Consider the following 71,224-nt stretch of genomic DNA (forward strand, 5'->3'; position numbering starts at 1 on the left):
TTCTCATATACTACCGTTTTACAACTAACTTTGAAAACCTTGAGGTTTTACTACTCCTGCTACCCCTAGCTCTTCCTGCTACAGTACAGAAACTATAATGCATACATAAAAACCTGTATTTATGTACAGACAGAGAACCAGAGAAATAAAAGCACTGGGCAAATGTAAAAGCTGCCATTTGAGTTTATACTCCCCAGCAGGAACTCGTCAAGCAATGTTCTGCACACAAATATAGTGGAGATTTTTCCATGGCCTTCAGGTCAGGCTCAGAAAGAGTATCTTAAGCATGGCAGGAGAAAAGGGAAAACTGCCAACTCCATTGCAAGATGAAATCTAGAGCTCCTTAAAAACCCATTTATTTTAATTAATTATCTTTATGTGAACAACAAAAAAAATATACACATCAAAGTTTTAAAGTAGCAAATTTACATATTTTTTTTCAGGACTTCCCTTTACTAATTTAGTTTTAGTACAGATGATCCTCCCTAAGAGAGTATTTACAGACAAGGAAAAATAGTTAAACATCAGGATATTTATTTTGCATACAAATATTTACAGAAAAATACTTACAAAAATTAAGTATTCAAATTTTTATGGACTTCACTTCAAAAAAGCTTAATGCTTTCATCTTATAAAAACATGTTGCCTTTACTGTGCTCAAATTTACTATTCAGATCTCTGGATTTTCTTATAAGAGCTTTCTTTTGTGCTTCATCAAAGCGATTGACTTTGAGATCCTGCTCTCGGTCAAACGGCCTTCTTTCCTGAGGTTTGCTCTTTTCTTCGGATGCCTTGCTCTTCAGCTTTTTCTGGTGCATGTCCATGAGAGACTCTGACCTCTTTGACTCCTGGAAAAAATGGGGAGGAAGAGGAAGTATTAAAGAATATCAACAACAACATACAGAAAATCCAAATGGAAAGACTGAAGTCAGGAAGGCTAAAAATTCCAGAAAAAGAAGAATTCCAGAAAAATTCCAGCTTAGTAACTGTATATAGAATGATAAATTTAGCATACATGGAGTAGAAAGTGTGAGTAATCTTGGCTAAAATACTAATAATTCACTGATGTAGATGGCCATAATGTTATGGGTAGCCATGATGTTGTTGAATCTCCGCAGACAATACAGATAAATTATAAAGATAATGCAAAAGAAATATAAAAGTTGCTCTGACATTACTGGCAGAAAGAAGACACCATGTCAAAAGAAATAACTCAAAGTACAAGCCTAGTTTCCTATACACATCCCCTAAACACCTAGATTTGGTCACTGCTAGGGGCAGAACAAGCTAGACACCCTTTCAACCTTTCATACAGTACGATGGGTTTTTAAATGTGTGCTCCTAACTCTGAATCATCTGTTGAAAGCCCACAGGACAAAGTCACAGTTTTGAGCTGGAGCATGTGTTTTGCCAGCTCAGTGGCTTTAGCTGCATTTCTTAGACAGCATGATCCAGCTCAAACACAAGATAAAACTTCTGCTGATTTCACACAGGAGCAGGATTAGCGCTCCCAAGACCATGAGGCCCCTCATTTACTCAGGTACAGTGCACTTGTGTATCTAAACCAATTCTCTCATCAAAAAGTGCAAAAGTTGAGCAGCTGTTTTCTCATGATCTTCCTTCACTTCCTGTGCAAACACTTACTACATCACACATGCAAATAATAGCTTATTCACGAGTTAAGAAAAGATTCTGATGGAAAACAGACAACAGTTATTCATGACGCAATCATGCCAGCGCTGACAAAATTGCACCAGAGAATGTATGTCGTATCAGCATCAAAAGAAGAAACTACTTTAAGAATGAAATCTGTTCTAGTGAAGTATCCTTAGTAAATGTCAGTGGAGAAATAGGAAAGAATAGAGAAAAAAACTTTAAAAGAAAAATACCCACAACAACAACCAGAAAATCAGAAAAGAGCTGATATAATAAAAGAGAAAAAACAAACAACAAAACAACCCAAGAAACAATGTTCTTAAACTTGGAGACAACTCCATGAATCTTAGAAAAAGCAAAGGCCTGTGTATGTTTTATTCCACCAATGGCAGAGAACAAACCCCATCGTTTTACATGAAAATTATTCTACTATATTCATAGTGACAGGAGAAACAGACACCAAAGAAGAACCTTAAGAGTTTTACATGAAAATTATTCTATATTCATAGTGACAGGAGAAACAGACACTAAAGAAGAACCTTAAGAGAGAATGCTAATAGCTCTGGATTTGCAAGTCTCTAAGTCAGGAAAAACATATGATTTAATGAACCACAAATAAATTATCAGAAGTGCCAGATAAATATGTAAAATAAGCCAAAGATGTGATTTTCAATGTAATTGTCCTCTCAAGAGACAAGACTGCCTTCCATAAGAGTTCAGGCCATACATCAGGGAAAAACTGGAAGTAGGAGCTTTAAGGCAGGCAGTGGTCCACACACTTTGAGGGACAGGGCTGACAGAAAAGTGAGAGGGAATTTGACATGGAGTTCAGATTTCTAGTAATCAACATCTCTCTGTGAACATTATCTGCTCCTGTAGAGATGGAGAAAAACTACATGTAATGAAGTTCCTGTAATGAGTAGTTAATGTAATTAATGACTGAGGGTAATTAATGCGGTGACCTGCTTAGCCCATCAACCCTTTTTCAGGTTAGTGCATATGTTGGCCTAAAAGTTAAACCTGCATTGTTGTTTTATTCTTGGATGCCAGTAATTGGGTGAAGCAAGCTAATATTTGAACTAAGGTCCCAGCAACCATGTCCTGACATGAGAATGATTGAAGGAAAGCACTATCTAATACTGAGGTAATATACACAAACCCAAATTCTGTCACTTTGCAGAGGACCCAGTCCTGCTCTTGTTGACATTAATACCAAGAGTTCTAATGCCTTAAAACAGCAGTAGGTTTGGGCACTAAAAGGGAAAACTATAGTGGCATCACCATGGAAACCAGCAGCACTAGAAATGAGAACCAGAAGAAGAGTGAAGAACTAAAGGAAAAGAACTAAAGGAAATAGAGGAAGTATTTTGTGATCACACTTACATTGTATGAAGTCACCTGCTCAATAAGCCTCTTGTCCCTCCCAGATAATACCATTTCTTCATTATCCTTACTGCTTGACTTTTTTGCCTCTTCTCTTTCCTGACGAGTAGAAGGAAATCACATGCTATAGTAATCAGAAAGTAAAAAACAAGCAAATCTATATCTACTTTAATTAAATCTAGAGGGTGAAGACCATGATACAGGCCATCAGATATTTTCTGCTCAGCTTGATGGAAGAAGAAACATGCTAACTGGAAAGTCAATAAGCTGATACAGAGTATCTGACTACTGCAAAATGAGAGTGGAAATAAATGTATATCAATGATATTTAATGTTGTTACTTCATTGCCTTCATCTTTAGGCCTAAATTAGTAAATTTTAATAACAAAAAAAAATCTGGGAAAGAAAATTTTACCGACCAACCCACAGTATCTTTGCTTTGTTTTCACAGAACATCAGTAACACCTACTGCCTGCAAGTCCAAATAAATGTATAAATAAATGCTCACCTTGGCTTTTCGCTCTCTGTCAGCTGGAGTATCTGTCCAAATAGATCTATCACCTGATTTGTCATCAGCTCGTCTCTTGAATGTTCTTGGGCCAAATCCAAAGCTTTTCAACTCAGGTGGAAGCTCTGTCATCCATGATTCCCTGGTAACTTGTTTGGGTTCATCCTTTGCAAAAGAAGTAAGGGGTGGAGGGAAGAGTGAAAAAAGCATGATCAAAAATTACTGTCTGAATCTCTTGGCTTCCAGCAGAAATCATAGACCTTTTTTCTTTAACACCTGCACACACATAGCATCCCAAGTTGAACTGCAACCAGGTTTACACAGAAATAGGCAAAGAGAAAGACAAATACACTCCAGCAACAAAATATTATAAATTAAGAAATCCAACTTACGCTGTCTGCTGAAGTAAGCTTTTCTTTCATTCTCTGAGCTCGGCGTTCAAACTCTTTAGCCACATCAGACTCCACTGGTCCTTTTGCAGGCATTGGGCCTATTAAATTGTCTTCGTCCTCACTACTATCTGTCAGCTTCCAAAAATAAAACATTTCTTTCAAACACAGTGCTAAGACCATCAAGGAACACTTCAGCTTTATAGAATTAAAATTACTTTGTCTAGTAGAGCATATAAACCTAACGTAAGGCATTTCCAAGACAATAAAAACCTGGATTAGAACTCCAGATTAGACCTGTTCTAGTGCTTGAACACAGTTTTTTTGTCTCCAATTTGCCAAAAGCAGCATCTCTTGTCTGAGGTAAGACTGCTGGTAAAGGCAGAGGCAGCACACAAAGCCCTGCTACTTTACAATGCTCTGCACACAGCCATGCAGCCTCTCTGGCCGTGGGTGAATTTGGAACACACATTCATACAACTTCCATATTTTGGGCTTTACCATCACCAGCAACATTTGGATGCATTTCCCTAATAAGGATCACAGTTTCACACTGCAAGAACTGTCTTGAGCTCAGATGCTGTAAGGATGTCAGAAAGAATAAAGTGCAAGGTAGGGTACCAGTGGCACGCATGGTACTATGGCCCTGCAATTACAGCATCTCTAACTAATCCCTTGGCTCTGTCATTCACTTCTTTGATCCCTCATGGATCCCTTCAGGAAGAATTTCTTCACTGCAATGGTTATCAAGCATTGGAACAGGCTGCCAAGGAAGTGGTGGAGTCACCATTCCTGGAAGTGTTCAGAAAATGACTGGATGTGGGCCTTAGTGCCACAGTCTAGTTGACTTTGGTGAATCCAAAGGTTGGCCTCAATGATCCTGGAAGTCTTTTCCAACTTAATGATTCCATGATTCTGACATTGCATTCTAAGGCATTTTTTGGAGAAGGGCTAAAAACTTAAATTTGTTAGGGACTAGATGTCAGTAAAAATCTTCCTACTAGCCAGGGGTTTTACAGAAAGCTCACTGGTGCCTCCCTCCAAGTTCAAACGGTACAGATGTGGATGGAAGCAAAACTAGACAGAAAATGGTGATGCCACAGTGCCCTGGACGCAAAGCTATGTTGTCCAATACCTACAGAAGTGAGTGCAAAGATTTTGCTACAGTCTGAATGTGCGTGATAAAGCAATGGGAGTAGGATGACAGGGCTGTGTAGCCAGGAAGCACAAAGCATTACTTGAGAATACACAAGGTGGTGAGTCATTAGATTCACTAAAGCAAAGTGAAGAGTCAGCATGCCTCTAAAGATGTACCTGAATACAAAATAATTAAATACATATTTTAAAAAGCCAACAAGAAATTACTCATATTAAAAAATAAGAAAAAGAGTATTATTAGGAAGAGGTAACAAAAAGATAACTATTAGGAAGAGAAAAACGGTAAGTTCTGTAATACCTGTAAAAAAGCTGTTGCTTGAAGATGTATTTATGAGAAGAGAGACTTTTTTGTTTGCAAAATATAAAAGCAGACAGCAGACATCTCTGCCTCAAGAGATTTGTCACTATGATAAATTGCTTAATCATTATTTGGAGTTAGAAGACGATGAGTACCTCAGAAATGTCAGATAATCTTTCTGCACGATGAATTACAACACCACTCACTGTAGGAGGCTGGAGAATTATATGCTTTGCAACTGCTAACCAAAAAAGTGAAGTTTCAGAGCAGCCTTTGCATTCCTCCTTCCTAGTGTGTCTAGCATCTCCCATAGTATCTGGGAGTTAAATGTAAAAATGTAAGTATTTTTAAAATAAACAGAATAAACATTAATTCTCCCAAGGAATTAATATTCAGTTTATCATAGCATGAGAGAGATTCACTTGCCTAAGCACTGGTATCCAGCACCACTTTTGGTGTCTTAGGTGCTGTGGTGTTAAGAGATGCTGCTCAAGAAGGGCATGACTTTCTCTAAACATGCTACTCCCTACCTGCCAGGCCCTCCCATAGGCACTTTGGATCCCTCAGAATGGTACTAGAAGCCCATGTTTAAGGAGTTCAAGCTTCCCCACAGTTGTATTTTATCACACATCGTGTTCCTGAATGTTCTTTAGTAGCACATGCATTATTTTGCAACCAGAACTTCTAGCTAGTTTATACCTAATATGACCAGAAAAGTCAAAAAACATGAACTAAAAAGGCATGTCAGTGTCACTGTCCTGCGCCTCACTCCCAGTCATAGGTATCATCCTGCAAGTGCCAAGAACAACTTAGTGACACTGTAATGCCATTCTTGATTGCATTCTCTTGGATAAACTTATTTAAAGGTTGTAGCCACTAGTAAACATCTTTAAGAAAGTGAAGATGTGTTTTCTGCCTGCAGTTTAGGATGCCAAGATTGCATGTGTTCAGTGAGTGCACCATCTACTTAACAGCAAAAGCACAACAAACCAGGCCAGTCTTTTTGGTTTCTTTTTTTTTTTAAAAAGGCTTAGTTATGCTCAAGTATTTGACTCCAGCAAAAATATGCCAGACACTTTCTGGTTCAAAATTAAACTGTCATCCTGAGAAGTGTCTGGTAGTCTCTTTCAGGCTGCAACTTGTTTAACCATTTCAGATAGCTGGTATTAAAACAAAAGGCTTCTCTTTGCACCAACCTGGGGACGGGATTCTGATGAAACAGATGGTCCTATGAAACATCTGCTACTTCTGGTGTCCTCTGAAGCTTTCCTAAAGCCAGGTGGTAATGCAGGACCTATAATGGGCCTTGACAGCAGAGAAAAAAAAAAAAAATTGTTTTTTCAGTTGAGGGGGGAAAATATAATACATCAGTACAAAAATCAAACATCAGTGAGAAGTATGACTTTCCTTCCTCCCCACACCAAGTGTGCCCCTGTGCACACATACTGTAGAAATAACTGAATAAGAGTGCCTCCATTTTCCAGGAGGACCTGTGCAGACAATTTTGATGCAAAAAAAAAACCAAAAAAAAAACCAGAACCAGGAAAGTTGCAACATGTAGTCAAGGAAATCCACTTTTTTCTTCCCTAGCTTCCTTCATCAGATTCAAGAGAAATGAAAGGTGATAAGACAAATATACACTCCTCCTTCACAATCAACAAACCCAATTTCGTTCTTCTTGTCTTGCACCTCAGTTTCATTGTCCTTTAATAAGCAGAAACAGTGAACTGCTCTAATTTTATTTTACCTTGGAGTGGGAAAGAGAAGGAAAATTTTGTGAGTGCAGGTAACTTCACTGATTTGTTTTTAAGCAGCAGCTCTGAAAGAAATGTTCATCAGCTGTCTTCACAAACACAGAAAGGTGAGAATCTCTTTTCAGCGGTGAAAAGAATACTACAAACTGAGCTCAAAGAAACTGTGCTTGCCGTATTGAAAGTCTTTTCAATGTGGGTTCCTCTTAATAATCCACCATAATATTCTTTAAAGTTAATAAAAACTGATTAAAAACTTAAACAACTGTCACCTGAAGACACATCCAGGTGACAGTATTCTCACAATGTAAGAGTAGACTTTGTTTATTATGACCTTCAGTTGTGAGCTTTAGCTTATTAAATGTAACAACACCTGAATTGAATTTACTAATTATGGCCTTTACTCAATCCCAATAATCTAATCAGGACAGCCCTGCTGTAATGATATTGTTGCCAGGGTTTAAAGAGGGGAAATAAGACACAAAGTCTTGCTGAAGAACCAACCACAGATACACAGACATGAGCAATAAATATGAGCTTAGGCCAGGACAAGGGCACTGGTGTGGTTTTAAACCCAGGCAAAAAGTCTGGGTTAATTTTGAAGTTCCACCTCCACCTAGCTGCTACAGCTTTATCTTCCTTCCTTCCTGACTACTTTCTTGTTAAGACCATGTTTTAATTTTCTAATTTAATTTAAAGAGTTTAAACTTATACAGATATAGCAAAAAATAATATTTTATTTTAGTGCACAAGTACTTTTATTCTTCATGGAGAGACAGATAAATCAAACTATAAAAAAAGCTCTCTACTGAAATATATATATATATATATGAACATCTCTTTTGTGGGTTGTATCACTGCAGCCTGTGAAAAAGAACCAATCTCAAATGCTCTGTCTTGATTCTGTCACAGCTCAAAGGGCCTTTAGGGAACAGAAAAGTAGTTTACATATTCATCCTTCCCATCCTTTCCATTCCTTATGCTTTTTCTTTTCCACTACATGAATATCTCTTCAGTCCTTCCTCAGCAGTACAGAGGTGACATGATCCTTGACAGTTTCCTGGATGTCCAGAGGGTCTCTGAACAGGTGAATTGAATCTAAACACCAGTAATATTATAACTCTGATAATATATTTACTCTAATAATATATTAACTACTAATAAATAACTGGCAAACACATTTTACTGCTGTAGGTAACTTCAGTACCTGTACCATGTCAAAAATACCTCCCAAACTTATGCACTAAGCTTTAATTTAAGGACTATTGCATTTTATATATGGCAAAGACTGTTCTCCTGTTTTTGGACTTGGAAGACCTTGCTAATGCACATTTTGAGATGGATGTTTCAACATTCTTCTGATGTATAATGTAAAATTTTTTAAGATCACCTTCACTCTTTACCTTGATGTGTGAACACTTCAGAAATATTTATGAGTGGTGCACTTCTATCTGACACTGGTAAACAGTAATGTAATATTCAAAGTTGAAGGAAATCTTTTCACATATATATATTTTATGCTGGAATGATTCAAACCATTTTCAACAAGCTGCAGATTGCCACATGAGCTGCCCCTAATCATGAACATGTTGCTTTGACAAGTCTGAAAAAGATGTAAGAGAATAAAAGCTTTCCTAAAAGAACGAGTATGTCACACAGAACTGATAAACAGCCTGTCCATACACTGAAACAAACGACCTGCATTTGTTTCAATTATTCATGGCTCAGTTGGCATCTGGCAATCTGCTCAAGGCTAAGGGCAATGCATCAGGCAGACAGCAGCACTGTGTCTGCGCCCTGCACAGCTCACACGCCTCCCAGACTCCCAGGTGTGCGGGGGTGGAAGACAGACAAGGCTCTTCCCACACATCTCACTGTTCCCACCTATTCAGGGAATCAGGCTGGGTGCAAAACAGCTCTCCTCAATCTGCTTTCTCAGTGCGTGCTAGGAGCAATTGTATGGCAAGGCAGGAAAAAACAATACAGTGAGTGCCAAGTGCCTTCTACCGCTTTAATTTATCACAGACACAGAGCAGACTCTTGCCTCACAGAATCACAGAATATTCTGAGTTAGAAGGGAACCACAAAGATCATCAAGTCCAGCTCTTGAGTGAATGGCCCCTTCCTCTTCCATTTTACCATGAGTATTCATGTCAAAAATCAAGAAAGTAAAAAGGCTACCTCTGCTGATATTAGAAATTACAAGTGTTCCTTATTTTTAATAGAGAATATATTATTTTCAATGAACTGCTAAATTGTATAATTAAAATAATACTTTGTGCATACACAACACAAGAAAAAAAAATTAGTTGTTTGTGGGACCATCAAAGCACCAAATGATCCCACTGAGCGTGACACCCACAACTACAAGAGTTTTTTGATTACAGCAGTGTAACCAAATGTACACGAGAAAGATAACTCCAAATAACCTTAGTTACATAAAGTCTTGCTTAGTTACATAAATTTTATGCTGCCAAGCATCATAAAAATTTATGCAAACTAAAAAAAAAGAATTAACTTCAAAATTTCTTTTGAGATGGTATATTTACACACACAGCTCAACAGTAAATTGAGTCACTTTCCTGGAACTGAAAACTCATACCTGACAGGCAAGTATTATTTTATCTACCAACTCCTATTGCTCTGAGGAAGATAAAAGTGATCAAGGGACTCTTGTACTTCTCATCAGGAAGTATCCCCTTGGAAACACCAATTCCACTATGGACTATAATTTCAAATTACAGAAGGAAGTGCCCAGATTGATGTAAAGACTAAAAGGCTGTGAGACACGGATGAGTTCTATAAAGAAAATCCATATAATATTTTGGGTGGGAAGTATTTTATAACTGTAAGCAATCAAATGGAAAGCTTCCTGATAGAGACCATAAACAGTGTTTATTTGTGTAGACCAGACAGCTCTTTTCTAGAAACCTACAGTGTTCAGAGTATTTTTGTACCTGGAGATATGTGAACAATAATCCTTGATGCATTAGCAAAGGACAGGGTATTGCACCACACATGAGGTAACTGCCCCAGACCCTCAGAGACCAGAATGAACACTATAGAACTACAGGTCCTTGTACCTGTAATTTGTTTTTTCTCCACTGATCTGAGACCTATCAAAAGAAATGGAGGAAATTTGACATATATCTCAGAAAATTTACATTAGCTCTTTTACTCTCCTTCCAACCTGGCCTAGGAGGGCTGGTGCTCTGTTTCGAGGGAACGCTATTCTTGTTCTTAGAACATGGAGGAAGCATTACCTCTAATCATCTCAATCTCAAGTGCAAACTGAAATGTTCTGTAATAGTGACACAAAATATTTAATCTAAAATAATTGTGTTTTGAGGAAAAGAATCTGAATATAATTCCATTTTAATTACCTCTCTGGAGAATCATCCTGTTTTTTAAATCCAGGAGGAAGAGCTGGCCCAAAAAAGCCATCATCATCATCGTCTTCATGAATTCTTTTTGGCTTTCTGCAAATACAGATTTCACTTAATAATTACCTTGACAAGCATAGCAATTATCTACATTTTAAAAAGGAAAAAAACCCACAAAATTATTTCATAGGGTCTTCTGTACTAAATATCCTGCTGTTACCATGGAAACAGTGCAAAAGGATCCAAAATGATTTGAAGCAATTAAAAAATGGGGAGTATAAGATTCACTTCAAAAACGTTCTGACATTTAAAAAAGAATAAAAAATTAAAAACAACATTAACAATTCTTTTGCTGTAGAAAGAAGTTTAGTATAATGTTGAAATACCATTTTCTAGTCACAAAGTAATTTAAAATTCAGTACTTTCTCCATTTTTGTATGCTGTCTGCATTTTGAGTAGTATTTTTCCTGTTCAATTCTAATTAGCTGAAAAACTATTGACTAAGAAAACAAGAAAAAAATTGAATAATAATTACTCTAGCACTCATTAGGATGGCATAATGGCCTTCAAGTCTCTTATACAAGGCTTAGAGCAAACACACACAAATTCTTAACACAGCAATTGTGAGTAATCAACCCAACAAATGAGAGTATCTGCAGACTCCTGTTACTTACTAAACAATTCAGGTTTTTTTCATGAGTCGACTTAATTGAATGCATAAATTCATGTCCATAAACAGGTCTTACAGCCTCTCAAAGAGAGTCAGTATACCAAAACCAGGGCAAAAACTCAAGTACCAAATACTTATGCACATGGTAAGTGGTGTCAGTCCTTAGCATAAACATGCAAATTTGCAAAACTAAAATAAAACATATAAAAACAGAGATCTGACTGCCCCAAATAATTTAATTCCACCGTAGGGTGTCAAACAGGTCAGCTGAACATTCTTGGCCGTGAAGAACATGGAGAAAATGTAATCAAAAGTTTTACACAGGTACAGAGTTTACCTTTTTTTATACAACTTTGTTCCTTTCTCATAAGTTAGACACATTACATTTGCAATACAATTTGTAAATATACAAATAATCCAAAAACATACTCACTTGGAAGCTGGATCTCCTTCTGTCTCCTCTTCAGAATCTCTATTTGCATCTCTGGGTAGAGGAAGAGATTCTGAGTCGTCATCACTGTCAGGAGTTTCTGAGCTACAGCTGCTTTTGTAGTCTGGAGGCAGTGCTGGTCCTGCAACTGAACATACAGTTATTTGGGATCATAAAATCACAGAATGGTTTAGTTTGGAAAAGACCTTAAAGATTGTCTAGTTCCAATCCCCCTGCCATGGGCAGGGAACCTTCTACTAGACCAGGTTAAATAAGAATACCTACCAAATGTTTCAGATGAGTATGATCTACCATGGCATTTCCAAAACACATATTTACTTGGAATTAAGCTTATTTAATCACTGCTCTCTCCAGCATTTAGAGAAGATATCTAAACAACTTTCTAGAAGTTACTTTTTTCAGCACCTTATTTCCATCAACAAGCTACGCCGAACTGTTCTGACTTAGGACATTACTAATCCATTACTACATAAGCATTCTATGGAACAGGGCTAGAAAGCCTGTTTTGTGTAACAACTAATGTACAATGGATGTGGCATAAACCAGTATATTTAAAAGAAGCACTTTAATGAAGCATTTGAAGCTCACTAGTGAAGAAACACATCATCTGTACATACACAGCGTGGGAGACCGTAAATTATTAAATGGGAGCATTTGTGACCATAAAGTATTAAATTAATTGCCAGCCTGCTTTGGGAATGGTTTAATGATTAAGGTTATTCCCAGTTCAGCTAAATGTGAACAGCAGGGACAGATTTAAGTACTCTGCTGAAAAAGGGATGATTTAAGCATTCAGAGAATGAATTCAAAGAATTGTTGCTGTCAGAAGGCCAGGACAGTGGATGAAGCTCTCATGCCCCAGTAAAACCTTCATGCTCTGGGGTAGTATCTCAGCAAAATTAAAACCCAGACACTAACACTGCTAACAGGCCTGAGCTGCTTCTGGCACTGTGCCCACCAGCAGACACTGATCTTTATAGGTTTATTTGGCTATAGTACCACATGCAGTGTGTCCAGAAGCAGCACAGCCATTGACCCTAACAGTAATGCCCTCCAAACAAGACCCCTAACACAGATACCCTCACAGGCTCAATCAACAAGGAGTCAGCTGGAGCAAGCAAAAACCAGCAATGGCTTTACCTCCCAGGTAAGAGGCCTTCCCAATCCAGGGCAATGCACCCATTTACACAAACACAGTACAAACAGCCCATGTTCCCATGTACTGGAGATTTGATTCTACTGATGATTTAACATCCTGAGACACAGACACCATTCCTCCTCTTAATATCTCAAGCACTGAGTACAAGATTTGCAGGACAGAGAGGTGCTTTGGTGAGGAAAAGACATTGTTCCCTTTATGAATAGTCAAGGGTCAGATGAAAAGATAAATGGTACCAGGAAATTAGATCTCCAGTTGAAGAATTGCAACTTTTTGATAGTACAAAATACAACCTAATGCATATTATGGTTCCATTGTTAGCTGACAAAGGCTAGGCAGAAATCAAGTCCTTTGAGCGAGCTTCACAAAGCTTTTAATCATGTTTAGCACAAGACTAGTTACAAAGCATCCAGGCAGATCTGCCACTTCTTTGTTTCCTGTTCTAATGGAAAAAACTTTAAATGGGACAAATCCATTTCAGCACTAGGAAGGAAAAAAAACCCAACAAACCACTTCTCTCGCCCTGAAAAAACCCAAACACAACACCCTAGTCTATAAAGGTAAAATAAGTTCAAAATGAAAGCAAACAAACAGATTAATGATAAGTAGGAATAAAAACTGCTATCAAGAAGTCTCATTTTTCCGTACAAAAAGCACCACTTGAATAAAAGCACTTAAAACCCACACAAAACCTGCACAACTGCTTTCTCCAGCCACCTGGTGCTCTGACATCATGCAAGCAGATCCTTCATCTGCTCTAAATGCAAAAGAAAAGACTTGGAATGGAAGGAGAACAAACTCGGATACAATTTGATGAGTCTAATACCAGAGAGGAAGAGAGAAATTAGGAGTAGTTTTGTGAGCTGCACAGAACTAGTGAAACCAAAACTACCTGAGGAAGGAGACTCGTCCCACTGGCATGTTGTTCAACACCAGGGCTAACATACATACTTTTATCCCAATTCCTCTCCATTATGTTGGCAAAACTGTTTGCACGGGCTATGCAATAAGCCGGATCAGGGAACTTAAAAGGCCTAAGAACAACACTGCAAACCACAGCACTTTCCTGAAAGAACTGTTTGTTAGTGGAATTGCAGCCTAAGCAGGACAACCAGAAATTAAAACAGAGACTGAGACTGACTAATGAAGGAAAAACGGCATTTAAAGCCTCAGGAAGAAAAAGTCATTGGACATGGTGAAAAGAAATGAAGGGGAAAGAGACTTGGGATTAAAAATTAATATGACCATGGTACTGCCTGAGACTAACAATCAGCACAGCCAAATACACAGCTAAGGATCAGGATGGTTTGGGGAGCCACAAGAAAGAGCAGAAAGGTAGGACTGGAAATTGCTAAGTGTAAATTCTGGGAGCAAAGAAAGAAAAGGGTGAGGAGGGAAGCCAAGATCTAATCAGAAGTCTGTGAAATTCCCCAAAATCCACAGGGATGTGGAAAAATACAGATGGAAGAACAGAGGAGAGCTCAAAGAGTCGGGAAACTAAACCTAATGAGGTGAGGAGGATAAATGGATGTAGCAATGGCAGAGCAACAGAAAAATGACAAAGTAACCAGATCTCAGAACAATTCAGAACAGAGCAATGGGATAAAAATGTATGAGAAGAAAATGTTTGGGATAGTGAGAAGAGAAACAAGACCAAGTGAGACTGAAGTGAATGTTTCACAGCTGCTAAAAGTGACCATCCTACTAATGAGCTGGCTCTGGTGACTATCTGCCTGAAAATTAAGTCAGTTCAATTCAGAAACCAAATTAAAAGCTACTTTTTGTTTTGTTAGGGTTATTTCTGCTGTATTTGGGGATTCTAAGCACCCTACCACACCATCAGACGTGACCTGGGAAGCTCTCAAGGACAGACAAGACCTTTCAGCTCCAGCATAGCGGTAGATCAACCCAGACATATCAACACATCTTTATGTGGCCTCAATGCTGAAACAGACAAAACCCCCTTCTGCGTCTCTGGTTATTTTTAGCCATTCCCTAGCACTTCTGTCCTGCTGGTACAAGGACAGCCCAGAGACAGGGACAAATAGGCCAAAGGAAGTACAATTCTTCCAGCAGGAGCACAGTTAGTCCAGCTTCAGAGCACCATCATGAAGTGAAGAATCAGGAAATAAGTGCATCCCATGGGTTGGACAAGCTGAAGAAGGTAAAGATTTACTAGGGATGAGCTTTTGGGTCTGTCCAGCTACCACCTGCTTCCATCCTGCTCCAAATTAAGGGTCACAGAAGTATTATTAGCAACCTCTCTGACACCAAAGGCAATGTGGTTTGTCCCATGGTAAGAACACCAGTGTGTATTGCAGGACAAAGTGTCTGGATGCTTATATCCAGAGGGGAGGTGGGAGTGGGGCTCAATGGGGCTGTTTGCTACTGACTGTGGTGCACATCAGCCTGCACAAGGATATAAAATATTGCTGGACACTGGCCAACTAGTTTCCCAAGGCTGCAGACAGCTTGCAGGTGGATTGTCCCCAGAAGGAATGTATTAGCAATAAATCTAATCATAATCATACACAGTCACTTTCCTATTTCTTGTGTCTGTCTGACAGCCTTCTCTTGTGCCTGAGTCTTCTTTGCCACAGACTGCTCAAAGTCCTACTTTCTTGCTGTTGGGAGACAGGAACTATGAAAGCAGACTAAAAAACCAAGAAAAGCAAGGAGCAGCTCAAATATCAGTGAGACTACTGTGACAGGAAAAATATTGGAAAAGCTGTTCAGCTTTAAAAGGTGAAGCATCTCTTAAAATAGCTAGAACACACAAGGGAAATTGTTACAGAACAAATTCCAGGCCCATTTGACTCAAGACCCAGCAAGTGTTGCAGCACAGAAGGTGCTGGTGGCAGCCCCACCGTGTGATTTTTGTCACTCCAGGTGCAGAACTCCAGATGGAGCTGCCGTTCTGTACAGCAAAGTGTGTTATGCCAAAGTACTTGCTCTCCTTTCTTCCTCTGCACTGCAGCAGTCTGCCTCATGGGGTGAGCAGGGACACTGAGCTGATGTAAGTCAAAGTCAGAAAAAGTTGGTGAAAATTATAAAAACAAACAACCTGCCAGTACCTGGATTTTGGGGTTTTTGTTTGTTTGTTTTCAAAGGCAAATAAATTCCTTCACCCACTTCACAGAGAAATTTCCAAGCAGATCTTGGATCAGTTGCCAGAGCAACTGTAATACCACGGAACTGGTTTACACTGGGACAAAGAGGGGACAAACTCATCTGATTAACCTAAACTAGACACTGCTGAAGCACTCAATGTCACCAACTATTGGCCTAAGGATAAGTTTAACTTGTTTTTTTCATACACGATACAGATACTTGCAGCACGCATCAGTGTGTTGATGGAAAGCGAAAAAAACGACATAGAAATGGCCAGGAAAGGCAGCACCACTCGTGCATTCACGGCTTCTGCACAAAGCTGAGATCCAGACACAGAGCTTGATGTTGCCATGGTGTCAGCTGATGCAGCAGCTTTATCCCTCTTGCTATTGCTCCCTCTTCTGGATTAAAAAACTAGAGAGCAGACAAGCACAACAAACCTTTCCTATCAGAGCTGCTTTCTTTGGAGTAACCGAACAGTGAGTGACACTGCTAGCGACTGAATACATGAACTAGTGCCTTGAACCTGGATTAAAGGCAAGGAGTGCAAACGCTCAAAGTGCTGCTTCCAGAGATATTACTGACAGAGAACATGCAAGAATTTTACTGGGGAAGCTGAACTCCACTGCAGAAGAGCCAGCCTGGCAGTCAGCTGGTCTCGGTGGGATCCCACCTCTGATGTGACAGCTCTCGACATGACAGGCAAGGCACCACAGCCCCACGGACCGGCAGCCTGCTCCACATCCTGAGGCGCTCTGCCTGGAAAACCACAGCTGATGAAGTGGATTGGCAAAGGAAAGCACGCTGCACAGGCCCAGCCTCCTCCTTTCCTACCCGCTAATTTCACACTTGGAGCTGCTGAAGAGCACAGGCTTCAAAGAGCACTCGAGACTTGAGCGGGACAAAAGTAAGTGACCGAAAGTAGTATTCTTCTAAAACGAGTCTTAGAGCGTTTCATTTCTGTGGCATTCCATCGCATACGGCGCTTATTTCTTGTGGGCTTTTTTTCTTTTTTTTTTTCCCCCTGAAAAAGTCACTGTAATGACCCTGCAATGGTGAGTTTAGCTCTATCCAGGTGCCGCACTGGCGGTGTACACCCCGCGCTGCTATCCCACCCACGGAGCATCCCGCGCCGTGGAACACGGGCTGCAGAGCCGCTCTATCCCGCTGGCAGACGGAACACCGGCCGCAGGCCCCGCTCTCCCCACGGAGCATCCCGCGCTGCGGCACGAGGGCCGCAGAGCCCCGCTCTCCCACCGCCGGCGCCTCCCTGCGCTCTCACCCTGGCTGAAGTCCTCGCCCGGCTCGGCCTCAGTGCGGCGCGGGAAGCCGGGCGGCAGCGCGGGGCCGATGAGCTGGCGGGCCATGGCGAGGCCGGCTCCGCGGGCAGCCCGGCCGCGCACCCCGGGCTTCGCTTCCCTGCTCCCGCCCCGGCGGCGCTCCCGGATGACGCAGCGCCCGCCGGGAAGGAGGGAGGGTTCACCTTCCTTAGGCCGGACGTGACGCGTTCAGCGGCCGCCGCTGGAGGGCCCCACGTGGTGGAGCGAGAGCATCGCGCAGCGGGGTCTGCACACCCGGGCCGCCTCTCTGGGCTCGACATGAACCCCTTCGCCTGGTACCCGCCGCCCCCGCCGGGGCTGCCTCCGCCGGGCATCCCCCCACCCTTCTTCTGCCCGCCGCCCTCCTGGGACACGAGCTTTTGGGCTGCCCCCGTGCCCTACCCTCCGCCCGGCCGCTACCCGCCGCCTGACGGCACCTACGCGTCCGCCGAGTCCTACTCGCAGCCCAAGAGCTACTCGCAGCCCGCCGAGTCCTACTCGCAGCCCGCCGACAGCTACCCGCCCGCTGAGGGCTACTCGGATCCCGCCCAGAGCATCCCTCCCGCCGAGAGCTACTCCCAGCCTGCCGAGAGCTATCCCCAGCCTGCCCAGAACTTCTCGCAGCCCGAGGGCTTCTCCCAGCCCGCCGAGGGCTACCCGCCGGCTCAGAGCTACCCGCAGCCCGAGAGCTTCCTTCCCCCTCACAGCTACAGCTCGCCTGCCGCCTGGTTCCCGCCGGCCTACGGAGCGCGACCGCAGGGCCCGCACGCCGGTGAGGGGCAGGGCAGGGCAGAAGCCGTGTCTTGGGCCCCCGGGCCCCTTCCCATCCCACGCTGGCAGGGGCCCCGGAGCTGTCCTGAGCCCTTGGGGCTGCGGGACTCTCCTCCGAGCATGTTCGTCATTCAGCCCTCTCTTGTCTCTTCCCTACATCTTTCTGTGTTGCCCACCGAGGGGGGTGTTTTACCAGGTATATCTGTGAATGGCTCATCTTTTTTTGTTTTCTCTGTTCTGAAGGTGGAAATGGTAATTTCTCCCAGAAATGGCAGGGCAAGCAAGCGCCTCCATTTAGTAAACATTGTCAAGAAGAAAATAACAAGCCAAAGGTATGGAGTGGGGTCCCCAGCGTAAGAGGGACATGTACGTGTTGGCATGGGTCCAGGGAAAGGCCACAAAAATGATTAGGGGGTGGAGCACCTCTTCTGTGAAGGCTGAGAGAGCTGGGGAAGCTCTTTGTTCAGCCTGGAGAAGAGAGGGCTTTAGGTAGAACCCTGCATCATCCTTGCAGTATTTTAAGGGAACTGAGGAGAAAGATGGGGACAGACTTTATAGTACAGCCTGTAGTGGTAGAGCAAGGAGTAATGGTTTTAAACTGAAGCAGAGTAGATTTAGACTGGACGTAAGGAAGACTTTTTTTATTATGAAGGGCATGAGATACTGGCACACATTGCCCAGAGAAGCTGTGACTGCCCTGTCCCTGTAAGTGTTGAAGGCCAGATTGAATGGGGCTTTGAGCAGCCTGATCTATCATAGGTCATGGTAGGGGGGGTGGAACCAGATGATCTTGGAAGGTCCCTTCCCACCAAAACCATTCTGTGACGGTGTCAGTCTTATGGGACTTGTCCCAAGGCACTATAGAGGTCTTGTTCTCCTGTCTGACCTGGTGCCCTTAGAAGAGAGCAAACATGTGACAGTCTGTAACTCTTGAAAGATACATGTCAACCAAATTGTTACACTGGTTTACGTCACCTTGCTGTGGTGGTGCCCAGCTGCCTCTGTTACATGGTCAAGACCAGCCAGCCAGATGACCCTGATGTGTGTAGTGGGAGAAGGCAGGGTCTGTGCTGCCCTCTGAACTTCTACCAGTCGTGGTCTGTCTTGGTAGGGAAGAGACATGGAGCTTTAGCCTAAATTTCACAGCCCTCGTGAAGTCCGTGCCAGCAGACTGCTGTGTTTGCAGAAGCAATAATTGATCGGAAGGTGGTAGTGGGAAGAGCTGAGTGCAGGGTACTCTGTTTAGAAGATAAGTAATTGGAACTTAACTTTCATATTATGTTAGTTTGTCTTTGAAACTTTTGAAACATGTAACTGCTTTATTAACAAAAACACTAATAGTGTTTGATGACTAACTAAACACAGGAATATGTTGTAACTGCAGTCCTGAGATTATTTCTTCTTTTTGTTTCAGACCAGAAAGAAAAAAGAGCCAGTTTTCTCTCATTACTGTGATACCTGTGATCGTGGCTATAAAAACCAGGAGAAGTATGATGAACACATTTCACAGCATAAGCAGGTTAATGGGTTTGGCTTCTTTTATTCACACTTCGATTTTTTCCTTTGTGCCTGACAAACGGTTAGCTGTAGTCACTCTTTGAACAGAAGACTTAGGAATGAGATTCCAGAGCTATGTCAAGTATTAATGGGGGATTTTTTTATGAATGCTGTATGTAGGGGAATAGGAATTAATTCATTGACACCACTCTAACATTACAGTTTTTGTGTGGAAACATTTAAAAATTTCCTTTATTGAAAATTATCAAAATTTGAAATTGCGAATTTTTATCTTAGGTAAACTTCACTTTCTCTTCAGTGTCAGATGCATTGCCTACACTGGTTATTCTAAAACCAGATGAAATTTAAAAGTGCATTATCCCTGCTTGATGTTTTTACAGTCACTTTTGTTAGCAAGCAGGGTAACTTACACAGCCTGTGCAACAAATGGTACAGGCAACTGGCACTGAGTTTATTTAAAGTGTGCTTGAAAGCTTGTTTATAATTTGTATAAATTGGTATGTTTTAAATTCACCCTCTTATCTTGCAGTGCTCAGAAGAAGGTTGCAATTTCAGTGCCCATGAGAAGATTGTTCAGATACACTGGAAGAATGTAGGTAACCCTCTGGGCCCAAAATAGGAGTCTGTGCCATCTTTATCATAGCCCTTTTTCTATTCTTCAGTGGTTTCCTTTCATTAATCTGGAAAAAAAATGTATTACCTCTGAGGAGAATCTGTTTCAAGACAATATTATGGATAAAAATTTGTTAATGGATTCATTTTATCATCTCTGTGTACAGTCTCACCAGTTTTGGAGATGAAAACAGTGTGATACCACTATACGTGACATAGTGATGTTTTCTTTTTTAACTTGTGTTTTTTTTCCTTCCCCTTTTAAACACCTGTGAAATACTTTTTCCTTAGGCACATGCACCTGGTGCCAAAAGAATAAAATTAGATAGTCCAGAAGAGATTGCTAGATGGAGAGAAGAAAGAAAAAGGTAAGACTTGTGGCCTGTGGATTTGTTTTACTGTATTTTCCCTGTGTGAGCATGAGATGACAGCTGAAAGGCAGGAGCAGCACATAACTTGATGCTTCTGCTGTTCCATTGACCCTGGAAAACTCCTGCAGCAATGATCTGTGTCAGAATGCATGAGCCAGGAGAGTGGGATCTGAAGAGATTATAATAACTTAAAAGATTATAATAGAAGGCAAGGTATCAGCTGAGAAGGAAACAGCTTTCCCAGATGCTTGATATGATATCCCAGGTTAGGTGAATGTCTCATTCCTTTTAGCCTCACCACAGATCTCATTTTAGAAATGTTTGTGTGGTGGTTTTTAGTAGCTTAAAAATCTGGAACTGTTGTAATGACTATAATTGTAATACTGTGTGTGCATTTCCCCAGCTTAAGTTGTCCCAGTAGACCACACCAGGGAGTTTTCCTAATTTTTTAAGGGCTTTCTGTGTTGCTTGATACTTTTCTAATGAAAGAGAGCAGAAACCATGAATGATACTGTTCTCAGGTAGTCTAATTTACATTGTATGCAGGGTGCAAGGTAAAATTCTCCTATAAGCAGTATTTCTCACTATTTCTTATCCTGTGATATAACAGGGTGTAACTTTTATCTTGACCAGAATTGAAGTATTTATCTCCCAGATTTCTTTTTTTTTTTTTCCTTCAGAATTCAACAGATTAAAATCCACACTTTCCCAGTAGGAGAAAGATGCTTCAGGCTTTCCTCACTTCTATTGATAATTTAGAATATAGTCTTGCAAGTGATCAGTGTGTGAGTTGTTTCCATGAGCAGCAGTCCTGTATGCAGAATGGGAAGTGTTATAAATTTAATTTTGAGATCAGTGGTGATGAGCTATGGGAGTGAACTAGTCACGTGGAGTTTTTTTAGTGAAAATAAAACCCAGTGGTCTGATGGAATCCTACTGATGTGTCCACCTTGCCTCCATGTCAGAAGGATGGATGCAAGAACACATTAACACAAGTTAATGTGTTCTTGCTTTGAAATTCACTTCCCTGTGGATGTAATACATCTTTACACTGTTTTTGTTGAAAAAAGAAAAATGAATGGAATTTATTGTAGAATTTTTTGACTGCCTCCCATCTATTTTTTTCCTGGATGGAGAAGCAAATTTTATCCCCATGTAATTTCATTCTTGGAGGTTTTAATTCTTCTTTGGACATGGTTTCAGCTTTTTCTGCAAACTTCAGAAAGGCAAAGGGAAATCTTACCACTATGTTGGCACATCACAGGAGTCAATTGTTGCACCCACTGTTCATTTTTTACAAATGAAAATAATCCATAGGTTCTTTTAAAAAAAAAAATCAGTTTTTTGATACAGAAACAAGAGATTATTTTCTCCCATTTTTAAAATGCCGTCATTAACCAGACAAAAATTGGTTGTGATCTGTGCAAATATAAGTTTGATGTTAGATTAGGCAAGTTTTGCTACTGGATTAATTTTCATTCTAAGATTTCCTTTTATTCAAAAGATGCGTGAGGGCTTGGTTTTTATTTGCTTTCAGTCTACATATTACTGTTGTGGGTTTTTTGTGACCTAATTTTCTAATGGTAGCTCCAAGGAAGACGATCCATGGATCGTATGCAATCTCTGAGAGAGGCTTTGCTACTCTTTTTCAACTTTTCATACACTTCTCTGTGTATGAAACACTCTGGGAAGTGTTCAGCAGAGTTCCTGTCTAGCAGCTGATGCTGAGGTTTAAGTGTTGAAATGATTAAGGTGTATAGGTCACTATGTGCTCTACTAGAACATTAGGGAAGTGGGAATTGAATGCAAAATTATGGATATTGTTTGTGTGGGGAGTGGGTGCTGCAAATCACAGCAGCCTTTATTTACACTTAATTGTAAGGGTGATGCTCTGCCTGAGATGGTTTTGCTGAGCTTCTGAAGGATCTCATGTTGGTTTTATAGGTGAATGTGATTTGGCTGTGATACAGCATTGCTGAAAGCCTTTGCTCGCTGCAGCACAGTAAAATCAAGGGACATAAAGTTGTGTGGTCGCAGCCACCAACCAGAAAAGGCGGAATGGGATTAGGACTGTCTGAGCCAAGGCCACTAGATGGAGTAGTGCCTTATCTTGGTACTTCAGGCCTTCTGTGGACATCGCATTTAGCTGTGATGGATGGGTGTAGAATGACTACCTGGGTGGCTTTTGTTACTTTTGTACAGCAAGGAAGCTCTATGAGCCTCCTTCTTTTTTTGATTAAAAAAAAGGGGGTGGTAGGCAGGCAGAGAGAGAAAGCCAGCTGGAACTTTTGTGCAGCATTAATTGGGTCACCAGCAAAGCATCAGTTTAGTACTGAAGGTCTGTTGTTGACTCACAGTAAACACTGCATTGTACAGAAAAGAGGGACACCAGAGGGAGTCTGAGCTATTAAGCAGTTTTGGTTTACAGTGACAGGAAAAAACCTTTTTCTTTCTAGAAGCTCCAGTCAGAGCTAAGAATGAATCTTTTTAGGTCATTAATAGTTTGTTCCTAATTAGGTTGCAGTGATTTAATATGTGTGTTTCCATGCTGCATCCTGTCTTGCTTGTTCTTTCAGCCGTTATAAATAATTACTTGCAGAGCTGAGATTTTTCTTCTTAATTAGCTGCTGTGTTGCTCAATTGTGTATCCTGCTTAAAATCTTCAAGAAAGAGCTTGAGTTTAAAGTGTAGCCTTACTCTCATAGAGGAAAGAGGAGGAGGAGAGCTGGTAAGGAGTATCTCTGGATGAAGCATGCTGGATTGGAATGTTGTTTTCCTGTTGAACCTGCTGAGCCAAGAAATCTAATTAAGTAAAGAGCAATAGAGATGAAGTTCCATGGGATCTCAGGGTTTCCCTGTGTTTTGCAGACAGATGGTTGTGAAGTCTGACATCAACTTTTCTTGTTTTGATTTGTCCTGTCCCTTCCAAGTATTGAGAAATGTGCTGTCTTCAGCATATTTTTTCTTTAACATGAGCTTAAAGAGAATTATCTGCAATGCATTTCCTTAATGTGTCAGAATGAGGCATTGCTGTCTTCCCTACTCCACAAGTGAGATCTGGGTCCTGCCAGCCCATCTGTTTCTCACCAACATTTCTTGAGCAATGGTTATTAGTAAGAATGTGGCAATGCTGCTTTAGTATTAAAGCGAATAATTTAATTTACTTTTGCTTAGCTCCCAATATAACACTGGGGGCTTTTCTTGAGTTTGTGTGTTGCTTGTAAATTCTACCCTTTCTACCCCGCTTTCTTTATTCTCTTGGCATTGGTTTGTTCAGATAGGAACTGTCTGTTGTATTTCCTTGCAATACATCTCACAGGCTAAGCATGTGCTTAGTGCTTGAAGTCCAGTACTGTTAAAGACACCACTTTTAATTAATTTGTGGTTTTCTACTTGCATAATGATAGTCCTAGGGTAGTTTGGAATCCTCCCTGGTGTTGTGTTCATAGTAGTGAAGAATGCAATATGGAAAATAATTTCTTGTAACTTGGTAAAAGTAGAGAAGACAAAGCAAAATAGAAGGGATGTGTCAGCAGATCAAGGTAAGCATAGATGCAGTAAAGTTTACTCTGATCTGCTGGGATAGATCAGCAATGAAACTGCCTCAGCTAACATATGGTTAAATCAGATGTGGGAAAGTTAAGCCAAGATTTTATCAGCTCTGTTGGGTCATTTTTGTTCCCTTTGGGCTATCCGTGTCTCCTTTGCTGTTGGCTGTGCATATGCAATTAAGACCAGCTCAAGAAATTTTTGAGGCATTTTGCTCACAGTGCTGTTCCTATTAAAATGATGAACTTGTATACCTCTTGACTCAGGAATTCATTGTATAAACTCCTATAGAAACAGGTCTCTTTTCTGTTAGATGTTGGCAAAGCTCTGTTTCTTCACTGCTTGCTAAGAGCTGCTTTACTCCAATGTTTATGAGAGCAAGATAAAGTATGCTGGCCTATAAAAAAATGCATGGCTCTGGCTAGTATGCTCATTTATTGGAAAAAAACAATCTAGTCACTAAGACACATGTGTTATTGATTAGGCTTAGTGTCACTGTTCCCTGTCTCTGGAAGCTTTAGGGTATCCTTTACCTGCATGTTTCACTTTGTTGGGATATATTTAGTATACTCATCTTAGCCTGAAAAGCAGTTTTCTGATACTATCAATTCATTTTGAAAAGCTCTGGATTGTAGAAGTGTGTACTGTTGGGACCTGCAGCTGCTGTGAAAGAGGGCTGCCTTCTCAGGCTGTACTGGCTTCAGGAAGTCTGCCGTGCCAGACCATCACATCCTGGTTTAACTCTCCCTTTTACAATAAGTTCCTTAGGTTTGTAAAGCCCTGATGAAGCTCTTTGTATTCAAGCTCTGACAAGTTGTTTGCAAGGCATAAGTGCTAGGGTACTTCTACTTCAGTGGTGTTTGTAGGTAACATTTTAGGATCATCATTTTCTTAGGAGAGGAGGATGGCTTGCCGTCTTAGAAGGGTGCAAACCCAAGTCAGCTCTTGGGATTCAAGCATATGGCCTTTTATGTGGGAGAGGCTCAGTCAGTGGAGGCAGTGAGTAAAATGCCATTTAACATTTGAGAAGAGCTGGAGAAAATAAACACAGCCACTGCAGATGCCTTCAGATGTGCTTCTGCAGGCATACTGGGACTTGTGACTTGAGCTCTCGCCAGCTGTCAGTTACTGCCTGTGTCAGCTGGAAGGGTGGTTTAGGAGAAATCTGTCAATCTTGGCAGTTAAATGGAACTGAAAGCCTTGGTGCAGTCCATTACGGTGGCTTGTGGAGGGAGTGGTAACTCACAGGAATGAAAGTGGGAGGCATTCATGTCTCAAACCGTGTTGAGAGAGCGTGTCTGAATATGTCCTTAATCAGCATAAGTGTTGGAGCATTTGAAGACTCCTTTGCTCTAGTTTTTAGGGTCTTCCCTTATATTTAAAGCACCCTCCCTCCTGCAATCTCTACAATAAGCTTGGGGATTTTTTGAGCATAACTACTTGTTTTGTGGCTTGCTGTCCTCCTGGGAGCCTTTGTGTTTGAAGGAAAGCACCTTCTCCTAAAACTGCAGCACACAGGGGTCTTTGTCAGCGCAAAGCTTTTGAGATTAAAGAGTTCATTGCACATTTGCTGTGTGCTGGGAGTGTTGTAACATAGATGAACAAATCCAACTAACAGGGAGGAGCAGAGGTAAAGCATCACATCCCTGTGCTCACTTGAGCTATATGGCAGATTTCTGGGAGAAATCCAAGGAAAATAGATGTTGACAGCTCATGTTCAAATCCTCTTAAAGGGGACAAGTTCTGTAGTGTGTTTAGGTTTGTCTTGTAGAAAATGCTTCTCTTTTTCCCTTGGTTGAAGCTGTCTTGAATCAATGTGACACTTAGCATTCATGCTGTAATATGAGGGAAATGCATGAGATAAGATTAAATATTTAAAGAAAGATGTGTCTTTTCTGATAGCGATTTTTAGTGAGAAGCTGTTCTATGTTTCTCTTTACATCATTTTAATAGACATCAAATATTTATTCTTTGTGTTTCTATCCAGAAGCTGGGGGAGCATGTGCATGTGTTTCTCATTTACCACTTTTATCTCAAAGCAATGGCATTTAGCTAACTGATGTTTGCAGAGCAAGTAGTGTAGCCATTTTTGGGCTTTGGTGGTAAAAAGCCTGCTGCCCAGGCTCTGCGTGTTAAAACCAGTGAGACATTGGTCTGGAGGGAAGGATGTTAAGGGTGGTGGGGAATGGGAGAGATGGGATGGTTTGGGAGATGGTTGCAACAATAGATTTCTTTTCATCTGCATGATCTGGCAACTTTTCTTGAACCTTGAATTAAAAAGGGGCAGTAATTCTGGTGAACCTGAGGTCAGTGTGCGAGCACAATGCTAAATATTGTTCAAGAAGGAACTTGTGTGCTTTTCCCTGTCACGTTAAAGGAATCTTGTGCACCCAGAAGCTGTTCATATAACCTCTTTTTTTTTGTTTTTAAGTTTACAAGAACTCAGAAGTTAGTTTGCTAAAGGCATGTCATTCAAATAATCCAAATGAAGCTCTATAGAAATAATATAGGAGGACTAAATCATGCTGTTATGTGTTGGGGCAAAGCGAGAGTCCATGACTATAACCAAACTGTTTGTATGTACCTTGCTTGGTGGTTTGGTAAATCTAAGAATGCTAATGTGATATATTTTTAAAATTTTTGTTTTGTCTTGTTCATTGCATCAGGATATGTAAGCCTAAATGCGCTCGGGTTTCTTTTCCTCACTAATACCTTTTTAAGAAAGAAACAGTCTGTTAAACTTCCTTGAAAATTTTAAAAAATCTGTAATGCTTATAGAGGAAGCTGATTTGGTAAAGGGGGAATTGAGAAACTACAGTGAATCCTTTAAGAGCCAGTGAAACTATTTTTTTTCTTCTAGAAATTTTCCTACTTTGGCAAACATTGAAAGGAAGAAGGAAATGCAGACGCAGAAGGAGGAAAGGGGAGAAGTGCTGACTACCCAGCAGTTTGGGTAAGTGTTTTGAACCAAGCTTGTTGCATTCCTCCCACTGAGTTCAAAAGTGTGCTGTCTTACTGTGGTCTCTCAACACTTGCTGCTTCCACTGTATACAGAATCTGGCTGCCCTTTAAGAGAGGACAGGCCATTTGACAAACTGCTGATGTAATATTCTTTTGTTTACTTCATAGTGCTCCAAAGTCCACTTCAGTTAAATGAAAGAATAACTACATTAGAAATCTGGTATTCTGGCTTGTTTGAGAAAACCACTTTCTAGTGGCCATTCATTAGATCAGCGTAACCTTGGTCTCTGAAGAAGTAGTAGTGCGGGCAGAAGTCATGCAACAATAATGATTCCACATGATTTAATCCTTTATTACCTGAAATTGGCCAACCGAGATTTTATTCTTACTCTCTCTCCTTTCTGATGATAAATCAGTAATCAAGTGAAAAAGGGAAAAAGATAAAGATGATGGAGGGCAGAAAAAAGAAGCAGCACTACTTAATTTATAACGAAAACTATATGAAAATAAAGTTAAATCTATCTGCTACCGTTGTTCTGAGCTAGTGCTTACTTGTCTTGGATTTTTATCTGTTCGCTGCCTTATAAATTATTTTGCATAATAAATTATTTTATTATTCTTCTCTCTTGGTTTCATTGTTAGGTGGAACCAGTTAACTTCATTAGCTCTCTTTAGGACCTGCGGGAAGATTGTTTTTTAAAAAAAGATGTTATAATGAACCATACTCCTAAAATATCATTTGTTTAAACTAGAATGACTGAGCTGGAAGGCAGGAGCAGACCCAGTCCTAAGGGGCTCTTGCTAAATGCCATTTTCTGCTGCATGGAATTGCAGCTGGGGTTTGCCTAGCTTTTTGTGTAGGGGATGACAGCAAACAAAACAAAACTTGCAAACTTGCACCATGGTAAAATGGTTGAGTTAATGCAGAGTAAGAAGTTAGTGCAATTTATTAAATGTGGACAGTGCAAATTACCTTGTTGCATGCTCTTCAGAAGATCCAGCACTTGCCTGCCCCCACTCAACCAGTTGCCTTTCATGCCTGAAAGGAAAGGTTTATACAAGACTGAAGTAAAACTTCCTTTAAAGGATATAAAGTTGCAGGAGTGCTTTGCGCCCAAAAAACCAAACCTGGACATTGAAACTAAAGATGCAAACATATATATATATATATATGTGTGTGTGTGTGTATATATATATAACATATATATTGTGACACTTCTTTGTCACAATAACACGCTGTTTGATGTCTACAGGTTTTATTTGCTAACTTTTGTGGCTGTGAGTCAGATGCATCAAGTAGCCTTAAATGTCTGTCAGCAATTCCATGCTGTTACATTTGTTAGTAGGTTTATATCTGGAAAACTGTTTGGAAAAAAAAAAGCCCTCAAAATTGCAGGTTCTTTACTTCTGCATAGCAGCTTTTTATTCTAGTTCATTCTAGAAATCTCTTCTTTTTCTTCCCTCCCTCCCCTTAGCACTCTAGACTTGGTGAACTGTCCATAATCTGTTGTTTCTGCTGTGTGTATCAGCAGTCAGGATTCTGGAATTGATGCTTATCTAGCAAATTTACTGATGTGTGAGAAAAAATAGAATACAGCTTGCTCCCTGCAAGCTGTGCTATTAAAGCAAATGGCTAAGTAAGATGTAGAAAAAATTAGATGCTTAACACTTCCATGGTGCTTTCCATTTGTGGTTGTCTGAAGTGCTTTGCAACTCCTAAGTCTCAGCATCCCGGCGTGTGAGATCAGAGATGCAGAAGGACCACTTTGGAAGCCTGTCTGGTGTCTCACAACACCTGAGTAATATTGCACAGCTCTCCATGCCCTCTGAATGGAGAGTGAAGAGCAGGATATCTTCCACAAGGGAATGGCAGAAGGCAGATACCAGGCTGATGTTTGGGGACACATTTTTGACCTTAAGGTTTCTTTCTGGGTGTTTGAGGCCCCAGAGAATTTTGAGAGTTGTTTTTAACCCTTGGTCAAGGACAACAGCTTTAATTAAGCCTGTATTTGCTTAATACCTTCTAGGTTGTACAACATGCTGAATATACAGCGTGGTTGGACAAATTCAGAAATGCAGTTATCTCTGTTGTTGGAGTTGAATCATAGGAGATAATATTAGCCTTCTTTTGTGGGTGAGGGACTGATGCACAGGAAGGCAGTGGCTTGCCACTTGTGCCACAGGAACACTGTGGTGGGTGATGCCATCAGGGATGAGCAATCAGTGTTAGACACTGTTGTGAAGTGAGTGGAGAATGAAGTTAAATATGTTTTGTTGTGATATAAAGTAATTTTGAGTGCTATGACTGGCCTTGTTCTTCTCTAAAGAAGGACTTGATAAAGCCAGAAAAGCATGGAAGAGAGGAATGCTGATAACAGGAACATTTCTGAACAAAGTAGTGGGTGGCTTGAAAGGGCTGTGTGATGGAGGCCTAGAAAGATTGCATAGGTGGAAGAGGTGAATAAAGTGTAATTATACCCTGATTCTTGTAACACAAGAAGGATGGGTTACTAAATGACTTGTTTAGACCTCAGAATGAAGACAAACAAAAAGAAGTCCTTTGTCACAAAATATTAACACCTTGCTGCAAGATTTTAGCAATGTCAGACATGAACACAGCATCCCACATGAGGGATAATAGGATCTCAGCCGTGCTGTAGGTGAGGCTGAGGCAGGGAGGACTGATCAGAACAAACCATGGCTCTCATTCAGGACAGGAGATCTTGTGTAGTTTTTCCTGTTGTAATGTACTGATGATTAGTTACAGTCCTGTTTTGCTGAATTAAGTTTCTGTTGCTTGGAAATAAATATTTTCAGAAGGCATCTATATTTGCTTTTCTCTCTTGGTCACATTTATTCTTGTATCTATAGAATTCAACCAGAGTTTAAGCTTTCCAGGTATCTTCCTATCAGCGTGTTTTTTTAGGATAACCTGGAAGATATCAGAGCTGTGAAAGATAAGTGGAACCACCATGCTGTGCTCTTCCTGTATTTCAGGACTTGTTATTTTGTTTCAGGTTTAAAAAAAATGCATTATCCTGATGGACATTTCTTTTATTCCTTTTGCTTGGAATGGAAAAGATGAATGGCATGTTGGTTGGAGGCGGGAGTAGGTAGTCATTGCAGCTGATGGTGTCAGATGGCTGAATGGATTTGGTGCAGCAAGATGCTTCTCAGAGCTGTAGCTAGAAAAAAGAGACTTCAACAGTGAAAGAATGTTTGTAGTGGATGCTTTCCTTTTAACTTCATTTTGCCTTTTTTTTTAATGACTTTAATGCTTAAGTGAAGAGACTATTCTGAAATGAATTATCTGAAATGAAAACACCATGTTCTCCAGCTGCAGGTTATCGAGGAATTTTCTTAGCCCATGTACCCTTGGCCTTGTTGAAAACTAAAAACTAAAAGTCATGAGATTCAAACTGTTCGTTCAGGTCCTGCTTTGTCCCATTACCCTGCCTGAGATGAGGTGTGACTGATTTTATGGTCTGTCACCTTGTGTTAGCTGAGGTGGTGTAGGTCCTGGCATCATTCTGTGTTGCTGAACCTTAAATAAGGGCCTGAGCCATTTGGTTACATCAGTTGTTTTTCTCATAGCTTATCATCTGTATGAGCTTTCTGTTTCTATTCTCCAGCAAAATGAAGGGGATGTGGAAACCTCCAGAAAATGGAGAGGCTCTTGGGCATCAACGAAGACACAGGAGAAGACAATGGCGCCCATTCTGGAAGAAATTTAGGAAAAATGGTGGCGATTATCATGGACCTGGAACTCAAAATGAAGCCATTGCACCAGAAAACAGCAAATGCGAAAAGGAACATGAACAGCAAAATGCTTTGGCAGGCCAAGCATATGAGAAAGATGTGGACCCTCTTGGTCTTCTGGCAAACGGTGATGTCGGTAAGATGAAGGAACTTGGAGAAGTTTTATTTTAAATGGTTGTTTTAAGTGTAGAGGCTGAGACCATGCTTGCTAGTCACCATTTTGGAAGTCTGACATGAAGTTTGTGTGCAGCATTACATGTTCTGATGTAAATATTGTACAGTAGTCTAAAGGCCATGCAGCACCAACTTAGGTTGCTAAATTAACGTAAGAGAGATAAGAAAGTATTTATAAAACCAGAAGGAGAATGAAGTACTTCAACAGCCAAATTATTTTTAAAGGCTGTTAAATATCCCTTTGTGGTTTTGAAAACAACAGTATTTAGAAAGTGAAAACAAATGGATTTCCTTGCAGGAGTTAAGTGAATTACTTAAAATGTCAGTATTTTACTTTTAATTCTGTTCTTTGCTGTATTATTACTCTTGATGTTCTCCATATGTGTGTGTTCTCTGAAGTATTCCTGCTTAGTTTTTCTGGATTTGGTTTTTTGTTGTGTTTTTCTTTGTGAGCATGTCTTATTTCCTCATGCTGGCAGCAATATAAATTCTTCAGGTCTAACTATTTATAACATAGTCAGTAGTGATGCAGTACTCCTAGAATATGGCATGTAAGCTGACTTATACTCTGGCTATTTTTAGTAACAAGGGTAAAATACATTCCCTGGAAAGATCTCTGATGCTGAGTTTTTCCTCTTGAAAACATAATCTTCAATTAGTGAGAACAAGAACTCGGTATCCCTATGCAATTTGTTTATTCCATTAATCTTTGCGTGTTGGGAAACTTAAGTATGCTTAAATATCTTGTATTTCCCTGCAGCATCTGTGTTTTACTTAATGACAAAAGGTCTAATTATACCAAGGTACAGCTAGTGACCTCTGTTATAGTAGGTAGAAAAGGAATGTGGTACCCCTTAATTAGACAATATTAAAGCTAGGTGCAGCTTTTTATACAATTGAGAAATATAGCCAGAACAAATAATAACAAATGCAATATAACTAAGTAGAATTTAAAAAAAAAATTACAGCCCAAATCTATGATTTTACTATATAGGTGCATCTTTTTGATTCTCCTTTTTTTTTTTTTTTTTTTTTTTAAATTCCCCCTGATTGGCTTCTAAATCCTTCTCCTCCATCTCAGAACTAAATCCAGCAAGACTTCAAAACATATTATGAAATCCTCTCTCTCTTTACCTACACTTGATAACAAAACTTATGATTATATTTGGTATGCAAAGAAGGAAGCAGAAAGCTCAGCTTTCTGCTGAGCTTCAGGAAATTTGTGTTCAGGAAACTTTTTGTTTCAGTAACTTTGCTGGCAGGACTATAAACCAGTGGAGGCACCAGTTTGCCACCACCTATCTGTAGAGGGGGTAGACAAATGTGGGGGGTTTTCTGTCAGTCCACAGCACCACTGAGCAATGGTGCCCAACATCAGGTGTGTATGGTACTGCGAAGGGGATTTGGCAGCAGTGCTGGCCATTGGCAGGATTGTTGGGAAAAATCCCTCTTGCCTTTTTTTTTCCCTGCAGAATCTGACAAGGATGAGGCAGCTGAGGAGGATGGCAGACTGGGAACGACAGTTGTCCCCAGGCAGGTGACCTCTGCCCTTAGCGCGCTGTCGGTCAACTATGGCAGCGCATCCGACAGCGAGCCCGAAGGTGTGTGGAAACAACCTCTGCCCTTCTCCTCTCCCCTTCTACCCTATGTCACACTGCAGTGATGGGGACTGCAAGCAGGACTGTGGCTTTTTTTGCTGTCCTTTTCTCAGCAGCTTGTCCTGGGTTGAGAAAGGAAGCATAAAATGTCTTTGATTAGGTTGTGTGTCATCAGATTTCCCAAACCTTTTCTCCCTTAGCTGGGGGAAAATAAGGACCCTGTTTTCAGTCTTGGTTCAGATCATGTTTGAATAGTGCCAGGAAAAAGCTGTTGTTGTCACTCCATGAACTAATTTCCACATCCTTAAGAGCTTTTTCGTAGAAGGCTGCTGGGTGTTGCAGTAGGACTTGAACTCTGTTACTTGGATTTTGTGCTTCTCTGAGTGTGTGTGTGTGGCGAGGAATTGCTGCTGCTTGTTTTTGCGAATATTTGTTGAGCCTTACTTGCCCTGGGTGGCCTACCCAAAGTTAGAGAGCATCTAGCAGACAGTGAATTGAACTTGGGCGTCCTCTGCCCTATCTGTATCATGATTTTCTCAGCAGCCTAATTTGCAGCAAGCTATAATGTGAAGCATGGTACTTCTTTAATGATAAGAGGGCAAAGGTTTGAAAATCTCGATCAGGTGTTAATTCCTTTTCTTTTTCTTTTTTTGCTGTAGAATTGAAATACCTTGATTTCCTTTCTGTGAATGTTTAGAGATTATTCTTTGTGTTTAAAAAGAAAACCCAAGCCAAACAAAACCCTCCCTTCCTCCAAGTAAACCTTGAACATCTTCATATCAGGTTGTGTGAGCAAGAATAGTACTAACGAACTGCCAGTGCATGGGGATATGAGCATGTTGAAGAGGCTTTTAAGTTTGAGATGAAAGTGTGTTCTTTTTCTTTAAGAAATCCCTGTCAAGACTGCAACAAAAGCTGAGAGAAACCAGGCTGCGCTCAGAAATACGCCTCAAACTACTCCTGCTCCTCAGAGTCGGAAACCAAATCAAAACCGCCCAGAATGCGCAGGCACAACGTTAAGGAGCTCGAATTCAAACGCACGTGCCCCCAGAGGGCCTGAGAAGTGGGGCAGGAAAACATTACCTCGCCTTCCCAAGCGCCGTCCAACTCTGCTGGAAATGGTAAGAGGCTGAAATAATGCCTCCTGTGCAGAAGTAGAACTTTTTGTGAATGTTTCTCCTCTTCCCTGTGGGAAGTTAGAGCAGTCTGTTAGCACAGGGCCTGGCTTAAGAGTAGTAAAGTGAGCACTTCACTTGGAGAAGGTGAAGATGCTTTAATAGACCAATAGAAATACCCTGGCATGCATTCAGGTAACAACTCACTTTGGTAAGCAAGAGATGACAACTGAATCATGTGTCTGAAATGAGCTGCACAAGGAACAAACCTCTCTCTTCTCTTCCCTTCCCTGTGACAGTATCCAGTAGGTTTGGATTGTATGTAATCCCAGCAGCCATGATCTGATCTTTTTGCTCCCAGCTTTGCTGTTCAGCCACCTTCCTCTGCTGGAGGAGCACGCAGTTCTTTTTGCACATGCAAAGAAATCTTGTTGAGAAGTGTTTTGGTGACTTAAAATACAGAATGGTGTTTAGCTGCAACCTGCTTGCAGAAGGGTTTCTTCTCTAGGCATGTTTTGATCAATCTGAGGAAGGGACAGCACCTTGAAGAGTAGCAGGTTGGTGTCTCAGAAGGGTAGAAGGAGGTTTTTTGGGGTGAGTCCAAAGTATTCCCAGTAGCAGTGCAGAGCAACCCGTTTGGCCACAAAGCTTTGTGTCTTTCTTTAGAAAGCTCTGACAAAACCTTGGAGCTTTTTCTGTATTTGTTACTCAAAAGCAGTACTACTCTTGTGATTCCATAAATGGCATAAAGCTCTTTCATCAAGGGAAAACTTGCAGTGGGCAAAACACAGGAGAAAGCAGGGTGCCACTGACATCAGAGCTCTGAAATAGCACAGGATGTTTCAGCAAGAGATAGCTGATAATCTGATAAAGTACCTGCTGATGTGGGAGAAATCCCTCGGTAGTCTTTTTAGCACATAGTACCATTGCTGCCAAGAATTAAGTTCCTAGTGACTGAAAAAGAAGTGTTTGTCCCTTGTGTAGCTCCCTAAGCATGCAGTTGCCTTTATCACTTGCTCTTCAGAGTTTTTGGTGATCAAAGCAGTGACAACTCTGGAAGAAAGTCAGATGAAGTCCCACATGCTGAGAGAAGCTGGCAGTACATAGGAAACCTGAGCTGAAGCTTGCCAGTATAGTCCATTTTTAAAATTGCATTTTGATGAGGTTTTTTTACCTTTTCAAATTGCTCAGAGTTGTTTTTGAAGAATGTGTACTGTGGCTGAGAATGACAGAGGAGGGCCTGAGATTTGCAGGTAGCTTTCCACTGTCATTAGAAATGGTTAGTGTGCAAAAACCTTGAGAGGGAGCAAGGTTGAAATTTTACAAAATGGATCCAGAAAGTGCGTTAGAATGCTAAAAAAAGGTTGTTGTATCAATAAAATGATGCTTTAAAATAAAAAGAAATGGAGGTAGGAGAATTGCTGCAGGTATCTCTTGGCAGTCATCCAGCAGTGAGCTTGGGCACTACTAAAACATATTTATTGTGGACATGCAAACACTAATGTGTATTTAGTCATTCTCTGTGCTGACAAAATCAAAAGCTTGTGTACTGTCACTCCACTGATAGCCATCCCTGCATTAGAAAATGAAATACAAAGATACAGTCTTTGATAGGGTAATTTCTGCAGCCATGCTGGGCCCTAATTTGGCCGTTTGGGAATTCACCAGTTTCTCCCAGTCAAACAAAGAGAACATCACCATGCTGTCCCTTGTCTGCCCTAAAGTACATCTTCTAGTTCAGATGGAAGGTTCCTGAAGGCTCATTTTAGGAGTCAGCTGCTGGTAACATCTCTTAGAAAGTGATCTAAGTAGAAATATTCAGACTTAAAAGTGTCTGGTTAAACCACTGTTGAAGCTTGTAACAACAAAAAAAAGCTTCTTGGTGACATTACAAGCCAAACTTAGCCAAATCTCCTGCAGTGTGTAATACAGCTCTCCTGCAAATGATCAGGTAGTTACAGATTTAGCCTCTTGGCTCAGATTGTGTTTGTTCATACTACTAGTTCTGCTGACACTCGCAATGAAAAAGGTTCATTTGGCTCTCTGGCTGATAGGTTTCTTTTTCCTGCTACCAAAGTGAACTTCAGTGAGGTTAAAGCCAGTGAGGAAGGCCTCTAGCACATGGATTAAGCTACTAGAATTAGGTTGGTGTATGTACTATAGCCCAGAGCAGTTACTGCTGTTTAAATCCATGGTCTGGTACCTGATGAAAGATGCCCTTTCCTTGTATTTATCTTTTACTCATAAGGGGTCTAAATTAAAAATGCATGGGATATTAAATTGCAAATACAGTGTAACTCAGAAACTGTGAAAAATTATAATAGACCTGCTACGCTGATGGACTGGAATGCGTGACCTGGTGTCACAGTCCATGATATGAGAACATCACTGTCTCTGGTATGGCAGTCTCCAGCCCCATGTGTCCAGGACCTGTGTGAGAGCCCCAGCTGTTTAACTCGAAAGATGTTGGAAATCACTGAGTAGATCAGTATATGTTGCTATGCTTGTATCACCTACAAAGCAATAGAGGGAAATGTGCATCATCATCTCCTTTTTTTTAATTTCCAGTTACTGGCCCAGGACATCCGACACGAAAGGAATGTGATTTTGCAGTGTGTTCGATACCTCATCAGGAATAACATGTTTGGACTTCACCTTAAAACAGAACCACAGGCTGAAGCAGAAACTGAACAGTCCTCTGCACCTGCAGCAGAGCCTTCTATGGAAACACCTGATGGATCTAATTGTTCTTGTAGCTCTGACCTTCAGTTAGAAGGAGGACAAGAAGATGCATTATTAATAACCCGGGGTGAGAGAGAACCTGTGGATCAGACTTCACAGATGGCTCAGTTGGCAGATGAGGACACATGGGAAACTCCATCAATTCAGTGTGAAGGAGCACCGTAGAGGATGTCTGTTATGGACAGTAAAGCAAAGGCTCACATTTTCTACTCAACTGATGCTTTTTGAAAGACATCAGTGTAACAAAAAATCATTAAAGTACATACTGAGAGCTGTTAAAACCACTTTCCTGATCTGTTCTGCCCTAGGTGGCCATTTCCTTGGAAAACATGTCGAGTAATTCCATATCCACATGGCACAAAGGCAGCAGTGGCACAGAGTATGACCTTCCCTAGAGTAGTTGCAGATCCCTGCTCTAGAGCTTCAGAGCTCTGAGTGTCTTACCCTGTTATGAAGCATGTGAGTCCATCCCCGGAGCCAAGAAGGATGGATTTTCTTCATGTGAAGTCATGGTCCGGTGTGTGTGGAGTATCTTGAGAGTCCAAAAGTATTTCAGTGTAGTTTCAAAATGCCAATTCAGTGCACACATTGTTTCACTTCAGCTGTTATAAGATATATCCAATATAAATCTAATATAGCCAGTGTAAAATATGGAAGATATAACTGACCTGTCTCAAAAAGTACTGCTTGTACCAGGAGCCTCTTCCTCCCTGAATTAAGTTGTTAATTGAGCAGAGAAATGGAAAGAGGGTGCAGGTTTTATTTATTAAAAAAAATATATATACTAGAAGTGCTTGCATTGGTGCTGGGTTGCTGGTTGAGCTCAGGTACCCAATACTGAGCTTTAACTTCTGTTACAGTTATTGCCTGACAAATTAACTCCTGAAGCAAATCCTCAATATCATTATCAAAGTTTAGAAAGCTTACCAAGAGTTACTGGTTACCTTTTGCATATACATTGGGAATTTATTGGTTGGCCTTCTGGAAGAGTGCCTTGGTACATTGTTACGATGCTCCTACAGCACCCAGCGACTGGTTTTCTTCATGGGTTTGTGCATACATCCATAGTGTTATGAGCCCTAAAAAAGAAGGATCAGCCAAGGCTTAGAAACAAATTTAGTCTTTTGATTATATTGTGCATTTTTTTCTCAGAATGCTTCTTATCAAGGCCAGGTGTTAGTTTGTGACATTGACACTGAAAACACACCACAAAAATAATCTATTCTCAAAACCTCTACTTCAGAATCTGCTCTTTGTCTTTTAGTCGTGGTTAAATGTTGCCATTAACTCTCAGGGACTGGCTTTATTTTCTTTTTCTTTGGCAGAAGTCTAGCCTTCCATTCCACCACCTGAAATAGGGAGACTCACGTGGGGTTTTTTATTGCCTAATAGCTATATTTTCTTTCCTTTAGTTCCTTAACTTGTGCCACACATCTCATTTGTGGAGTATAGGAAACAAAAAGTAGTTGAAAATTCTATCCTACTGCTCCGCTATTTATAACTACGACTGCATATTGTGTTTGTAATGCACTGTCTAAATTTATGGAATTATATAAATACCAACACCCTTGTAAAAGTTGTGTGTCTCAAGGATATATGTGCAGAATAGAAGCAGTGATCATAAACATTTATATTTCCAAGGCAGATGATTCATTCTTCCCATAATGATCTCACGAGCCATCTCAATCTCACTGACTTGCCTCTGGCTCTTACAGTTTTACTGCAATGGAAATACCAACGAAGAACACTCAGCCTCGGAGATCTGGCACTCGAGCAGAACCTGGTTTCAGAGTGGAGTGGTACCAGTGCTGTTGAAAGCATAAGTAACAGCTGCAGGAAGAGAAATGGATGTCTTAAATTTGCTATTAAATTGCACTTTAAACAACCCTGTGTCCTATCAAGGTGATGGCAGAGCTTTCTTTGACTGTACCCTTTGACCTTGTGTTTAAAAAGACAAAACCTTTACCAAGAATTCTTTATACTGTTGTCACTATGACTTAAGAATATTAAACTTTCACATAAAACCAAAAACTTTGTCAGAAAAAAAATCTTTTTAAAAGTCTGTTTCGTATAGATAGAAAGAAGTAGGTTTCTTTATAGGGAGATCTGTACATGGCATAAACCAGAAGTTTTAACCCAGGACTAGTTGCATACATGAAGAATTGCTATTTTTCTCATAACAAGCCATTTCTGCCAACTCATATAGCAGCCATGTGGAGACAGACACTGCAGTGTTGTCAAACCCTGAATTGCAGTCTTGGTCAGTGGTAGAAGGTCTCTGTCCCTTTCTCTTCCCCCACTTTTCTTTTTGTGTTCTTCCAGACCACATTCAGACTTCGCGTACCCCTTCCTGCTCATCAAGGCTGTGCTTTCTTAGTAATTTAGATTCAGCCTTTGTGTAGGAAAGGTGCCATAATGACCTTCTCTGGTACTCTGAAATGCCTGCAGTTTTATCTGCTCTGGGTTAGCAGAGGTGGGTTTTGTTCACTCGAATAAAACACCTCTCTGTGTCTGTAAGAAGAGCCTGTTGTTTCTGGCATGCTGCTGGAGCCAGTGCTTTGTGTAGCTTTTAGCTTTCTCATTGTCTTGATTTGGGGTGGTAGTTTCTTAAAGTTTTTTTTTTTTTTTTTTTTTGCAGTGTTATTAAGAAAAAAAGAATCTTACTGCTCTGTCTTTGTGACTCACTTTAGATAAAAATATTCCAGTGACAACCTTCACACTTCTGAAATTTTATTTTTTATCTTTCTTCTTTTATAACTTAGCTACTGAAAATGTAGTTGTAGGCGTCTAGTTTAAATTCAGTTCCCTTGGGCTTTGCTGGTTTTTGTTTGTTTTAAACCCATCTCACCTACTGAGCTAGAAGAGTTGAGAGAGGGAAGAAAAAAATGAAGACTACTCATTTGTGGAGGTGCAGCTTAGGCAATTTGGGCTTGCCTGTGAACAAAATCCTTTGTGCTACAGCACAGCTGCTCCTGGGAGGGTAAGGGAAACAAGTGGTGTGTGCATTTCTAGTCCCTGTGACTCCTTGGTCAGTGAGGACCTTTGCAACTTATTTTACATGTTGATGTTGCAGTCCTTGCACTGAAAGCACAGGAGAGGGGGCGGTTTGATTAGCCCTGCTGCCAGCACTCTGGTCCTCTGTGTCACAACCGGGCGTCCCTCGTGTTTACCCTTGTTCCTGTGACTGCTAATCCAAGTCATGTGGTGCAGGCATTATTCAGAATGACAGTCATGCAGTCCTAGCAGATCTTAGATGTTTGAAAAATGCTGAGGAATAAATACAGGCTCTTTGGGCTGGTTGTTTTGTCGAAGACAGAAGTCTGCACTGGAATGCTGCATTCCCCAAGCTGTCTCTCCAGTATAGTGCATTGTTCTGACTATCTGTGAAAGCACAAGACAATTGGAGAAAGTTCATGAGGACTGGAAAGAAAACAAGTATCAATTCAGGAGGATCTCAGGCCCTACATGCTCATCAGCTTCACCTAGATCCCACTGAAGGTGGAACATATGAGCCTAGACACTAATTCCAGGCATAGCAAAGACAGTCATAGAATGGTTTGGGTTGGAAGAGGCCTTAAAGATCATCTGGTTCCATCCATCTGCCATGGGCAGGAAACACTTTCCAGTAGAAAATGTTGCTCAGAGCCCCATCCAACCTGGCCTTGAACATTTCCAGGGATGGAGCATCCACAGCTCTTCTGTGCAAACTATTCTAATGCACACCACCCTCACAGTAAAGAATTTCTTCCTAATATCTAATACGCAAGAAGGTGTTTGGGTTTAGCCAGCAGTGTTTCATGAAGGAGGAATTCTTTAGCAATTAGCTAGTCTTCTACAGAGAGATTCCTTGCTTGACTGGCTGAGGAGAGGGCAGTGGATATTGCTCACGTAGATTTGGCAAGGCTATAGATGCTGTGTCCTATAAAATCCTTATTGATGAGGTATGGGCTGGGTAGGTGGATGATGAGGTAGATTGAACACTTGCTGAAGTGCCAGGCTGAAAGGGCTGTGATCAGTCACCAGCAGGTTGGAAGAAGTGATCCTTTCTCTCTGTTCAGCATTGGTGATGTCCATCTGGAGTGCTGGGTCCAGTGCTGGGCTGCCCACTGTAGGAGAGACATGAACATATTGCAAGTCCAGTGCAGGGCCACAAAGGTGATGAAGGGATTGGAGCATCTTCCTTATGGGGAGAAGCTGAGAGAGCCGGGAGAAGAGAAGGTTCAGGGGGCTTTTATCCATGTGGATAGACACCTAATGGGAGAAGTGAAAGTGTAGCCAGGATTTCCACTGTAGTGCCCATGGAGAAGACTTGACAAAAGCACCCCAATAGAAGGAAATGCAGGAAATTTCTTTTAAATATCAGAAGAAATGTTTTTACTGTGAGAGGGGTCAATCACTGACACAGATTGCCCAGAGATGTTGTGGCATGTCCATCCTTGGGCATATTCAAAACCTGACAGGATGCAGCCCTGAGCAGGCTGCTGTGGGTGAGAGTTGGGAGGGATGATCTCCAGAGTTCCTCACCAGCCTCAGCTGTGCTGCGACTCTGCAGGCTTAAGTGGATGTGCTGCTCAGATTTGCTGGTTGGTGCAAAACACTTGCTGTGGAGGCACTGTCCCTAATGAAATGACAGAGCAGACAGAGCCCACGGGCTGCGCTGCCTGCACAAGGCTGATGGACTGCCTCGAGTACTGAAGAGAAGGTCCAAGCTCAGCACCCGTGACAGCTGACATGACTCCATGGCCTACATTTGTCCCTAGTGTTTGCCCTTGTGCAACCTTGAACTTCAGCTCTAAATGCTAAATTCAACACTTTAACTCTCCCTGCAGTGCAATTTGAGATGGATGAATGAAAAATGCTGTGTAAGTGTTGGGTTTTGCTGCTACTTGGTGAGGTGAAAAAGAGTCGTGTTGGTCTGGGCATAGTCTGGGAGTGCTCAATACCTGAAAGAAACTCCCACTCTCCCTACTCTTCATTACTCTTCTGGCTTATGTTGTGTGACTCTCTTCCTAAATTGTCCTCTGATTTCTAAATATACCCTTCAGGGGGTGGCTCTTGTTTGGCAAGGCAGCTTTCTTGGCAGGGCATAATTTTTCCATCTTTTTTGTATACATAAAGGAAGCTGTATAGACTATGTATGAGAATGGGCTTCTGTATGAAAGTGATACCAGCTCAGTAGAATAAAACTTTGTGTGCTGGGGAGTATATGACACATCGAAACGCCTAAGTGGTCATAGGAACAATTGTTTTGGGTAAGGGGAAGTCCAGAGTGGATTTAATTTTCTTTCAGGTTGACTAAAGTCTTAATGAAAACACTGATATGGATACTTGTTGGGGAAAGAGAAACAAGAAATTGGAACAAGTGCAATGTGTAATTGGAGGGAAACAACAAGTTTGTTTTCTATTTGTCACAGCAAGCCATGCACTGAGTTGTTAAACCTGCTTCCCCCTCTCCAGTCTCACCATCTTGCTTTCTAAACACGGTCTGATGTGCTTGAATGGTGTAAGTATATCATTGGCACTGGGGAAGCTGAAAGAAAATTGCACCAATATTTGTCTATACTGATCCACGCTCTCTTGACTAGTGGATATCTGTTCAGATCTGGGTGCCTTTTGAACTCTGTTTCCTTGGCAAACAGTTGGGGTGAAATAACTAGATTTCCCACTGGATTGACTTATGTATGGACCTGGGAAAAAAGGATATTTTTTCAATTCCAGAAATGGCCTGAAACATGCTAAGTACACCTGTTCATAATGATTTCAGAAGAGATTTCTTTCTCATGTTTGTACAGAGTATAACTTTTGTGGAACATTTGTTTTAGGTTGGTGAAACCTTTCATTTCACTTGGGTCAAAAGCATTTTGTTTCTGTTAAAACAGAAATGAGGAAACCAGAGCAGATCCTCCTCAGCATGGGAGAAGGTCACTCCCCACTCCCAGGCTCCCAAGAGAGGGCTGCTTGGAGGGGCCTCCTTGGAGCATGCAGGGCTGGCTGGTCCCACCTCCTGCCTCTCTGTGGCTCCACTTGGCCAGAATGTTTGTCTCCTGATGGAGAGGACCAGGATGCTTTGCTGAGGGGCTGCATCTCTTGCCTGGGAGGCTAGACCTCTGCAAAATGGAATTTAAAAAAAAACAAAGACAGAGGATGCTGGAGAGAGTCAAGGTGATGTTTGGAGTATTCCTGGTCAGGGACACACAGAGGCTTCATGTCGCTGGCATGCCCGTCTCCTGAGCAAGTACTTTTATTAATTTTCTTGTTAATCAAAGCTGTCTGCTACCTTCACCTCCTCCTCCTCCTCCTGCTCCTCCTCTGCCAGGGATGGAAAGTGTAGTCCACACTTTCTCATTTGCTGGAGCTACTAAGTAAACTCAACCTGAATTGGAAAATAGCAGTGGGATTACTTAAAACCACATTTCTCAGCAAGTTCGAGGTTTGTAAAACTCTTAATTCTGCTGTGCTTAAATCTAAACCCTCTTTATTTTCTTTTGGTCCCTTAGCAAATAGATTTTGACTTTCAAGGGCAAGATGTCAGTATTGTACCAGGCAACATTGGAGGGAAGCTGATTGCATCATATAGCAGCAAAATGTTATTGCAGATTTCCAAAAGTAGAGCTGTCCTCCCCACCCTTCTAAAATTCATTCTGAATTTTGGTGCCTGTCTGGTCTTTCGTGTTATTAGGTGATACTGTTGATAGATATTTTCTCACAAGAGAGAATTAAATTTGTCTGCCCCTGCACCATGGAGAGAAAATAACAATACAGGAAAAAGAATATTCTTTTATTGTCCTTTGGTTTCATGGCCAGGAGCACAATTTTCATCTCAGTTTCAGATGACCCTTTCAAAGAACTTGGTGTCTGTGAGCCTGTGACTTCCACCCACACATGGCAGCTCAGAGCTGGTGTCTGAGCTTCTGTGACACCCCCTAAGAAAATCCCAAGATGATCAGAATCAAAGTCTGGTGCTCTCCAAGAACAAGGGTGTGTGGAGGGAGCAGCATTTTGCTTCCTTTATGTACTTATTTTTTAAAGTTGTTATAAATAGTGTTTGTGTATTGTATTTGAATGTAAATAATGGTAAAATAATGTAAATTTTCAATATTTATGAGATTAATATCCTCATATTGGTGGTTCCAGGGCCATGCCAGGCAGGAACCCCCATCCCCTTTTCCTGCAGGAGTGCTCTTCTCTTTCCGTCATGAAAAATGTTGGGGGAACCCTGGCATAAGCATCTTGCTGGAGCCTCTGCTATGCAGTCAGGTGTGGCATAAAAACAGCAGTAATGTGAAAAGTGAGTCTCCTCTTTGGGAAACAACTGATTCATTGTCATCATTAAAGTTGGAGGCAACGTGGAGCACAGACTGTTCTTGGTGGAGGATTACAAGATTCTGTTGGGATTTAGGGACGGAAATACATGCAGGATTTCCTTTAAAAAGCCCTGTGCTTGAGTAGTTGTTTTGTTGCTACACTAAAAGCTAAAATCCTCAGGCTAGTGGGACACTTTCTAAATTTTTGGGGTGTTTTGACTCACCCTGCATCACATCAATGGCAGTGTGATGTACTGATGTGCCACGTCAAGTGCTAAAAATACAGCTCTGTATTGGAGATTCTTGATGAGGGTGCTGCAATGATGTTCTTCACTGAAGCATCACAGCATGCACAGATAAAAAAAGTGGGGGTAAGTCACCTGTGGAGGAAAATTCAGGGTACTGGTACCTGCCTGCTGCCACTCTGGTTCAAGGGGACAGGAGCATTGTCTGCACGCAAGCAGCTCAAGGTTTTGGTGGGAGTGCAGGTGATGATGCTCCATCCCATTAAGCAAGGCAGGCCAAGACATCAGCCCACTGACCCGTCTGTGTCTCAAGGCCAAGTCAACATCCCTCTGACCCACTTTGAATTTACCACTTAATTCATCTTCTCCAGTGCTATAAATAATTCAGCCCAAGGCAGTCAATGGTGATAAATAGGACAATAAACCTGGTACTGCAGTGAAGGCTACAAAGAGAGCAGCACTTTTAATTGACTGTTGTGTGGTGACTGAGGAAAGCAGAGAGAACTCACTCAAAGCCCTGCACACAAACGTCACCCAGCACAAGTTCTTTGATGGCTTTGAAGTTTCCTGGAGTAATTCAGCCCTTGTCAAAGCACTGCGTCTCACGTAATGTTGGGGATTTGAACCAGGAGATTATTTGTGATTCTGAAGTTTTCACACAAACAATAATTTAACCTCGTGGGACCACTGTGAAGGTCCTGTGTTTTATTTCTGGTAGAGTCTCTCCTTGGTCTCCTTCTTTCATTCTGCCCCCATGAGAGCCTGATGAAAGCCAAAGGCTGTAGGTGGAGACAGTTCTTGTTGCCAAGCCCTGTGCTTGAGACCACTGCACAACGCTCTCTCAGTTAATAGATGCCTTCTTTGCACTGCTAGTCGGGTGTCCTTACTGCCTCAGTGAGAGACAAAAGCAGGAGGGACATCAGTGGCTTCACAGGGTTAGACCAGGAGGTTGTCCTGGTGACACCAGCTGTTCAAAAGCTGTCCATGGCTGCCTGTCCTGCTCATCACTGACTGCCACCAACACTCCTGGTCTCGGGGGAAACGAACTGTTCTGTCCCTTGGGTTACCCATCAGGAGCAGCCAGGAAAGCAGGAGTGAGCCTCCGGAGGCTGGAAAGGGTAGCACATCCCTAGGATGCTGTGTGAACTTGCACATGTCTGAGCATGGAAAATAACCAGGCATGCAGGAAGCTGGGTCTTCTTGGCAGCAAAGCAGAGGCACAGCATCCTCCCTGTGGTTCTGGGGAGATCTGGTTAAAGCTTCCTGTCTCACTAGAGCGGCAGCTCCATCGTCTGAAGAACATCCCATGCGCTGGGATTTTCTGCTCCCTGATGAATTAGGCACAGAGCTTTAGAGTCACTGTTGTTTTTTGGTTGTTTTTTTTTGTTTTTTGGTTTTTTTTTTTGATGTGTGCCTATATTTAGTTTAACACAGAGCTTTAGAGTCACTGTTTTTTTTTGGTTTTTTTTGTTTTTTTTTTTTTGATGTGTGCCTATATTTAGTTTAATTTTAATGGTCTGCTAGACTTCTCTGTAGTTAGCTAACAAGGTCTGGTTCAATAGGTTACTGTGCTATATCTGTGTCCGGTTTGACTCGCAGCTATGAGAAAAACTGGGACCAGGGAGTCTTGGAGCCTGGATTTGTACACTGCTTTTTCTGCACTTCTCCCAGAGCAGATGTGTCTCTGCTCTTTTCCCTGATCCCGTCCAAGCATGGAGTCCCAGGGTGACTCATGGGAAAGGCCTGTTTAATTTTATAAGCCTGGGATTTCTGCTTAGGGTCACGGGTGGTGGGGATGTAACTGGAGAGGAGCTGAGATCCAGCAAAAACACTCCTTGGCTGTTAACAGCTCCAGGGAGTAATGACAGAAAAGGATTCTCCAGTCTGCATCTCATGCTCCCCTGGGAACTGGGATTGCTGAGTAGTCTGAAATTCAGTCACCTTCAGCAGCATCTTGGCCACCTCTAAGAGAAGCATTAAAGGGCATGATGTGGAAGAGGAGGGGAGGGAAAATAAGGAGATGGCACAGTCTCCAGGGCCAGCCCAGCTCTGATAGATGGCTTTGGGAATGCATTGCCCTATTAAGGGCAACTGAATGAGAGAGCGATGACTTATAAATACCCACTATATCTGGGAAGAAAAGACCCAGGAGACAGTTGTGCGACCAGCCCCCAGTTTCTGGACTCAGGAAGATGCTGTTTACACCAGCAGCATCTAAATATGCATCTGAATCCATAACTCCAGCAGTAAGCATCAAAAGGGTTAACTATAATAAAACCCTAGCTTGGCACTGTATCTTTCCACTGAGAGTCACTGAAGGAGAGAGTTTCACTCTGGCCCATGTGGTTGAGTTCATTTCACTTGGAGGTCTCTTTAAATTCAGGTCAGCATCCTCCCAAGACAGTGTGGTTGTTTTCTTATAGCTTTTTCAAATTAGTGTTAAAAATGCTGTACCTGAAGCCATTTTGATCAACTGATATTTGCTGCATTCCAAAAAAGAGAATAAGGTTGCATCCCACCTGATCCTGGTAAAGTGAGACAGTTTAGCTTTTTTCTCCATGGTTTTAGCTGCACCCCCTTCATCATTGCTTCAGCTACATGCAGCAGTACATCAGAGGAGGGGCACAAATTCAGCAGGCGAACAGGGACAAAGGGTCATGGAAGCAGACTTTGGCAGATAAGCTGATGCGTGGAGCCTGGTCAGTACCTGGGTGGGTAATACATCACTGCTGCTGCAGAGAGAGAGGCCACCCTCTACTGCAGCTGAAATGGAAACCCCTGCAGTAACAGGGCTTCTCCCAGGGATGGTGATGGGGGAAGGTAGATATGGGAGGTACTAGCTGTAGGTACTAGCAAGTGCGTGGGTGGGGGAGGCAGAGCCTGCAATGTTTTCACTCAGGTGAAGCTAATCCCTAAAATCACCTCCTGATCTCAACTAGAGACACTAAATGCAGTATTGACCTTCTTCAAATAATTTGCTGCCCTCAATGGATGAGGTTTGGCCTCCAGAAAGTAGGACTTTTTCTCTTTGGGACAGGAAACTGCAGTGTAAGAAGCCAACTCCCTGGAAGAAACATTAGCCTGGTCCTTCCTCCCTGACAAACCAAGTGTCACACTTTGTGTTTTCTGTGGGAGGTATGCTCAGCTCACATGCACCTTCAGGGGACAGTGTGTGCCCCTTTGAGGACCTTGACCTTGAGTTCCTGATAGAGCTGCTTTGGCTCTCAAAACAAGGGTTCCTTCTTTTGCCTGTGAGTGTTATGACCTTAGAGCTCTTGCATTTATGGGTTCTCAGAAATTAAGCTGGTGAGTGCTCTGTCAGCACCACTGTAGGCAAGAAGGTCTGATGGGATGGTGTTGATGTAATCTGTAATCAATCACATCATTTGCAAGTGGCTGTGTAGTGTTTACATGGGTTATGGCACAGAGACATTGCTTGAAAAATCTATCCTTGGGTCTCTTTCTGGGTGTCTCCACAGCAGGGTCTGCTAGGCAAGGTCATATTGCCCCCCACAGATGTTTAAGGCTACAACTGAGTGCTGGGTCTGGTTTGCAGGTAGCAGGATCCCAAAAATTCAGGAAATTGTCTTGAAGGCCTTGATGAATGCTGGTGGGAGTTTTTTGTCTCAAGGCAGTGGAGACTGGAGAACAGAGCAAATGCTATAAGGCAGCAGGAGGGAAGGGATGCAGGGCAATGAGAGACACTCCTGACTTAGAATGCACTGAGCCTCCATTCCATCAGCTCCTGCAGGGCCATTGCAAGGTGCACTCTGCACCAACACCTTTCTCTAGGAGACCCTGAGAGCAGAAGCGGCTCAAGCTCTTGCCCCTGAGTGTTAAACTAGAAAATTACTCCATGCAGCCCAAATTAAAGAGAGCTTTATAAGTGGGAAGGATTCTTGGGAAGACCCTAAGAGGGCTGTGGCTTCCTTCTCCTTTTCCTCTGCCAACACTTTCCAGTGCAGCAAGCATCCATGCAAGAGTTGCCACGTGCCACCTTCCTCCTTCCTTCCCCCATCAGCACTGCAGTTGTGTCCAACATTGTACCTTCCCATAATAGCAGCTATAACCAGCCCTGAAAATCAGCTCTGTAATTATGGGGCCCAGTGTGGAGGAACAGGATGAATGTATTGGTCAGCAGCCACTCTGAGGGAAGCATGCAGATACACCAAGGGGCCCCATGGGTGCTGAAAACAGTTTGTACCAAAATCCAGACTATCCTAACAGTTTGTCTTAGTGGTGATTTGTGCTTTTGCTGTCTCCAGATGTAGGACAGCATCATCTCCCTCTGTCCCATTCTCCTCTGTAAAAGTTCTCAAAGGGCATTTGCAACAACAACTGCACAGTGAGACATGTCTCCTTGCAAAAAAGATTGGAAAATAAAACAGCAGGCAAGGCTGTTTTCCCTCTCTGTCTTCTATGACAGACTTTTACAAAAGTGTCCTGATAAAGGCCCAGGTCTGCTGCAGAGTATTGGTGTTGTGCCTGAGATCCCGAACTTTGTGCTTTTAGTAATTGATAAACAGAGCGATTACACGCTCCTTCTGGATGTGCTCTCTCTTCTGCAGTGAAATTGTTTGTTGCCATGGATATCGCTTTGTCTTGAGAGACACATAACCAAAATGAATTTAAACAGATGTTTGTGGGTCAATATTTCCACAGGAGCAAATGCACAGCTTGAGGCTTCCTTGTATTATTTTACTTGTCCCTAATGCAAGGAGAATGAAGAACCCAGAGGTTCAGCTGGAGAGGTAATGGGTACCCCTTAATTGTAAGGAAAGACAAATTCTGTAAATTATTTTACCCAAACCCAGAAAAGTAAAGGAACTTCTCTCATCTCAGCAGCCAGAAAGATCAGGTAGAAGTTTCTCTATTGTTTCTTCTTGACAATTTGAAACTATTTTTTCTTGCCAGTCCTAATTTTTTTTTTTTTTCAGAAGTGCCTTTCAGTCTGGGGTTTCCAAGATGTGTCATATTGCAGCTCATAAATGGACTTGTGTTCTGAGTGAACAATAGTTGTTACTGTTTAATGCAGAGATTTGATAAAATTTGCTAATGACTGCTGCAGAAAATGGGCAGATCAAGTGAAGAGAAGTTTTCGGTTTCTACCCAGGAGCAAAACTCCCACTCCCTGACTTATGAATTTCATTAGGTGGAACTAATTAAAGGGATGTTTCTTATTACCAAGATGAGAAGCAGTCCAAGAGGAGTCCAGGGAGGTTTGTACTCCACAGCACAACTGCTCTGCTTTTAAATCCTGCGAAAGCCTTGCGTCCTATTTAATTTGACATTCCTTGTGTTTGTTTCTCTTCGTGACTCATAGCACAACACTGGCAGCAGGCCTAGGAAGTAGGTTTTGGGATCTGGCGAGGAGACACTGGTGGATTGTATTCCAAGTGTTGTGCTTACATTGCACCACCAGCCATGAGGGCATCCAGCAAACTGTGTTCATGCTGCCCAGCAAGCTGGTGGCTGAAAAAATCAGATTCACAGCTGCAGTGGCGCGTCAAGGCAGGCTTGACTTAGCATTTAATTTGCCACATCTATTAGCCTAGCTTGTTTAATGTGAAGCAATTTTAGTCTGTGAATAAAAAAGCTCTGCAAAAAATGCAGTTCTTCTAGCTGTTACACTCTGTTTTTAAGCAATAGGTTGATCCCTTCTAGCCTCTCACCCGTTCCCTGACAGCACTACAATCACCAGACCTGCACAAAAATAGGGTGATCAAGTAGCTGTTGATAAAAATTGCACAAAGGTTCTGATTTCACACACTGATGGGAAGTAAACACATTGATTTTCACACTGATGGGGACTTGATGGTGAGGGGGGGTTATGACAGGTGGCAGCAGCTCTGCCTCAGCTCTTCAGCTCTCATTCTCTCTGGTACAGCCCCAGACCTCAGATCTCTGCTCCCTCTGGCTTAAACTAATTAAAAGGCAAGGGCATCACGCTGCTCTTGTGGACTCTGAAAGTGAAAGCGCTAGGAATATGTCTTGAGGAAGACTGAGTAGCTTATCTAGCATTGCTCTGCCTTTGGTCTTCTGCAGAATAAAAGCTCACAGCAAAGCAAATAAAGTGCTTGGGAGGGTGTTTGATCTTTGCACGGACATCTCACTACCAATAAAGCCAGCAAAGCACAAAATACAGCTGGATGGTAGGCTATGTCTAACCACGCTTCTTTAACACAGCCACTCTCTGTGGGAGGACCAGAGTCAGGATTAGGTTGTCTGTCTTTCTTTGCAGATTTCTTCTGAAAGAAGACAGATGACTTCTTGCAGCTTGGTGACAGGATAAGAGTAAGATCTGGGGAATGCACCATGGGAAGCGATCATTTGCAAGCAGAAGAAATGAAAGCATCATTGAGAGATATTTGCCTGTGGTGCCTATAGTTGTGGTAGTGGCTCCTTGTGTCACTGAAAATGCCGTGTGCATGCTTGTGCATGCTCTGCTGGACACAGACCTAAGACCTCAACTGAATTAAATTTAGTTTAGTTTTGTAAATTTATGGGAAATTTACAAAGTAGCCGGTCAAGGACGAGATGCAACATTCATGCTGCCTTATGAAGAGCTGAACAGCGACATTAATTTTGAGTGATTCTGGATTGATCTTTTTAAATATTAACCAGAATTCAGCTAAGCAATGGAGCAAAACAAAAACTATTCCCTACTGCCTTCCTTAGGACTTTTTTAAAAGAAAATAGTTTCTCAAAAGCTGTCCTGGCCTTCAGAATAACCATCCTAAGATCATCAGGACCAGTACAAATCCATTTTTTTCTTCTACTCTGCAGCATCCAGGGCCATGAAGAAACAGGAATGTGCTTGGGAATCCAAGGAAGCATATACTCATTTTCTCAGGTGTTCCTAGAAATGCTTATTTGCGTTTTATTTTGCTCTCAGGCACTTAGGAAAAAAATTCAGAGAACAATAAATTCTCCCTGAAATGAAATGTCTTTTTTCCTTTTGTACAATCTGTAGCTGTAGAAGAGCAGAGTGTTGTTTGCTGTTGTGAACTCACACCAGGGCTTCTGTACTCTTCCACAATTACAGAACTCCTTTATTTAGAGTTACACAGTGAAACATCTCTGAGGCTGCACACGTACTGGGATACATGAACAAAAGTTAAATTAATCAGAGCATTAATGCATTATTTAGGTTTTGGGGGTTTTATGGTTATTGTTGCATCTTGGAAACAAAGAAGAAAGCCAGCACCATACCATCAGCCAGCTGGAGATGGGCCAACACCTGGATACACACACACACTCTCTCTCACACTGTCTCCTTCTCCTTTTGAATTCTTGCACAAGATGTTTTTCAAGGCTCCCTAAACAGCTGCCTGTCTTCCTTTTTGGAGAGAGGAAATGGAAAACAGGAGCCATGGCTGAGGCTGTCAGGAGGGGTTGCAGACCAGCCGCAGTGGGCTTTCTGCCCAGGTGATGCAAGAAAACAAGAGCCAGGAATGCCTTCATCTGCTGTCAGGGTGACAGATCCTTCTTATCCAGGGGAGAGAGGATGGAAAACAACAGATCATTGGAGAATTCCTCTAAGTTTGTGTTTTTATACATATTACATGTTTCAACAATAAGTGTGGTGGTGAAAGGGCAATCTTCTTGTAACTCTTCGGGTTGTAGGGCAGATTGAGCTCTGTAGGTGCTGTTACTTCGATTTTCATGCAGTCCAAATCAGTTTAGTGCTGGTAAAACATTGTTTTGTCCATGAAGAGAGATTTCAGTCTCCAGCCTGGGCTGTCAGCTCTTCAGTGTGTACTCTTTCTCTGCAATAAATGCTCTTCTCCAAGGCTGTAGTTTTCTATAAGGGGAAGCATTAGATAGAGGTCTGATTTATCAATTATCCTGATAAAAATGATGTGGCTTCCCATGGTAAATTGATATTATTTTTAGAATGACATTTTGCTACTCACTGAAATAATAAACACATCACAACAATGACTTAATTTTTTTTAACCCTGTGCACGTGAAATCAATGAGTTATCCAAGTGAGTGGAATTACTTATCTTGTTTCTTAGTCTTCCCTCCTCAAGCACTGCTTCTCCTCCAGGGAAAAGTGGTGTGTCAGCAGGATACACATTAAAAATGTAAGTGCACTTTCTTCCTGAAATCTTGCAACACGCCAGAAATATCCAAATGGAATAACCTGACTGCGGGGTTAACAACTGCAGCCTGTCAAAACATCAACCTAAATTCAGCATCGGTCACTTGTCTATGAGAAACATATCCTGATAATAACTTCTGCTTCCCTGCTGAATAATATATTTTAAAAGTGTGTCTGTGAGACCATCTAATGCCCCATGCATCATTTCCCCCACCTCAGCACTGGATGGCTACATGGGAGGAACAATAATTAGAATTTCCTCAGCTAGAAGACCCATCCATCTGCAGTCTTGCTGCTCCATCTTAAATAATGCACACGTCCTTATGTGCGTGTAATTTCTGCATGAGAACAGGATCTATAATAGCCAAGCAGTAAGCTCATAAGAAGCTCTGCCTCACCTGAAGGTATAATCCTTTATTTGTAACATCCCAACTAGCTGCCACTGGAAAGGATTATGGCTCCAAGAGAGAAATGGACAGAACCTGTAGAACCTAAGAGGTTAAGAGATGGATTTTTTTTCCCACACATTAAAATGTCTCTAAGATACATTTACTTAAAAACAAAGGAGACACTTGGGTGTGCTTTGCCTGCAGAAATGCTCCTGAATAAGTTTGCTCCTGGTATGTATTGCTAATATCTGCCTGTGTTTTACTTTACTGCTGCAGAGAAATGGACAAACTATACAAATTGTGATACAGGGGAAAATCTTAAATATTAAAAAATACCCATGCTTGAATCCTGTAGAAGGAACAATGACAAATGTTATCTGACATAATTTTAGCAGTGGAACAAAATGGGAGTGTTTCCACTATAATCAAAACAGACGACATGGCAAAGACTCGAGATCTGACCTGAATTTAGCACTAGGCACTGTTGCCTGTCCCCTGCTGAGCCCTGCTGAGCTTGCCCGAGGAGGGGCTGAGGTGGGCCCAGTGGCAGTGAAGCCACCACGTGTCTCCCCACCCAGCCCTTCTGCGAGGTGCAGACCTGCAGACCCAGCCCTGCAGGACTGTACTGGCAATTCCTGATTGTCCCGGGGACCCCTCAGGTATCTCAGTTTTTCAGGAAAGTGTAGCCTGCTCCAGTGGCCTGGCCTCACTCACATCTCAGATTATAAGTACAGGCTTGTTTGTACTCATGGCCTGACTCTGTCCTTGCAGTTTGTGCCTGAAGGGTTGGGGTAGAAATAGGATAGGGGGAGATTGCTTGCTGGGACAGGCACCAAAAATAAAAGGCATCCGAGCAACAAGTGGAATCACACAGATGCAGCCTGCGGTTGGCACTTTTATGTGATCTTTTCCTCTTCAGAACAGTTTGGGGGAGGCTGTTAATATCTAGCCTGTGCCATTGTAACTGTGGAAATGAGGGGTCCCTGTCCCTGTGCTTGGCACCTGCGGTATGCACAGGATGCTGGTGTTCTCAAGGATGGATTTGCTGCTGGGCTCTGCCTTCCAGCAGCTTAGAGGAGGGAAAAGAGAAGCTTGATGCTTTGAGGTTGGTGCTGCTTGTGTGGCACAAGTGAGGGCATGATACAAGGGCAGGAGACGTTGTCCTAATTTGGAATTGCAATACAGGGCTATTCTGTCTCTCTTCCTCCTTGCTCCATCATGGGTTGCACAGAAACCCCAGTATGCCCATGGCAATGAGTGGCTGGGATATGACCTGTTCTAAAAAGTGCAGTGAAACATCATCACAAGGCCTGAATTGTTCCAAAATACTCAAGGTTGGACAAGCTTCTGCCCAGAGCTCCTCCCACGTGGCTGTACACAGGGCACACAGAAATTTGCCTGTGCCTCTCTCACTGGGAATGCAACTTGTTGCTGTGAACAGCACTGCCAGATTAGGGGTGAAATGTAGCCTCTGCTGCTTTTCACGGCATGGTGGTTTCACTTACAGCACTGAGACCTGGATGGCCTGGGCATACTGGGAATTTGCTGCACCATGAATGCAATGGGGCAGGTCATAAAGCAAATCAGACCCTTTCCCTCCAAATGTCAAATCCCAAATTCTGCCTTGAGCTACTTCATGCTTGTGAAATGAATTTTACCAATCCAAGCTGACTCCAGATTAGTTTCTGGTTACGGAGTCCAGGGAGGAGCCAATCAAGCCAGAAGGGTGACCCAGCCCTCTGCCTGCTAACTCTGAGCCTGGAAGATGATACTACCAAGTGGTGGCTATTTACAGGAGGTTGTGACTTTGTACAACACCTGTAAAGTCCCCTAAAGCTTGGGAGTGAGGACATGGAGGTTTTGCTTCATGAGTATGGACTCCTCAGCTCAGCATAACAGGCCAGGCAGTAAAATAATGCTAAATGAAAAATTACAGGGTGAATTTGGCCTCATAATCACACACAGATAATTTGGTGCTTAAACAGAGTCAGCTGAATATAAACAAGTCTACAATGTGCCTCATTAATTGGAGCTATTTTTCTAGCAAGCCCCATGGAAATATCAAGTGGCTTCCCTCTGCAATTTGCAATAGAGTTTGCTATTAAACGCGCTCAGTTTAATTGTGGCAATGTGTCTCGTTTTGGAAGCTTTCACAGCCACCATGTAAAAATAGCAGAAGATGGCAGGAGCCAGTTCCCTGGCACAGATGTCCTGCTCCATTTGCTGCGTGCTCTTAGAGCAGACAGGTGTGCTGGGTGAACCTGAGCTGCAAAGCACAGCAATGCTGATGGCAGTGAGAGGCATTTCGGGACAAGTGGCTTTCCCACCAGTGGCACCGCACAGGGTAGGATGTCACAGGTTTGGCTGTCTGAATAGCCTGACCTTCATCCAGCTTTGGCTCTCTATCCGTGATCACAGTGACAGACCCGTACATCTTCACACAGATATAGTACCTAATGTTGATCATATCTGACTGTTTTATGCTCTGATCCCATGACCTGCCAAAGATGAGATCATTCTGGGCTGCCACATATCAAATGCTCACATCAGCCTCTTGTTGACTTTGGCCATATGTTGTCAGAGCAATGAAACAAGAACATTTCTAACCTTGACATGCCAGGGCTTAAGATACCAACGTAAAACATTTTTCCCTAATTGGGGTTATAAACCCTTCTCTTTAAATGTGTGGTTTATTTTAATCTGTGTGCTTTAGGTTGAACAGAAACCTGTAAGTGAAGGCCAAAGCTGATTAGGAACCAGGTGAGCGTGCCAAGCCCAGAGCTCTTTGTTTCAATGGCAGAATACAGCCACTGCATCCACAGCCATAAAAGTCTATTGCCTGACACAACCAAAACTGACTGTTCGACTGGTTTGGTTTGTCAATCACACTGCACAGATCTGGGCTTTCAGCAGTCTGAATATGACCAAAAAGGGATCATCCAATCTGTTCGAAGAGCTCTGGACTTGCTGCTGGTAGGTGACACCTGGCCAAAAAAAATTAATGGTAACATGGTTTTGGGAGAATGAAAATAGCTGTCAAATATTTGTCCAGCAACTCTTTCATCCTTGCAGTCACTGCTAGTGGTGCACAGTCACTGTGCTGTGCCTGATGCAGCTTCTGGTTATTGTGGGGCCAGTGACAGATGATGAAGCTGTGGCTTTACTCGCTGCCAAGAGGAGGACAGGTCTCATTCACGGGGAAGCAGCAGTGCAGAGCTTTCTGAAGCAGAAGGAGCCCAGAAGTCTTATGTTCTTTCAAGCACAGTTCAGTGGTGACCCACAAACTCGGTGCCACGTGCAGCAGGGATCTTCCCCAGCCCATTGTCTGGTTTTGCCTCAGTGGGACAGACTCCTCTCTTCACCAAGACCTTCTGACTCCTGTCTCTGCACACGTGAGCAGCCCGTCTTGGAGAGTGTCAGAGCAATTTCACAGTGCCTATTTTTCAGGGGCACGTACTGTGATGACACATGTCACCCAGTGTCATCTGCGGCTGAAAAAATATAGCATTCAGGAGTAAACACTTGGCAGAAACAACAGCACGGGCTCAAATTTAGACAGCAATAATTTATGCTGTGCAGACCCTGGCTTGCTGGAAGGGGGCACGCTCTCTGGAAGGCAGGCAGGAAAATGTGTTGCTAATTTTACTAGACAACTCCTGCCCTCCCCTCCTTTTCCTTTTGTAGTTGCCAGCCTTCCTGGTTATTCTTAAAATAGAAACATCTGACGCCTTGTTTAACTTATTCTGGGGCCTGCAGGGAGGAGGAGGAGGAGGAGGAGGGGGGGGATAAATCCCCTCTCCGCACTGTGTCCCTCAGACTCTTCTCTGCTGGGAATTGCCTCCTGGTTTGCCACCTGCTGCCAGTTTCACACTTCTTCCCCGCTCTCCTTTTCCTGCCCCAACTTCGTGATGGCTTGGGGACTCCCCTGCCATTGTCCCACATCACTCTGTGACTCCTGTCGTGTGGCAGCGTGCTGTGCAGGCACGATGCAGGCGACAGCTGGCACATAACGGGGCGCTGGTCTGTGCCACGCAGGCAGGGCACCCACTCCTGCAGCGGGAGAGAAGCTGGAAATGGAGAAGGGGTATTTCAGTGTGCTTCAAATGGAGCTCTCCCTGAATTTCAATGAGCCCATTATTGTTGCCTGCTTGCTCGTAGTTAATCCCTCCATGCGGTATTAGCTTCAAGAAGGATGACTCGGTGGTGTTGCTGTGCTACTGAGCACACTGAGCTAGCCGTGAGAGGGGCAGATTGTGCCTCCAAACAGTTTGAAGGTTTCCCAATCCTCATACGATGATCCCCATGTAAGATTGCAGTTCTCCTTATTTCTCTCTCCCATGGGGGATTGCCTTTCCCCTGACTACAGATGAGAAATCCAGTTTGAACTGTGGAGTGTTTTTCTGAGAGAAATACATGGAGAAAACCTGCAGGAGACTTAATGAAACACCCCCATGGGGCAGATGTTTTTGGCCGCTTTCTCTGGGGAAGATGCAGACAGTACTCAGAGGCAATGGAGCCTTCAGTGGTGAAGAGCTGTGTGCTCTTTATGGGCCCAAAGCAGCAGAGCATCCTTCTCCAGAGGAGGCAGGAGTACAGCTGAGCACAGCAAAGGAGCTCCAGCCATAGGACTGTGAGTCCATGCCCACCTTCCCTGTAATCACCTTGCATTTGTCCCAGGGACAACCACAGGACAGTTCTCCAGAGGGGATGCTCTGCTCCAAGTGATCTGGATGCCTTTTTTTTTTTTTGGAAGGTGTTGTAATGCAGCCAGGATGTCATTGGGCTAAATTCCATCCAATCCACGCCATGCCTTATAAAATTATCTACTCCTTGTTTTCCTGCCAGCTTAAATCTTGCCTCATCTTCTAAAAACTTCAATTACAAAGCAATGAGAAATGTAATAGAGCATGGAAAATACCAGCGAGAAAAACATTCAGACGTGAGAAACCTTTTGAACCCTAGAGGTGTAAGAAATTTCTCTCCTTGACTTCTCTCTTTTTATTGTTTAACAAGCAGTCCCCACCCTCACGTTTGGTCTCAAGCTGCTCAGACCTTGGAAATGTGTGAGCGTCTGTTTTCTCTTTGTGTATGTTGAGCCTCTGTTTTCTCATGGCTTTGCAGTGGAACAAGATACAAATATTAAGGTCCAGTGCAATATACAAATTAATATTAATGTACAAACATTAATGGTGCCTCCATTCGGCTAAGGACAACCTTAGTTTTGCAAGAAGTAAGCAGGATCTCTACAGTCTCAGGAATGTTTGTGCATTGTGATGGAGGCACATAAAGCATTTATATGTGCTAAAGATGAAATGACCAACAGGCCTCCAACTATTTAAAAACCAAAGTAACATTTGAAATTTCTATTGAGATAGATGTGACAATGGCAGAGGCAAGTGAGAGGCCCATCCTAGCTTTCCTCCAGAACTGCAAACACAGTTTGGCCATCTGGCACCTGAGACTAGGAAGTTTAAATTGGATTTTAATAATACATTGCACTGTCTGATACCAAAGGAAACTCACTCTACTTACACCTTGAAAACTGCAGCCTGTGCTGAATCCCAAAGCATGGAGGAAATTTGCTGTTTCTTTTCAAAAGGGTGTAGAGCACTTTGCTGTAAAGAAAAAAAAACAACAATCCCACAATAAAAGTAAGTGCCTTGAGCTTGTCATTTCTGTTTTACAAAGGAAGTGGCAATTGGGTGACAGGTGTGTAAATTCCCCAGCAATACTGCTGAACACAAAGCATACACTGATTTGAGTCTGTTCTTGGAAATCCTTTCCCTACCCACCTCCTAGAAGGAAATGATCACACTAAACCCATCATTTCCTCATGGGCTCTGAAAAGTTGGGGTTTCTTTCCTTGTTTGTTTCTCCAGAGAAATTGAAAGGTTTGGAGATTGAAAACCTAATGATGGGTCTTAAAACAAACTGACTTAAAATTAGAGACTAATGCAAGAGACTGAAGAGATGAATGATGGTAGTTAGCAAGGTTTAATACTCCTTCCAAACCTGGTATTCCAGCTTTAAACATCTGTAAATCATTTCCCCCTCTGACCTCGGCAAAGCATTATTCCCCGGTGCAACTTGCATGGCTCTCTTTAACTCCTTCCTGCTATCACCTGTGTAAAGGCTTCAGTTCCTAAATAGCTGGGGTAAATTATTAATCACATGTGCTCTTCAACTAGCTACCACATGGTTTTCACCTTCCAAACTGGAACCAGCTCAGTTTTTTCCTTCAGGATGAAAAAATATGTCTGGATGCAGGCATGTGGGTTTCTCTGGATCTTTCATAATGTGCTTACTAAAGAAATCTAAAAAAAGTTTACGTCCATCTCTGCCCACCTGTGTCCTCTGCACTTGTTGCAGCTTGAATTGCACAGACCACAATGATGCACATTATTTTTAGGAAGTCTTAGCAGAGCTCCCTGCAAGGGCAGGAGGTCTACCTGGACAACACCACCCCGTGTGAGAAGTGATCCTCAAAGAGTGCTTTGAGACAAGGGGTACCTGGTCTGAAGTCTGAGCCAGAAGACATATCTGCCTAACAGGAGGGATGGAAGAAGATGGGCTCTGAGACAAGGGCCATGTTGTCTGAGCACAGAGGTGGCTGCAGATGACCGTCCCCAATCCAGATGTAGAGCCAGTCCCATCTTCACTGGCCTGCAGGCATTGCCCCTGGAGGTGTGCTGAGAAGTGGTGAAATGCAGTGATTAGCTGCACAATAAAAACATTGTAATGGTGAAAATCATTGCCCAGCGGGTCTGCAGCTGAGTTGGAGAGACATCAACCCTTGTTTTATCCCTGCCTGGGGAGCCTCAGCCCTACTCTGCACTGTCAGATTTGGCATCACCAAACTCTTGGTGCATCTGGTCTGTAGCTGAATCAGCCAGACAGGCAAGAACTTCAGAGTCACTGTTGACACAGCTCTGTGGGACATTACAATCCTGCCCAACTTTACATTCTGGGGGAGGTGAACCAATTATCGGCTTCCCTGGAGATTACCCACTGCTTTTCTTTGTCCTGCTGAGAGCCCTTGTCCTCCATCAGCAGTCATCTTCTGGAGGTGGTCCATCTGCTCTCTATGAAGCACGCAGCTACAGCAGGCTGCATCTGCAGCACATCTGAAGGTAAGGATGGAGTGCTTCTACCACATTTCTAAGACTGGCATTCTGGTTCCCTTGAACCCAGACTGTGGCTTCATGCAGTGACCTCTCTGAAATGCTCTCTTTCCCAGAACATGCACTTGCTCTGCATGGGAAGGGTCTCTGGTCCATCTTCTGCACAAGGGCAACATCATTCCTGGCAGGTGTCTGCCCCTCTGTCATTGGTGGGGACCTTCAGTGATGGAGAAACCACAGCTTTCTTGGTCTTCTCCAGTGTTTCCTTATATTCACTTTTAAAAACCTTCCATTCCCTTTGGTCTAATTCTCACTTCTACCATTAAATCATTTCCTACTAGACCTGACTACCCTTCTCTGACTGCCCTTTTGGCCCATCCCTCCCACAGCTTGTCTTTGCAGTATTCGTGCCCACATTGTGCAGTTCAGTCCCACTGAGGCCCAGTCCCACTTCTTTGAGAGAAGACCATCAAGTGGAGCAGTGCAAAATTACCTTGTGTTTCCACACTTGGACACATGTTCATACATCCAGTACAAGACTTACCCTTTTTACAGAAACAAGATATTTTTGAGTTGTGTTCAGCCTGTAGCCCACTTTCCCAAAACTCCTCCTGACCTGATAATTCCCTGGTGGGTTTGTGCAAAGATGTTTTTGCTGTGCAATGCAGAATTTTGTATTTGACCAGTCAAATGTGAGCCAGGATATTTCTTAAACTGATACTTTTTCAAAATTCTTAGTCTGTGCATTAACCTAATGCAACCTCTTCTAGCTTCACATGTCACTAGCAAAAATCCCTTCTTTTCTGTTCCCAGATTGTTCCTGAAAATCTGAAGTGTCATCAGACTTGGAAAAGACCACAGACCACTGCCTGAGCATCCCTTCAGCCTGGGAGATGAGACTATGGCTCAGAGAACTTCTCTCCAGCTCTGATTTCCCAGACACTTTTACAGCCGCCCCAAATAATTTAATCTACACAATACTTTCCCAAATGTGAAAAGTTAAGATATATGACATTTACTGTTTCTCCCACTAACTTGTAATGAAAAAAACATTTATATTGGTATGACAGAACTCGATACAATTAGATCTGTTTGATGCATTCTGGCTGCTAATAATCTCCTTTTTTTCTCCTGAGTACTTAGAAAATTGTGTGTTCCAGGAGGGTTTATGGAAGTGACATTGAGCAGTTGTTAGCTACCAGAGTTAATGCTGGAGTCCTGAAGTCCATGGTACCCTGCCTCTGTCAGGAGGCAAAACCAATGTTTTAGGGTCTTGGATATTTTGAATTTTCTGTGCATTGCAAAATAACAGGACCATTGATATTTAATTAAAGAAACTGTCTTTCCTATCCATGCAGAAATGTGCCATAAGTATTGGCAGGTAGAATAGGAAAGTTCAACTAGAGCAGCCCTGGAAGCTATGGCAAAGCTGAACTCACCTCCTGCTTAGGTGGAGCTAAACTCTGACTTAGTCAGAGCGGGCCTTTTTGGTGTCACATGCAAGAGGAGTAGGATGCCAGGCTTCTTGGAAAGCAAATAGGGGCATGTTGGGTGCTCTGGGGACTGGGCAGCAACTGAAAGTTTCTGTTCAGTCTGATGGATTCTGGGGGTCCAGGGCCAGGGTCTGGGGTCTGGCTCAGACCTTTTCTTGCCTACCTTGCACACAGTTGTCATGTACTCCTAAGGGACTGCAGCTGCTCATGAAAAAGGAGGGCAGATATGAGCCTTGAAAGAGAAAAAAACCCATGCATGTCTGAATAAATATTGCAAATGGAGGATCCATGGGTCTTTTCAGGAGTGTAGGCAAGGAGGAATCTCATGGCTGCCTCCAGCACAGCTGGATGCACTGAGGGGCACCCCAACTCCACCCCAATAGCTTGGACTGGAAAGAAATAGTCCCCTCACAAGTACTACCTCCACTATTTCCCTTATTTCTGACCTAAGAATGTGTTTCAGGTCCTTAAATGTGGCAGGAAATACCCCGGATGAGTAAATTGCTCCCCAGCTCCCATGAGCATGTTGCTCCTTCTACAGCACTTACAAACACCCGGTGTGGTTTAGCATTTCATTCCTGATATTTTCCCACACCAAGCCTAGACACCGTTATTTAAAAAAAAAAAATGTATTCTATGGCATGGTGTGTTTGTTCCTATATATTTTTCTCAGAGGATCACTGCATCAACACCATGAAAGAGTCTGTGCAATCCAGCTGTGACAGGTGCCTTCAGCTGCTGCTGAAACTATGTAAGGCATCCAAAAATAAGCAAAACTTCCAAGTTCCAGGGCAAATCCAGTTTATTGGAATTTATTAAAGCCATGAAAGAGGAGCAGGCTGGCTGGAGCTGATCCCCCACCCGGTTCCTGTCTTGTGGCAGGATGCACTGAGCTCTGCCCTTCCCACAGGAGCACAAGGGGAGCTGCCTCCTGCAGTGGGAACCAGTGGCTGGTGATTTCAGAGGAACGTCTGGTTTCTGCTGTGCCACATGCCAGGTCCTGACAAGCCAGGCAACGTCCTCAGCAAACACCTTCTGGTGAGGATCTGGGGGACGTGGAGAGATCAGGCCTGAGCTATAACAACAGTTCTGTTCTCACGTCAGAGGTTCCAGTACACCAGCTCATTCCCTTTAAACAGAGCAGGTTTATCAGAGGTTCCAGTACACCAGCATGTAGGAGTGCTCATTCCCTTTAAACAGAGCAGGTTTTTATCAAAATTTAAAAAAAAAATAAAAAAAAAAAGGAAAAGGGAAGAAGAAAAGAAAGGCAAATGAGCATATGTTTTGCTTCTATGATTGCTTAAACCACCCAATCTGAAGGCAAGGTGAATTTCCGAGCACTCTTTAAGGTGATTTCCCTTCCCCTTCTCACATCCTCATGAGAAGTCTGATTTTCATAACCACTGTATTTGGGGGTTTTCTTGCTCTCTCTATAATTTTTTTTTTACCATGTAAGTTATTTTAGATCAGACTTATTAAAAACAGTCATAAGGAATATGACTGTGTTCATCCAAAAGTTATTATTCTTATGGGATAATTTGACTAATGAAAATTTAATTGTATTTCAGAGAACTGTGTGCCATTGTGGTGCATTATTTTTGTACCTCATAGCTTGTACTATTAAGAAATTGCAGCTGATACAGAGTGATATGGGAGGATGCCAGCTGGATTCAGATAATTTAATCAGATTACTTTGGCTTTGAAATCTCTTCATTGGTTAGTTATAAAATTTCCTATTAATTTTAGGGCATTCCTGCTTACTTTTGAGACCTCTAACAGCATTATCTTGAAACCCCAGGAATTACTTGACAAAGAAGAGATAATTCATGTTCTCTTTCTTAATCTGTTTTCCTCTAGTAATTTTTTTCAGACATTTCAGCTTGTGTAACTTTGGGATGGGTGTTTAATAGTTTCTGAAAGTATGTGAGTGCACTTTATTTTGAAGGCTGTTGTCTGCATATCCAAAACGTCCTGCCTTTACAGATTTGGAAGTCTTAACTTCATTTTCATACGCCGTTCTTTCTACAGTTTTGAAACTTGGAAGTTTCTTGTTTGAATAAAAATCATGCAGCTGCAAAAGCCTGTAAAACATCAGTTACAAATTCAGTTTTCCCCCCACACTGATACACTGGGGTGGCTCATAACAGCTACTGGGTGGGCAGCTTGAGTGGAAGGAGAAAGCAACTTCTAATGCTGGATACAACAAGCAGAAGGAGGAATAAATAACTGAAGCCCAAGTGACTTCACATGGCATGGAAAAAATGCCCACCAGAAGGACATCAGACAACAGAGCACTGCCTAGGGGTAATTGTGATTCCAACAGGAGATGTTTTCAAGGCAAGATGAGATAGACTCTCCTGAGGTACAGTGTTGGCAGTGTGGTGGCACTGGAGGATGGTGAGGGTCTAAGGGACCCAGCCTGGTGTCTGGTGATCTGCTTCCCTTCCCAGCACTTCTCCATTGCCTTCAGCCTCTCCTGCTCCCAGGGTACACACGGGCAGAGGCTGGCAGGGTGCCCACTGTGTTTCACAGGAAGGAGCTGGGGCCAAGATAACCACCTAATAAACCCCAAATCAGCCCTGGTGTAGACATGGGACAGACGGATGCAACAAATAAGGACAGCCAGGGTCTGACTTCCAAAGGTTTGAGCTTATCTGAGCCTGCTTGCTTTCTTCTTATCAAGTGGGGATGTATCTGGTGCCTGTGCTGATGCCGGCCCTGGCTGGTTTTTTTCAGCTTCCATTACAGAAAAAAGGGAACTTCTGCTCTGTTTAAAGAGCAGGGGTGGGAAGAAAACCCCACTGGCAGCATATGCCTTATGACAGCACTAGCACATTCATTGTGAAAGTGATGGGCAGCTAATGATGTCAGCGTAGGAAAAAACCCAAAGCATGTTTGTTTTCTTCTTTCTCTCAAAAGCTCTGGCCTGAGAAGGGGCTGCAGAAACAATCACTGCCTGGGAAATCAGGGCAGTATTAAAAAAAAAAAAAAAAGAAAAAAAAAAAAAGAGGTGGGGGAGAAAGGAGGGTATAAAAGTGGTGCCAGCTGGACGTGAAATCAATCTGGCATTTCAAAATAATGAAAATATTTTTTTCCCATTCATTTGGTCTGGCATGTAACACAGTGCTGTTGCCACATCGTTATTCAGAGTCAGCATGCTGGAAAGGAGACACCAGCAGAGACCCAAGTGCTGCTCAGCCCGCCCAGAACAGGACACTGCTGTGGGACAGTGCTGCAGATACAGCACCACAGGGAAGGATGCTCCAAGCAGGAACACTCCCCAGATCCAGGGCAGCAGATGAAAAGGGGTCCTCAGAAAAGAAAAAAAACCCTTTGCAATTTGCAGGAGCAGCCACTGAAAAAAGGGAGGGGCAGCTGCAGCTGAGGTAGAAGGGCGGCAATGGCACAAGCTTTTCTATGTAAAACCTTGCATTTTTTGAGTCAGGCCTAGTTCATTCAGTAGGCATTTAGGTCAGAACTTCCTATACAGAGAAGATGAGAAAAATCTCCCCAAAAAGTACAGCACAGCCTTGTGTCAGGCTCTGTTGGCTTCTCTGAGCATCCCAATTTGCAACAGGAGGATTCAACTTCTTCAGTCTTCTCTAGCTGACCCTTGTTCCAAGCCTCCAGCTCTCTTGGAGCTACGCTGCCACTGGTAAGTGCTGTCGAAACAACAAGGAAAAGCAACTTTCATGTCCCTGTGCTATGGACACACACACACACCTGCTCCCTATTCTTCAGGCAAGTCTGGGAGCTGTGGGAATGAAGAGCCATTCCAGTGAAGGATGCACCTTGTTGAGCAAGTAAACCTGGAAGTGTGGAGCAGGGAAATGCGTTCCACACTTTGCTTTAATGCCTGCTCTGGGGCTGCTCTGCGGTTAAGAGGAGCCAGAGATGCTGGAGAACCAGAAAAGCCAGAAATTTGGGGGAGCACAGGGGTGCAGGCTGTTCCTGTGCCAGGACAGGTGTCACAGAGCTGTTCAGGAGGAGGTGGCACCTCCCCATCTGGGGAGAGGCCGTGTGCTCAGCCTCTCAGACCCTCTCTCCACCCTTGGGCTGGGGCTGACATTGTCACTGCTTTTGTAAAACAAGACATACCAAAAGCTGCGTGTCACACATTCCAGTTTTCAACTGGAATTGACCTTGCAAGGAAAGGCTTCAGACCTACCTGGACAAGCAACAGAGGGACACTGGTGAAGAAGAAGGACTAAAAACAAATTGGGAAAAGTAAAGGAGTCTCCATGGGTTGATTTAAAAAGGAAGCTGCTGTAAATCAAGCTGAGTTAGACCCTGCAAGCACAGCAAGAAGTTAAGTTCTTTCTGTGGTATAAACAGAAAACAGACAAGAGGTGAGCAATGAGGCAGTGATGACAGAGGCAGGAGGTGTTCAGAGAGTGCATCAAGTTCAAAACCCACCATCATTCAGTTTTCTATAAGCAGATGTTAAATACTTAGGGTAAAACCAGAGAAGCTCTTAGGAATTAGGGCCTGAAAATTCAAGGGGCGATACCACAGGTAAAAACAAAAGCCAGTCAGTGCACCTTACCACAGAGATAAGGTCATCTCCCTGCCAGAACCCCTAAAGCCTCATCCACTAGTTTGCATAAAATCTTAACTACTTTTTCTTTAAGCCTGCTCAGTCAGAGGTGCTAACCCAGATTTAGAAAATGGGAAGTTATTTCTAGCCAGTTGGCCATTGTGGCCTGGATGTTAGGAAGGGCCCAGAAAAAAATTTGAAGGACAAATAAAAATTAAGAGGGTGTTCAGGGTGAAAAAACCCTCCACCCATGAAATTCAGACTAGGCTTAGCAGGGGTAGCTCAAGCCAGACTAGTCTGAATGACAAACAATAGATGAGTAGATATTTGGTAGATAATTCATTTTTTACACAGGAGTGATTAAATAGATCCAATACAGCTGAATTTCAAGAGGTGACTTTTATTTGTAGATACCTGGAAAATTATCAGGGAAGCTAAAGAAGACAAGCATTAGTGTAAGAATGATGAGATAGGTAAAGTATGGCTCACGGTGACAAACAGCTTTTGTGTTTTAGGGAGCATCAAGCTGGAGGAACCTGCCAGTGGCATTCCTTACGCTTGGTCCTGGATTTGCTTTTCTGCAATACCTACATGACTGCTTTTGGCACAAACAAGTGGGAGCACCCCGGTGAACCCTTCTTTATTGCACTGTCATGACAGAGCAGGATGAGGGCAGTTTCTGTGAAGAACTGTCTGAGTTTGCAGAGCAGGTTACTATGTGCAGGATGAGACAGGGCAGCACAGAACTGCAAAGTGATGCACAAAGGACATTTTGTGCTATGCTCTGGAAAATTTGTCCATTGAAAGGCATCTGACCTGGACAGACCTGAGCACTGGCCTTGACTATGGAGAAAAAATGCAAGGTGGCTGTGAAAATGCAAAGCTGGCCTAATAGATACAAAAGATACAAGGAGGAAGGACAAATGAGCCCTAATAAAGATGCTGGCAAGCCTTGACTTGCACAACTCACTTTCCTGAGAGAGATATTTTACTGAATGAAGTGCAGATAAGGATATAAAACTGAGGTAGTGGGAGAAAAATGACCTAATTGATGAAAGGTAAATAAAATATTTGGCCTGTTTTCCTTAGCAAAACTGGGGCTGTGAATAGTTATGGTTGCTGTCTATTGAAATAATGCAGGTAACCCCAAAGGAGGGATGCAAATTATTTAAGCTGGGTAGATGGCCTACACGAAAGCAAATGTGTCTGAGGTGTCTGCTGTTAGCTAAAGCTGGAAATGAGAGGATGTCTGCAGCCTGAGAGCAGCGAGGCTCTGGGACAGCCTCAGCCTTCAGACAGAAGCAAATGCCCAGTTGTCATGAAGACAGATTTTGAGGAGGGTGAGAAAGAACTGTAAGCAAGGGGGCAAGACTTGAAGTTATACATTTAATTCCCACCCTATCTTCTTCTGTTTGAGTAGCCAGCAATCCCTTGATTGCTGGCTACAGCGGACTCTGTTTGCTCTGTGCTATATCAATGTTTATCTCATTTGCAGCAGAAAATGCAAAACTGGGAAATGGGAATTTCAGTCGGAGTCAGAACGCTGCGATGCCATCACTCACAAACTTTGAAGGGCAGAACTGCCTCTGGGTTCCAGCAGACTATTCTTCAGCCATCTTCCATTCATCTTTTGGAATGAGAGCTAAGTAACTCCTGGCCTGTTCCATAATAGAGAGACTAGCCTCTCTACGAGGTAAAGACATTTCCTTTCTTTGCTTGAAACATCATGAACTTTCAAACTTGGCAAGGCTCTTTTGCGTTCGATCTAATAATAAACCTAAACCATCCACTGCACGAAAGTAATGAGTCTGAACTTGCCTGAACTTGCCTCAGGGAGCTGAGATCCAAAGCTCTGTCATTCCCTCAAAAGCCTTTCTCCTTTTTGCAAGGACAGGATGTTGTTGTGACAAGGCATCCTTGCTGTTTGCTCTGCCTCTCTGCCTCGTGATGAAATCTCCCTCTATAGCGACTCTGGAGGTCCTACTTCAGCTCTGATTTTTGGGCATACAAAGTGCTGCCCAGCTAATCTCCGCTCTTTTCTATGAGTGATTTATGGAGGCTTGAAGGACATTGAGACTCAGTACATTCTCTGTTTTCCAAATGTTGGTGCAATGAGAGGGGCGCTTTTCCTGCCAGTGGGAACCTGAAAGACCTGATGGACTTTTCTGGCAGGACTCAATGTCAGTGAAAGGGGCGCCAAGGCGCCTGCGGAGCAAGCGGAAGTACAAATGTGTGTTAGCTTTGATTTCCACTGGGAATGACAGAAAAAATATTTTGACTTGATTTTACAGTTCAGTTTGTTGTTAGCACAAAGTGAATGCTCAGCCAGCGATCAGAAATGCCCTTGCTTAATTTGCATCGGTTCCTGTCCAGTTATTAGGCACAATTGACGTGAGAAGAACAAACAAACAACCTCCACATTGAAGAGCAAGTGAAATACTTCTTCTTTTCTCATCAACTCTTTTGTTGTGCTACCAGTTCTTTTTTAAAAAGAGAATGATTATTGTGTCGTCATGAAGAGTTTGCTCTAGGAAGGGAGGAGGGCAGTCTGCAATGTTTGTTCTGGGTATCTAAATTTAAATGACTAACTTAAGCACATAATCTCCCTAGGCTGCCTCTAAAAACCAGTGGAGAGGGAAGGTCTTCTCTAATGAGCAGTTCAAAGGCTCTTGCTTTTAGCAAGCAATATTTTATTACCATGCCATACAGTGTTATAGGTGCTTAGGGTTTTATTTTGCCTTCTTGCATGCTTCTGTTCTCCAGTAGGATGTGAAAAGCAAAACCAAGAAGTTCTTTGTATATGTGGATTTGTTACCATATCTTCCTATATTTCATTATGCAAATCACAAAATTACTAGAGCACAAGGGAATGAATTAGGTGATTTCCTCCCCCCTTGTACAGAACAAACATTCCACTCTGATGTGGAGTTTGAAGCTCAGCAATTTTTACCTGTGTGGGAATGGAGATCACTGGTAGAATCCCTTATACCTGATTCTGGAATGTGAATTGGGGCTCATACAGGCCTGATCCAAATCTCATTGAAATCAGGAAGCCCATGGTTAGCAACTGTTACACTAAATTGTTCCCAAATCCATTTAGTCTATCATCCTATTTAGTGCAGAGGAGATCACCAGCAGATGCTTTTGGTGAACGCTGGAATGGGTTTGCAACTGGCAGGCTGGGACATTTGGTCACATCCTAATCCTCCACAGACAGCAGCCAGCTGAATCAGCTCTGACACGTGGATGTTAGTTTCCCTTCTGCATGTTTTCTTAACATTAACCATTAAAAATGAAAAATTTCTTACTGTCCATATAATAGGGAGAAGCTGTAGCTACAATAGCTTGCTTTTAGAAATGCAGCGTTCTTATATGAAAATCAAAGAGAAAAGGTTCAGATGAAATGACTGAGAGTACTCAGAGAGCAGTTACCAGGTGAACACTGTCAGATGGGAAAGATTTATTGAGCTGGCTCCCATGGGATATCCTTAGGCCTGGGTTCAGGCCTATTCAGTATTTTCATTAATAATTTGGATGAAAGGGTAGAGAGCCCTTTTGTTAGAGTGTCAGCTAAGAGCGAGAGACACCAGGGAGGAGGGGATTAGTGCTCGGGAGATCTCAGTAATTAGAGGAATGGTCTGGAAAGAAACAGGATGCAATTTAGTGAAGACAAGCACAAATCTGCACCTATGTTGAAATAATCAGCTCCACGGGCACACGGTGGGAGCGAGAAGCCAGATAAGGCTGTGCTGCAAAAGAGGCTCTGCTGGAGCAATGACTCAGCCGTGGAAGGAAGGAGCATGGGGCTGGGATGGACAGATGGGGATGTCACATGTTAGATGTGGGGGATAAGCCCTTCAGCTGGATCACTGGGACTGGTTTCTGTCATTCCACCTTGGGAAAGGAGTGACTGCAAGTCCCAAGGAGGGCAAGGCTCCAGAGAGGAGAGTGAAAGGCTTCGTATTTAGCCTAGGGTAAGCCAAGCTGAAAGGAGACACAATACCAGTCTTCAAGAGCAGTCAGTCTGCCAAAAGGAGGAAGGTGGTGAGCTGTTCTGTGTCCAGAAATTATCCTCTGTGGTTTAGCCACGGTTTTCTGTGGTTAGAAAAAAAGAGAGAGGGAGAGAGAAATTGAGATGGTAGATAAGTTGACTTTACTGCTTTACTTATGAAGTGCCTTGGGGCATAAAGCACATGATCAAACATAGTTGAGTTACTGTAGCTTAATGAGTTATTGCCTGCTGGCTGAACCATACTAATTAACCATGTGTGTGCTTAGCCTGCCTCAATTGCCAGATGAAATGGCCTCACTTAAATACTGGGGTTTTATTTTGCAGGAGGCAGCCCAAACGCTTATGTAGGGTCAATGATTACAGCTCAGCTGATGGAGGGGTGACTTCTAGGGGATGGAAACTTGTTCTTTAGTGCTCAGCAATAACACTGGCACTGTTATATCAGGGAATAATAAAATGGGGTTGACAAGGGAGGAGGAGCAGAAAACAGACCTAAAAGCATATGCTACTTCACAGGTTTATGTCAGTAGAAAGGGGCTCTATACAAGTGTATTGAAAATGTAACAACACTGAATTTCATAAAAGATCTCAGTGGGTTTTTGTTTGGGAAGACTTGTAATATGGTGATTTAAAAAATACAGCATTAAGAATTCTATAGAGCACTGCACACATTTCTCTTATAACTGCTCATACACTTGCTTTAAGAGTATCTCTTTTTTTTTTTAGTGTTGCTAAAAAAAAAGCCCTTGCTCTTTTTTTTTTTAGTGTTTCCCAGTAAATTATTCTTTTTGGCTCACACCCACACAGTCCTCTCCAATTGTTGCTCTTTGCCATCAGTGATGGCTGTTGTAGTTTCTGCATTCAATCAGTTGTCCTCTTCCTCTCACTCTGATAAGTAGTGCTGGAGTGGAGCCTTCCTGGTTCTGCTAAGTGTGGGATGTGCTCCAGGTTCCTGCTTCCTCTGTCTTCCTTGCCACCTTCCTCCCTCCCTCCCTTCCTCCTTTTTCTCCTTTGTGGCTGTTTTTCCACTGTTATCACAGTTTGAATTATGTGGCTGAGGATGAACATTTGGATGTTGCAATCATTGGGAAGTTTTTTGTCCACAGCAGTGCTTCTGTCTGTGTTGTCCCATTGAAGCAACTTATCCTTTTGCTTCCAGCATGCCATCCAGGCAGGCAGCAGGCTTGGCAAGCTTGCTTTGCAGACAAGAGACACTCCGCAGGTGCTATGTGAAATGGAAGCAGAGACTTCTACTTTGTTAGTTTGTTGCTATTTTATGTCATCACACAAATTAGCCCGGAAGGGGACCTGAGGAAGTTATCTGATTCCTTTCTGCGCTGATCAAATACATCCCTGCCCTTTTTGGCTGATTTTTGCTTAACTTGTTTTTGAAGTCCTGCATTGCTGCAAGCTCCCACTCCCCAGACAACCTTTCTCTGTGCTTTCCTGCATTTGACCACTCCATCTGATCCAAAATACATAGCTGAGGACAAGTTAACACACAATTAAGCCTAAACCAGCCAAACTACATTTGTTTGCTGCTGTGATCCTTTCAATTTTCTGTAGGAAAGAGAAATGCTAGAAATCTTTATAGAGATTATTTGACAACA

The 71,224-nt window shown here is 42.6% G+C and overlaps 2 protein-coding genes across 3 annotated transcripts; one reads left to right on the plus strand and one right to left on the minus strand.

Annotated features, from left to right (window-relative positions):
- Positions 1 to 514: 514 nt before the first annotated feature.
- Positions 515 to 17,356, minus strand: GPALPP1 (GPALPP motifs containing 1). 2 transcript variants are annotated; one of them, XM_041467056.1, is made up of 8 exons: positions 17,200 to 17,356; positions 11,630 to 11,768; positions 10,527 to 10,622; positions 6,589 to 6,697; positions 3,940 to 4,074; positions 3,548 to 3,712; positions 3,040 to 3,138; positions 515 to 848 (listed from the first exon to the last, which is right to left on the minus strand). In XM_041467056.1, the coding sequence occupies exons 1-8, from the start codon at positions 17,282 to 17,284 to the stop codon at positions 630 to 632; spliced, it is 1,047 nt and encodes a 348-aa protein (XP_041322990.1). In that variant the 5' UTR covers positions 17,285 to 17,356; the 3' UTR covers positions 515 to 629. The 2 variants fall into 2 exon arrangements, with proteins under 2 accessions (XP_041322990.1, XP_041322989.1); XM_041467055.1 differs by having other exon boundaries at positions 11,630 to 11,774.
- Positions 17,283 to 38,378, plus strand: NUFIP1 (nuclear FMR1 interacting protein 1). The gene is made up of 11 exons (XM_041466937.1): positions 17,283 to 17,290; positions 17,410 to 18,008; positions 18,251 to 18,339; positions 19,422 to 19,526; positions 20,055 to 20,117; positions 20,429 to 20,505; positions 26,918 to 27,010; positions 30,651 to 30,913; positions 32,424 to 32,552; positions 33,438 to 33,670; positions 36,233 to 38,378. The coding sequence occupies exons 1-11, from the start codon at positions 17,283 to 17,285 to the stop codon at positions 36,569 to 36,571; spliced, it is 1,998 nt and encodes a 665-aa protein (XP_041322871.1). The 3' UTR covers positions 36,572 to 38,378.
- Positions 38,379 to 71,224: the final 32,846 nt, after the last annotated feature.

This window comes from Pyrgilauda ruficollis, unplaced genomic scaffold (assembly GCF_017590135.1).
Source record: "Pyrgilauda ruficollis isolate IOZ18807 unplaced genomic scaffold, ASM1759013v1 scaffold20, whole genome shotgun sequence".
NCBI classification, from domain to species: domain Eukaryota; kingdom Metazoa; phylum Chordata; class Aves; order Passeriformes; family Passeridae; genus Pyrgilauda; species Pyrgilauda ruficollis.

Excerpts from the sequence above, each read along its gene's own strand:
- GPALPP1 (XM_041467055.1), bottom strand. The coding sequence starts at position 17,284 with ATGGCCCGCCAGCTCATCGGCCCCGCGCTGCCGCCCGGCTTCCCGCGC. Across the intron at positions 6,698-10,526 it reads CAGGATGATTCTCCAGAGAG|GCCCATTATAGGTCCTGCAT; the intron begins GTAATTAAAATG and ends TCTGCTGTCAAG. Across the intron at positions 849-3,039 it reads AGCAGGTGACTTCATACAAT|GAGTCAAAGAGGTCAGAGTC; the intron begins GTAAGTGTGATC and ends CATTTTTTCCAG.
- NUFIP1 (XM_041466937.1), top strand. Across the intron at positions 19,527-20,054 it reads ACATTTCACAGCATAAGCAG|TGCTCAGAAGAAGGTTGCAA; the intron begins GTTAATGGGTTT and ends CTTATCTTGCAG. Across the intron at positions 20,506-26,917 it reads TGGAGAGAAGAAAGAAAAAG|AAATTTTCCTACTTTGGCAA; the intron begins GTAAGACTTGTG and ends TTTTTCTTCTAG.